At 38.2% G+C, this 69339-nt stretch overlaps 1 protein-coding gene and 1 long non-coding RNA gene across 22 annotated transcripts; one reads left to right on the plus strand and one right to left on the minus strand.

The window, feature by feature from the left end:
* Positions 1-851: 851 nt before the first annotated feature.
* Positions 852-2319, minus strand: LOC105420054 (uncharacterized). The gene is made up of 2 exons (XR_966425.3): positions 1828-2319; positions 852-1104 (listed from the first exon to the last, which is right to left on the minus strand). It is a non-coding gene; the product is annotated as an uncharacterized LOC105420054 (long non-coding RNA).
* Positions 2320-2528: 209 nt separating this feature from the next.
* Positions 2529-44245, plus strand: LOC18426471 (phosphatidate cytidylyltransferase family protein). 21 transcript variants are annotated; one of them, XR_016058797.1, is made up of 14 exons: positions 2529-2783; positions 17818-17930; positions 36936-37142; positions 37336-37440; positions 39582-39652; positions 39722-39823; positions 39892-40121; positions 40673-40862; positions 41006-41071; positions 43031-43123; positions 43232-43346; positions 43564-43615; positions 43749-43849; positions 43943-44245. XR_016058797.1 is itself a non-coding variant. In XM_088871124.1 (14 exons), exons 1-14 carry the CDS (start codon positions 2593-2595, stop codon positions 44054-44056), a joined length of 1731 nt encoding a protein of 576 aa, XP_088727250.1. In that variant the 5' UTR covers positions 2529-2592; the 3' UTR covers positions 44057-44245. The 21 variants fall into 21 exon arrangements, 9 of the variants coding, with proteins under 9 accessions (XP_088727250.1, XP_006833180.1, XP_011620501.1 ...); XR_016058801.1 differs by having other exon boundaries at positions 39743-39823; XM_088871124.1 differs by having other exon boundaries at positions 39582-39658; positions 39743-39823; positions 43035-43123.
* The last annotated feature ends 25094 nt before the right edge of the window (positions 44246-69339 follow it).

Here is a 69339-nt window from a genome sequence, read left to right on the forward strand (position 1 = left end):
TAAAAAATTGTGAAAATCGTGGCCAGATTTTGATTATCATGAGGAGTTAAACTGTATTTTTAATTTTTATTGTTAACTTTGTAGTGCAAAAAATTGCATGTTGATAGATTATTGATGCAAAAAATACATGTTCTTAATTTTTTAATTTAAAATTGTATTTTTTAATTTTAATGCATAAAATGTATGTATATGATTAATAAATATTTTATCACTATATTATCTTGAATGACTATATCATTGTAAATATCATTTGTGGCATGTATATATATTATTGGTATTAACTGTATGAATATCATTGTAAAAAAATCGTGGCACGTATGATAAATATATTATCTTGCATTTTTCAAATTTATTATTAAATTTTTAATGCAAAAAAATATGTGTTGATACATAAATTGTATATATATTCTTGATAATTGAGTTGTAGGCATGTTTGGAGCTTGCATTTTTTATTATATTATCTTGCATTTTTGTAATTGAGATGTATGACTATATGTGATCATTTTAATTGAGTTGGGATTGTGCCCACTTTTGTGTGATGTAAACTAAATGGGAAACAATAGTTCATGCCGGGAAAGAATATATCAATATTCGCATATTCATGCAAAAAATTGAAATTTTTTAATGGAGTACCCTCATTTCTTATTGGATTCCTAAAAAACAACATTTATAATGAATTTTAATAAATTTTTCAGATTTTTTTTAAGGCTTACTCCGACTGATTTCCAATCCGAATCGCCGATTCACCGATCCAGATTGGTTTTTGAAGTGCTCGATCCGAGTCATCGATCTATTTTTTAAAACATTAGGCACAACGTTTACATCAATACAGACTCATACAACAAAAGCCATCCCCAAATTGAGTCATAAATATTAACATGAAATTGAGCCACATGATTCTACATTCACATCAATATGTCTCATACAACACATGCCATCTCCAAATTGAGCCATAAATATTAACATTGATGACACTACATTCACATCAATATAGAGTTGTCTCATATAACAAAAGCCATCCCCAAATTGTGCTGATTCCATGAGTAAGCAAAAGCTTCATTGAGTTGTCTCATTCAGCAAAAGCCATCCCCAAATTGAGTCAAACTACATTCACATCAATACAAAGTTGTCTCATACAACAAAAGCCATCCCCAAATTGAGTTGATTAAAGAGTGTGTACCTTTTTCAATCAATATACAGATAGAGCAGATTTACCACTTATCAATATACCAACAAGTTCAGGATAGTTCAACCATTGGTTTTTAGCCTCACCAGTAATTAAGTGACTATTGGTTTTTAAGCTTAACACTTCAAAAAAGCAAATTCAGCTTAAAAAAAAAAGATTCACACCAAATAGAACATTTTTTTAATAAAAAAATTAGATGACCATTTTTTTTTTTTTTTAAGGTTAACATTGTATTAAATTTATAAAAATTATTACAAAATGGCGAAATTTAAAGACACAACGAACATACGTGGTGCCCTATACAAAAAGGAATGCCCAAAAAATGCTTGATATGCCAAGACGGAAGTAGGGTGGAAGTTTTTGGATATATAACATGAATATATATAGAAAAATTTGTACATCAATTTCTACAAATTTTTCAATTGATCCGAAAAATAACCTTAGTGTTTTTCTAAATAGATAAATTATGAATGATTTGAATTAATTATTAAATTGTTTGGTTTTGATTTGAGAGAAAAAATAAAAAAAAAACGGATGGGTGATTTAGGGTTTAATAACATGGGATACCGATGCAAAAACATGGGCATCATAGTGGATCTGTAAAGAATCGTTATATTAAAATCGATTTGATGCATCATTACCTGAAGATGTTGTTCCAAAAAACATGATGAAGGTTTTGAGCTTCAATAACTTGCGGGAAGCTTATGACTGCACGCCCTATAACCCCGAGGCTTCTAATCTCAACTTCTCTTCTTCTTGTTTCTCACTCACCCCAACTCTCCCCTATTTCTCTCTCTGAATTCCTCTACCTCCCGTGGCTCCAAAGCGTCCGGTCTGAACTTTTTTTTTTTTCTCCTTCTACTCACCCCAACTCTCTCCTTTTTTCTCTCTCTCAATTCTTAAACATCTGTTCATTTTCTCTCTCAATCCAACTATGCCATCTTTCTCTTTCTAAATTCCTCTTCCTCCTGTCTGGTCTCCAGGTCTGGTGTGGCAGAGGGCCTGGTGCTCCTGTCTGGTCTCCAGGTCTGGTGGGGCAGAGGGCCTGGTGCGGCAGAGACGTGCTGAAGGAAGCAAAATTGGCTACCGGCGATCACGGGTTTTGCCCTTTTCTTTACTCTGCGATCATGACCGTCGAAATATATGGACGGTGTATATTAGTTAAACCGTGTCTCAAGACCTCCATAGGCATCCGCATAGGCATCCGCGTGATAACTGCACCCCAAATATCTTAAACCCAGGACAGAGTTCTGCTTGGACTTTGGCTTCGGACGCGTAGTTCGGACGCGTAGGACCGAAGCCCGCATTCTACCATCGCCATTTGGCCGGACGCGTAGGACCGAAGCCCTTCAACGGGCATTCGACCCTCGCCATTTGGCCGGAGTTTCGCAGTTTTCCCGACGAAAATGGCCGGAATTTTGGTCGGAGAGAGAGTGGTGGTTTTTCTGATCATCGCTCGCGTTTTATTCTCTGTTTTCAGAAGCCCCTCTTCGCTATTGGTTGAGGGTGTGGCCCTCTGCCTCCTTGCTCTTGTCAGCTTCATGATGGAGATTTTGATCGATTGTGGTGCGCTAGGGCTTTCCCGATTCAAAACCAGGTGATGTGTTTTTTATTTTTTAATTTCTTTAGGTTCAATATCGCCTGAATTTTGTTTAATTTTGAATTATGGTATTGATTTTTGTGGTTGATTCTCCTCTGTTTGTCGAGATAAGTTTTCCTTTTGGTGAATTGAAGCTTTTGTGGTTACCGGAATTGGGAATTGATTTGTGTTTTCTTTTGGCGTCTGTCTGTGTGGAGCAAGCCAAATCATTTTGCCAAGTCTTCGGTATGTTATGTATATGCAGGTCTTGGTGCCAATTTACTTCCTTGGCCCTGTGTTGGAGCTGGAATCTATATTAAGCCGAAAAATTGAATTAAAGCTGGTTGTCTGGGCCTCTGCTGTTTGACCAATTCAAAGTTCAATTTTTTGAACCTCCCTCTCATTTTTGCGTTGAAAAGATAGAATGATTAGGAGATTTAAGACTGTAAACCCCTCTCTCGCTCATCTCTCTCTATTGAAACCCATCTCTCTCTCTTTCTCATCACTCTCTGCGCCAAGCCGCCATTGCTTTGCGTTTCTGCCTCTACGAGTGCTCGTCTGTCTTGCCGTTGAAGTTCAGTCGCTCCAAACAGGGTTTGTTATTCAGGCGCTAAGAGGGCTGAGAGAAATGAATGAAATGGAGGATGCCTTCAATGCCTACCCAACACCTCGGTGAACCTTCAATGCCTACCCACCACCTTACCCTTCACCTCATCCGTGAGGTGCCTTCAATGCTTACCCACCATCATATTGTGCAGGGAGAAAATAAAACCACAAAACTAACAATAAAAAGAAAGAAAGATTGAGAGACTATACCCTTTCCCAAAGGTCTTCAAGGGAATTCACCCTAATACAATCTCTTAACGAGACCAAATTCTATTCAATTTATTCACTGATTTACAATGAAAGAAAATCTCCCATAAATAGACTAAAAAAAGATCAATACTTTCCTATTTTCTCTCTTTTAACCTACCCCAATCTCTTAAGCTACCCCCATCTCTTAACCTCATGTACCTATTTTCTCTCTCACGTTTTATCCAAAGCCTTCCTCTTGTTGAAAAGATGAAACTCCCCTTAGATTTAACCTTATCATATTTACATTCCAAACTAACCAACCCAACTAATCAATATCAAACACATGATAAACCCATGCCCACCTAGTTATCCTTGTGCACTCCCTAAACAAAAGAATAATTAAAATAACCCTAATAATCCCCCCTTATTACATCATTGCCCTTTCTTTCTCTCTTGGATTCGTCGACCCTTCCTGGCCCAGCCAGGAACTATTGGCTTGGGCATGGTTGCATCATTCCCTCCCCCAATTGAAAGGAACTCGATTCCGACGAGTTGACTTCTTTATAGATGCGATATAAGACTGTATCCACCCTTTTGAACACTTGCTCAGAAATCCACGTGCTATCAGACTATGGCTTGCCCTTTCATTTGACTAGATATTGGTGATAGGACCTTTTCGAGTTTGAAAGCTTTCAGTCTTCAAAACTTGCTCAATTTCCTCAGCTTTCTTTCTCGGTAATTGCTTCATCATATCAACTACTTCTTCTTTGATTTCTAGAGGGTCTCCATGAAACTCAAATAAGTCAACATTAAATATCGGGGAGATATCCAATGCCGTTGGTAATTCCACCTTATATGCATTGTTCCTATATTGCTTCAAAATGCGGCAAGGGCCCTCCTTTTTGGACTTGAGTTTATTATAGGTTCCTAATGGAAACCTCTCCTTTTGCAAGTACACCATTACTGGGTCACCCTTCTTGAAAATTTTCTCTCTTTTATGCTTGTTTGAGGCTTTTTGATGCTTTGCATTGCTTTCCTCAATTTTCTTCTTGATTTGAGCTTGCAAATCTCGAATATGCTCAGCAAAAGCATTGGCATCATCACTTATCTTGCCTGGCATGGGTAATGGCACTAGGTCCAGCACATGATTAGGAGTTTGCCCCTTAACAATCTCAAATGGTGATTTTCTTGTGGACCGATTCACTGAACTGTTGTAAGCAAGCTCAATCTGGGGCAAAGCGAGGTCCCACTGAGATATGTTATCACCAACAATACTCTTCAAGAAGTTACCAAGGCTCCTATTCACTATTTCGGTTTGCCCATCTGTTTGAGGATGATAGGCACTAGAAAATTGAAGTTTAGTTCCCATCCGATTCCACAAAGTGCGCCAAAAATGACTTAAGAATTTTGTATCCCGATAAGATGTAATAGACTTAGGAACACCATGTAGCCTTACAATATTTTTGAAAAAGAGATTGGCAATATGTGTAGCATCCATAGTTCTCCTACAAGGAATAAAATGTGCCATTTTGGAAAATCGATCAACAACAACAAAAATAGAGTCCATACCTCGTGTGGTATGTGGAAGTCCAAGTACAAAGTCTATGGAGATATCAACCCATGGGCATCTGGAACAGGAAGAGGAGTATAAAGACCCATATTTTGTGTGTGACTTTTAGAGACTTGGCAAGTTCGACATCGGGTCACAAATCGATCAACATCCCTTCGCATATTTGGCAAAAATACTTTTCTCCAACCATAGCCATAGTTTTGTCCTTCCCTAAATGCCCATCTAAGCCCCTACCATGAAGCTCCATGATTAACTTCTCCCTTAGGGAGCAATCAGGTATACATAACTGCACACCTTTAAATAAACAACCATCATGCGTGAGAGACTCACTCATAGGGTCTTGCCCATCAACACATCTTTTAAGGACCTTGCTGAAAATTGGATCAACTTTATATTGATATTTTATCACTTCAAACCAACACTTTCATAAATAAAGTTCTAAGCAACACTACCCTTCTACTTAAAACATCAACTGCCTTATTTTGGGTTCCAGCCTTGTGCTTTAATAGGAAGGTGTATTCTTGAAGGAAGGCCATCCACTTGGCATGTCGCGCATTCAACTTCTTCTGGGAACTCAAATACCGGAGTGCTTCATGATCTGAGTATAGAACAAACTCCCTATGAATCAGATAGCACCTCTAGTAGTGCAAGGCTTGCACCACTGCATAAAACTCGAGGTCATAGACCGAATACTTCTTACATGCCTCATTCAATTTCTCACTAAAGAAGGCTACTGGTCACCCCTCTTGACTTAAAACTGCCCCTATGCTAACATTTGATGCATCAGTTTCAACCTCAAACACCTTAGAAAAATCTGGTAAGGCAAGTATTGGTGCTTGCATCATCTTTTGTTTAATTAAAGTGAAGCTCTTTTTAACAGCGGGACTTCATGAAAACTTTCCAGCCCTCATACAATCAGTTACTAGTGCTATTAGAGTGCTGAAATTCTGATAAATCGACGATAAAAGGTCGCTAGGCCATGAAAAGAACGTACCTCAGTGAGTGACTTTGGCACCGGCCACTCAACTATGGTGTTCACCTTTTTTTGATCCACCTTAATTCTCTCAGATGAAATAACATACCCCAGAAAGACGACATTGTCCGTCATAAATTAGCATTTTTTCAAATTCACAAAAGTGATTCCTTCCTTAGCACATCAAAAACTTGGTCCAAGTGGTTGAGATGATCATGTGGGTTAGCACTAAAACCCAAGATATCATCAAAATAAACCATTACAAATTTACCAATAAAAGAACGAAGTACCTCAGTCATTAGGCGCATGAATGTGCTTGGTGCATGAGAATGGCATCACAAGCCACTTATGTAGTCCATCTCGAGTTTTGAATACGGTATTCCATTCATCCCTAGGACGAATCCGAATTTGATGGTACCGACTCCTTAAATCAATCTTTGAGAAAACCTTGGCTCCATTAAGCATATCTAACATATCAACGAGCCTGGGTATGGGAAATCGGTACTTGATTGTAATTTTGTCGATCGTTCGACTGTTTACGCACATCCTCCATGACCCATCTTTTTTTGGAGTCAGTAATGCAGGGACAGCACATGGTGATATGCTTTCTCGAATCAATCCCTTCTTAAGCAAATCAACAACTTGTCTGTGCAACTCTTCATGTTCCATGGGGCTCATTCGATAATGGGCCAAATTTGGTAGGTTAGAACCAGGGACCAAGTCAATGTGATGCTGAATATTTCTCATTGGAGGAAGATGATCAGGTCTTCAGGCATCAAATCTTTATACTTCTTAAGTATAGGTTCAATAGACCTAGGAATTGCTGTTCGTGTTGGATTTTCTTTTGCAAGCAACACATAAATCACATCCATATCCTTGCTGCCCCCTTTTAATTTTTGCACATCAAGCAACTTTGGATCCTCCTCATTAGTGGATTTTGGTGTAGGAAGTTGTTTTATAGGGTGGAGTGTGATATTAATACCATCCTTGACAAAAGAATAAGTGTTTGGTCTACTTTTATGCACCATATTATAATCATAAAGCCATGGTCTACCAAATAATATGTGACATGCATCCATAGGTGCTATATCGCACCACACTTCATCTTTATAATTAGCACCAATGGAAAAAGAGATTAAACACTGAGTAAGAATTGGTATCTCACCTCCTTTCGTGAACCACTGGATGTGATATGGGCGTGGGTGCTTATGCTCATTCAATTGAAGTTTATCCACCATCTCTTTAGGCACAATGTTTTCACTGCTCCTACCATCAATTAGTATTGTGTATAACTTGCGTCTTGATGTGCAAGTTGTTTGAAAAATATTGTTCGCTGGACAATTAAGGCTTCACCGCTTTCATCTCTGTACAACACCTCAATCTCACCTTTGAAAGGCTCAGTTCCTTCATAAGACTGACTCGTCCCAATATCACCTTGGCTTTCATAGGTGTATCCTTCATCGACTTCTTCTTCATAATTTTCTTCAGCCAAATTAACTTTGACAGGGGTTGACGTGAGGGACAATTGAATGCCCTATGCCCAGGCTGTTGGCACTTGAAACACACAATTTGTATATCATCACGAGGTGTTTTAGGTACTCCCAGCCCTCTCCCAACACCACCTCTCCCCATATTAGGGTTTGGCCTAGTTGGAAAATTCTGAGAGGTTTGGTTTTCACGCCGCATAGGTGGTCTTTTAAAGGTTAAAGCTTGCTACCCCTGTGTTGAAGTAGAGCCTCTTATCACTGAGCTGTTTCTCCCAAAGCCGAGATTGACTATTTCTTCTGCTTTGAGGGCCTAGGCATCATACATCTTATAAATATCTTTGAAGGCCAATTCATTTTGAATGCTTAGATGTAGCCCATTTAAGTAGCGGCTTATTTTTTGATCTTTATGCTCTTGTAAATTTGCCCTAGATGTTAAAATATATAACTCTTCAGTATAGTCACTTATCGAATTTTCACCTTGCTTGAGGTTTTGACACCTTTGGTACAAAGTTCGGGCATAATTTACTAGTAAAACTTTTCTGCTCATCTTCATCTTTGTCTTCATCTTTTCCTCCCACGAATTAATTTTTTCCTTACCTTGTCGAAGACGATCCTTTTGCAAATCATCCCACCAAACCAATGCATGGCCAGAAAATTTTGTGGCTACTAATTTTACTTTTTTGGGATCTGCAATATCTCTGTACTCAAACATTTTCTCTAATTTACTTAGCCAATCAAGAAAATCATTTGCATGCAATCGACCATGGAACTCTGGAATATCAATTTTTATTCCAGGTTCTCTTTCTCGTTCCAACAATCGAAGAATTCGTTCATTGAATTCGTCATTAACTGGGGCCACCCGATGGTGGTTAGGAACAAGATGCATACCTCTTTCATCTCGGTTGCCTTGAGTTCCAACGTCGATCTTCGGATTCCTGCCATCCTGAAGCTGAGCGAACTTTTGCACAAGCTCATCTACTTTGTCAGCTATGGCCATGAATTGGTCTACTCTCTCTGCTAGGGCTTGAACTACTCCAGTCAATAACTTTAATCCATCAAGGGGTGTCTCTTTTGAAGCCATTGGAACCCGCTCTGATACTAATTGATGCAGGGAGAAAATAAAACCACAAAAGAGAACAATAAAAAGAAAGAAAGATTGAGAGACTATACCCTCTCCCAAAGGTCTACAAGGGAATCCACCCCAAAACAATCTCTTCACGAGATTAAATTCTATTTAATTCATTCACTTATTTACAATGAAGGGAAATCTCCCTCAAATAGACTAAAAAAAGATAAACATTTTCCTATTTTCTCTCTCTTAATCTACCCCCATCTCTTAACCTCACGTGCCTATTTTCTCTCTCACGTTTTATCCAAAGCCTTCCTATTGTTGAAAAGATAAAACTTCCTTTATATTTAACCTTATCCTATTTATATTCCAAACTAACCAATCCAACCAATCCAACCAATCAATATCAAATACAGGATAAACTCATGCCCACCTAATTATCCCTGCGCACTCCCTAAACAAAAGAATAATTAAAATAACTCTAATAATCTCTCCTTATTACATCATTGCCTTTTCTCTTCCTCTTGGGTTCTACGGCCATTCCTGGCCCAGCAAAAAACTATCGGCTGGGGCATGACTGCATCACATATCCTTGGCGAGCCTTCAATGCCTACCCACCACCACATTTGTGGCATACCCACCAAGACCAAGCCCCACCCCTTCAGAGAGCTAAGCCACGATTTCAGAAGCCTCTTCAAACCACCAACCCAGGCAGATCCCTCGCTTGGCCACATCGCACTCAACAAAAGCCCCATCGTTTCAAGGATCCTGGCCAACCAACCCAGACAACACCAAAATGTTGGCAGGAAAATTCACCCAAACTGTGCCAAGAATTCATCATAGCTCCAGTCTAAGTCCACGTCGAGCTACCCCATACACCCCCAGTTATCCCAGCAGCCCTCTAAAAAAGGCAAACCAGGAAGCATAGCCCTCTTAATCCATACCCCCCCCAACAGATACCATAACCTCCCCCAACATACCTAGCTCTAGACTTCGATTGGTTATCCCGCTTCCTCCTCCAACCCACCTTTATACCCTCTACCAGTTCATAACACCACTAATACCCATAACGACTTTCCCGAGCCCTCCTCCCCAAACCCCTCCTACGTTAACCCCCAAACACATAACCCAAGCCCAGGTAACAGGCCCCCTCATTCTTTACTAAACCTAGTTATGTAAAGTGTTAGCCTCCAAACCTATCCCTCCATTACCAGCCCTGCTTCCTAACCTTAATGTGCAACGAGACCACCATGTCTCCTACCTCCAAGAAACCCCACACCTTTGGCTCCATCAAGCCCCAGAAATTGAGGACCGCATCACATTGTTGGAAGATTCCTTCATTGGTACTTTTCTCCCCCATAGGTGACTTCAAAGGTATTAATTGCTGGCTGTAGGAAACCTTCCAAAACTATCACAATATGTGCAGGCCCACACATAATGGTAAATACCTGATCTCTTTCCCTGCTAATTCTTTTCCTAGAGATTTCTCAAACTCCAAACTTCATTTTAAAGGTGCTTTACTATCCCTAGAAAAATGGAATCGCTCCTTAGATGCAGTTCAAAATAAAAAGTTTTGGGTTAATTTTGAAGGTATACCTCTTCATTTGTGGACCAATAGTGTCTTTAGATCCTTAGGGAACTGCTGTGACCTGTTCATCTCAGTTCATTGGAAATCAGTAGGCTCCCTTCCTCTAGTGAACTTAGTTCTCCTGGTCGCTGCCCATTTTGAGGACAATTTTTCGACCACTATTTTCCTCCATATGGCCTCTCTTACTCTGTCTCTATTTCGGTCCAGGGCAAGGATCGCCATGAACGTACTGGCCTAGACCACGAAACTGGACTAAGGTCCAGCGGGGGAACAATAAGCGTAATCCTAGTCCTTGTACCACCTTCCCAGCTGACCAACTCATCTCTCGGGACCATGGTCCTCCTCCTCTCCGTGCTCCCCAACACGTCACCAACCCTCATGAATCCCAATGCTCTGTAGCCTTGGGTAAATCACCCTGCTTCGTACCATCCCCCACTGACTCCTTTTCTCCTCGGGTCCCTTCATCTTCCCCATCTTGCCGTCCGGAGCCATCATATTATTTTGACATTTGCTCCGCATTAGTTCTGTCCTTTGATGTTGGCGGCACCTCTAAGACACCTAGCCCTTCCTCCGCTCGAAACTGCCCTTCCCCCAGCCTATTCACTTGAGACTCATTAAATCCCCAATGCTGGAGTAGCACTTAGGACAGCTCCCCCCCTTCTCCCTTTATCTCTCCACATAGTTATGCGCCCAGACACAACGTGCACATGTCCTCAATCTAGACAGCTGTCCCCCCAAGCGCCCCTTCCCGAGGTAGCCCAGTTTCCTAGGGCAATTGCATTCACCTCGCCACCTGTACCCCTAGATTCTTCATCTCTTGTCCAGACAACCGCTCTCCCTCTTAGCCCCTATCCCTCCCCATCCTCACTTGAGTACTCCTCTCCTGTCCCTTCGCCTCCACTTCTAGCACCCTCTTCCCACCACCTTGGCGATGGATTCAATCAACCCACCTCTCCTTCTCTTTCTCTCCTCTCTAACTCTACAACTGCAGTCACTCCTAACCCCTTTTTGGCTTTGCTTCCCTATTCTTGTTACAACCCTCTCTCCCCCCAACACTTTACTTCTCCATCTTCTACGCCTCCACCCCTCACCTTTCTACCTTACTACCCTTACTCACCCCCCCTCATACCTCGCAGGGAAAAGCAACTTCCCGCTTACCCCCACTACGACTCACCAACCACCAATCTCCCCCAACAACTCTCCTCAACCTTATCAAACCTCTCCCAGCTTTACTTCACATCCATTAGTCTCCTCCCCCCAAAATCTCCAAACTCACGTTCAACCTTACCCCTACTTCTTCCCTCAATATGTTAACTGCCCAGGGTTCCCGGCCCACACCACTTGCCCCCCCCTCTCTTTGGCTTTTTTGAGCGTACTCCAGGAGACTCCATCCCTGCTCACCCTTTTGCCTCGACCCTCCCCAATCCTCCAGACATTGGTATTCAATTTTTGAAACTGGACGAATTAGTCTCCCTTCCCTTAGAATTGAGGTTCGCTCTTAATGCTGCCCAGGCTTTTGATGGGCATCTTCCCCCCATGCATCCACGTTTAAACTATTTTCCCCCCTCCGTCTTCATCACCCACACCCTCCCTATAATCTCTACACAATTCTGTTCCTGCACAGTCCTTCCTAGAGAACGCCTTCATCCAATGTACCCTCTACCCTTGATTTTAACTCAGATATACAGTCCAAAACTTCCACAGATTCCAGGGAAATTGTTAGAATAGAACGTGCGGAGCCCCAAATGGCAGAAACAATAGAGGTTTGTGGTCTTGCCTTTGATGGAGAATCCACGAAAATTTCGGCACACCATAGGGAAGCAGCAGGAGCACCCCAAGTACCTATCTCTCCCAATCCCTTAAAGGGTCCGGGGAACTCACAAAACTGCACTCTGGGTTGTGTTACAACACCCCCAGGAAATCGGTTTCGCTCTCCTCCATTCCGCCCACTAGTCCTAAGAAGAGGAGATCCATCAGGAAATCCTCTTTCCACCCTAATTCACCTAGATGAGGATCCTTTGATGGAACATCCGTGGACTGGGTAGCAACGATAAGTGCTGTGCTGTATGTTCCCTAGTCTCCACTCAATTTCCAGATTTTGTTGCTATTTTTGATACTAAATTACCAGCCCATGACCTAGCAATGGTTAGGAAAGTTTGGGGTAGAAATTCTTGTGCTTGGGCTGCGAAAGATTCCGAAGGTGCCTTCGGTGGAATCTGGGTAATCTGGAATCGGAGTGTTTCTCTAGTCTTTCCTCCGAGGTCTCTGAATACTCCATAACGTCCTCCTTCTGAAGGTTAACTGATGATTTCACTTTTAAGACCACCTTTGTGTATGGTCCTAACCCAACCCTCCTTTGGGTAGAACTTCTCAACTCTGCCCCCCCCCCACATACCCCCTGGTTACTGGGAGCGGATTTTAACTCAGTTAGATGGCCCCATGAGAAATCAAATGGTGGCCCTCTAACTGCATCCATGAGAGCCTTCTCAGAGTTTATAGAAAGCATCCCCCAAGTTGATATCCCTCTATCAGGGGCATCCTTTACCTGGTCCAACCATTCCACTACCCCCATTGTGACAAAGATAGATCGATTCCTCATCAACCTTTCTTGGGAATCTTCATTCCCGGGAGCCTTCTCTAGGGCCCTCCCTAAAATCACCTTTGATCACAAACGCATTCACTTAGACACCAACCCAACCCCTCCTTCAAACAAACCTTTTAGACTTGATATATTATGGTTGGAAGATCCCTCCTTTGCCCAATTGGTTTCCTCGGTTTGGTCCTCTGCCTCTGTCACAGGGTGGGCTGGTTTCTGATTGTCATGTAAGCTGCAAATCCTCAAATCCTCTTTGAAACTCTGGAGTAGGAACTTGCCCTCAAATTTTAGGGACCCCATTAGGGCTCATACAGCTGTAATCTCAGACCTAGATGCCCTGGAGGAAACCCGTGCTATGACCCGACCCGAAAATAGATTCTAGGACTCAGGCGAAAACAAATTTAGCCTTAACCCTTAAGCAGGAAGAGATATATTGGTTCCAACGCTCTAGAATCAAATGGCTTAAAGAGGGGAATAAAAACACTGGTTTCTTCCACAAAACAGCCAGCTCCAGAAATAGGGGAAAGTCCGTAACCTTGGTTTCAGTAGGCAACCACTCTTTCTTGCAACCCTCAGAAATCAAGTGCCCTTCATTAGATTCTTCAAAAATTTGTTTACTAGGCCTTCTCACCCTCGTCCAGTCTTGGGTAACCCCACCTTCCTATCTCTTTCCCAAGAAGATTCACTGAGCTTAGAAATACCTTTCTCCCTTGAGGAAATCCTCGGAGCAGTAGATCTCCCAAAAGACAAAGCTCCCAGACTGGATGGATTTCTAGTTGTTTTATTTCAACAATTATGGGAAACAACCCTAGATCTCTTTGCTTTCTTCGAAGAGTTCTACCATAGGGGTAGACTAAACTCAGCCTTAAACTATACCTTCCTGACCTTGTCCCCAAAATAGAAGGAGCCCATAGATTAAAAGATTTTTGCCCCAGTAGCCTCCTCAACTCTTCTTACAAAATCCTAGCAAAGGCTCTAGCATCCCATCTCCAGGAGGTTTTGCCCTCAGTCATCTCCCCAACCCAATCGACATTTGTTTCCAATAGGAAAATTCTAGATGTTGCCCTCACAGCACACGAGGTTATCCACTTTAGTTCCCTCTTAGGTCAGAAGGGCTTCATCATCAAATTAGATTGGGAAAAGCCCTATGATAGAGTCAACTGGTCAATCTTGGACTCCATTCAAAACAAAATGGGTTTTGGCTCCCGATGGAGAAACTGGATTAGAGCTTGTATCTTGAACCCTTCCTTCTCAATTATCCTTAATGGCTCTTCTGAAGGTTTCTTCCAAGCTGAGAGAGGGTTCAGACAAGGCCCCCTCTTGCCTTTCCTCTTCACACTCAGAGGTGAACTCTTGTCCCGAGCCTTATCTAGGTTGTATGACATGGGTCGTGTCACGGGGTTCCGATCCACCTGAGCTGGTCCTTTGATTACTCACCTCCTTTATGCAGACGATACACTCTTCTTCTGTGATACAAACCCCGAACAGTTCGATTGCCTTTGGAGATACCTTAGAACCTTCGAGCTCCTAACTGGGATGAAAGTCAACCTAGCCATAACTAAAATGATAAAGATTCTGGTAGACAACCCAGAAGTACAACATCTTGCACTTCGCTTAGGTTGCTCCACGAAAACCCTCCCTTCCTAGGTCTCCCCCTCTATATAGGCAAACCTAAGAAACACTTATGGGACAACCTCATTGAAAAATTTACATAGAAATTCGCCTCTTGGAAGGGCCGCTTCCTCTCTTTTGTGGGTAGCCAACATCCCCCATTTATTCTATGTCCCTGTTTCAAATCCCAATCTCTGTCCTTAAGCAGTTGGAAAAACTGACGAGAGGTTTCTTATGGGCTGGGGTCGAGGGGTCCCATAAATACCACTTAGTTGCATGGCTTATCTGTCCTCCAAAAAGTTTGGAGGCCGGGGTATCAAGAACCTTAGAACAATGAATCTGGTCCCCTCTTGGGGATATGGTGGTGGAGATACTCCTCACCTCATCCTCTACTTTGGAAACAAAACATCAACAAAAAATATGGGCTGGGTACTGATGATTGGCTGCCCAGATCCCCTCCTCACAGGTCCTTAGGAGCTTGGAAAGGAATATCCTCTACTAGATCAGCCTTCCTTAACCAATCTAGATTCAGGTTAGGGAATGGGCTTTGCATTAAATTCTGGTGTGATCTCTTGTTTGGGCATTCCCCTATTAAGATAACTTTCCCTTTTCTCTTCTCTCTAGCCACGAATCAATAGCCACGAATCAAGCGGCCCTAGTGGCAGGCTATGTCCAATTCAATGGAACTGGCCTAGTTTGGACCCCAACCTGTAGAAGAAATCTTTTGGACCAATTTGGTCCAAAGACAGCAGAAACATCACAAGCCTTTCGGGCTACAGCCACCATGTTACAGCAGCCCATCTTGTCCAGCTTAGAAGATGCCCGGCCAGCCCCAACAACAAAGTTCTTCAGCTCATCTTGAGGACTCCTCTATCGGCTCTTATGTGTTTCTTTCTCTAGTTCAGTTTATTTTTCTACAATAATTGTGGTCACACCTCTCTTGGACTTACTGTCTCTACCCCGCAGCCCCTTGCCTTCTTTCCTCTATTTCTCGCCATTGTAGACCACCCGATATGTGGGGATGCCTCCTTTGGTATATTAGCTCTCTCCCTCCTTGAGCTTCTGCTCATTTCTGGCTCTCTGCATCTGTACTTCGAGTACCCTGCAGGTGGGTTGCCATCTTCTAATTCTACAAGACTTTCGGCCTGCCTCACCATCGTCCCTAGTAGACAATTGGCGAGCAAGGACTTCAAAAGTTTGGTCTCCCGGGTTAATGTTTTCTTGCATCGGTAGCTCTCTCCAAATGCTTCTTGCCCATCGTAGCTGCTTCTCAGATGCTAAAAGCCGGTCCGAACAGCTTACTCCACCAAAGTATTTGGAGAACTTCATTAGCAACTTTATCGTTTTGTAATACGCTTCTCTCTCCTTCAAGTTTTGTTTTGTTTTCTTTTGGTTTTATCTTGTATACTTAGTACTCTCTTCTTTATGGTTTTACTGTCTCTCTCCCCCTGTGCATCTTTGCTCTTCTTGTTTCTTTTTTTACTGTATACTGAGCATTCGAAATGTGGGATGCCATAGGTAGCTTACTCTTCATGTAAATTCCTTTTTTAAATACAAGTTAACATTTTCAAAAAAAAAATTATTTGATATGTTCGATGGTAATTTTTTGTGAAGAATGTATACACTACTGCTATTCTCCAGATCAGCATGCAATGTTTGAATTTGAATGATTTAAGAATTATTGGTTGGTTCGGATATTGTAATTAGTCTGTTCATTCCTCTTTAAGAATCACATAATCGATTTATTGCTTTTATCCTTGAAAAGGAGATTGAGAAGTTTCCAGTTGTAATTTCATTTCTAATTGGGATCCAAATCACATTGGATTTTCAAACTAGTTACATCTTCCTTTAAGCTTCCTCATCTGGTTGTATGACGCTTTCTTCGAGGGGAACATATTTTTTGTTTTTCTAGTCAACAAGTCCTTGATAAATCAATTACGGGTCCCCTGCCGTAGTAGTCTATGCTCCTTGCAAGTATCCTTATTTGACAACGAGCACTCCAACTCAGCTCTTTCTACAGTAATCCAAAACATGCACTATGAGCGTTCAATGTCTTGAATAGTAAAGAAGCCAACAAATTTATTTTGTGTGTTTTGTGAATATTCTCCCTGCTTCTTGTCAATAAATGCATGCCTTTCTACTAATAGTTGAATTAGTGGTGCTTCCTATTTCGTAAAAAGATCCCCTAAACATGACTTGATCAGGGAATAGCATCTAAGTGAACTTCATACTTATACTATTCAGATATATTCTCATCGATTTCAAACATTCTGGAGTTTTGGATATCCATTTCAAGGACTTTGGACATCCTTAAAAACCTTCTACCTCCCTGGATTAGCATCTAACCCATGCACTTTAGACATACTCAAATTCCTAATAATAATTGGACTTCAGAAGCCTCTTCTCAATGCACTATAAAAGACTTGAAGACTGATATGCTGGGGGGCCATAGTATTAAGACTGAACTCTTGGTTATGTTTTAATGTTCTTAGTTCTTTAGTAGTTTAACTGCATCTGGCTTATGCAAAATTATCATAGAAAACTGCACTAGAGCTGATCTTTTCCACTGAACTGCAATTTTAGTTTATACTTTCCAAAGAATTACCATTTTTCTTCATGTGAAGAGGAAGTTGTTAAAAAAGAAAAGAAAAGAAAAAACCCCGGAGAAAGAACAAAAAAGAAAAGAAAAAGGAAATCATGAACTGATTTTTCCTTACGAAAAAAAGGAGGTTAAGTATCAGCTGGTTTAGTTGAATAACTCTAGCTATAGAGTGCAATTTCTATTTTTAAATTGACTGCTGACCTCTTTGTTACTGACTTTCTTTTTTACATTAAGTCCCTTGGGGGGGTGCTTCTTGGGCCTTATGGGCTCTCTATATGCCTAAGGCTTTTGAGCACTTTTACCTGTCTGATTCAGTTACAATGTTGTCTTAATGCTTGCCCAATAGAATAAAAGTTATTTACCAAGAGTAAAGTTCAAACTACATAATGTGACAATCACATAGTAACTACAGCGGTCTTGATAAGGCAAAAGTGCTCTTTAAGTTCTTCATAATTCATGTAATGAACCAAATGAAACTCACAGGCTGATAATCTTTACATTCAAAGTTGCGACTTTTGTGTTGGCTTAATCACAAGAAAGTTTTCAGATTGATGAATTTCTCAAACTGAACTTCATTTGAATGCGATAAGATTTGTAAGAGTTCAGATATATGATCCCAAAAATGTACGCACGCATTTGTTTGGCATTTGCATACATAGTCCTCTAGTTTCTTTATTAGTCAGATGAGTTTCTTATATCCCCAGTGCTCTTCATGCTGACTAACATTTTGGATATAATTTTATATTGCAATAACTCTCCAGGCCTGGTGCTTCATCAGGGATATTATTGGGAGCAACCACACTACCTACTGTCTTTCTCTCGCGAATGATTCAACTCTGTAGAGCACTTCCAGAGCATCATACTGGAGAGCACGGTAGATAGTTTTTCATTCTGGACGCTGTGGTTTTCTCAATAGAAAGTTGTATTTTGTTTTGGTCCCTAGATTGTTTTTCTTGCTGATCATTCAATATGCTTACTGTTTTAGATATGATATGAGGGTATGCCACTTGCTACCTTTTACTCCTTTGTACAATATAGGTTGTAATTATGATTTTGGGGTACTAAGGTACTCTATTTCCTACACTCAATAGTTTTATGGAAATTACACTCAGTAGTTCAAGCTGAAACTCAAGCTCATGAACTGAACTGATAATTTCAAGCACCTCCATTATGGATTACCTAATTATACTGGAGGGAAGCATGTTTCCAATCACACAGACTTCCACAATGGTGCTGTGAAGGATCTTGTGCTGGAATACTGAGGCATAATCCTTGTTTATCTGTCCTTATGTCTTTGGCAATGAGTTATTAAAATATTTATGGATATTTGTCATGAATTACTTCTATGTTTAGAAACCTTCATCTGGCCTTGCACTTTCCAGGGCTGGTGTAGTGTTGCTCACCAAAGAATGACTGGAGATTGTCTCCTGCAAGGACCACAGAATTGTCACCCTTCAGGTTTATGTGTTGCTGAAGGGTGTGATCCTTCCTAAGCAGGTCCCAAATAGTATGAAGTGGTCATCAATTCCCCTGACATACACCATTGGCAGTTGCTATGCAGCACGCATTTTAATGATGAACCAATTATTAGAATTGGTTGACCTCTCATCTAATAGGAGAGCCATGACATGCAAGTGCTTTTCATTACTAAGTGAGTCACATGCTACTGTTGAATCATAAAAGGAAATGGTAGGCCCACAAATTTTCCACTGAAGAAGAAGGCATTGCCTATGCTGTGACACTTTCCCAGTTATCCATTTGCTTCCATTCCACGACTTCTTAAGTAGTCGATCATTGCGATTATGAATGAGTTATTCTAGATTAGTTTTGACACAACTTTTCTCAAGTGGTATTTAAAGGAAGACATTTTTATGGGTTTTTTTTTTCTTGGGTTTGAAGTTATGACATGAAGATACTGTTCAAGGATAGAAAAGGGAAATCTCTGGTTAACTCCGGCCTCATGTTTGTGGAGTCTGAAGTTTGAGGAGCTTGTTGTTACCCATGGATTTCCTCTCAATCTGTCGAAGTGCCTGTGTATGAAAAGCTAAGAGATCCAAGTTCTATTCTTCACCTATATATTGATGACTTTTGCAAGAAGTAAAAATTGTTTTATTCAAGTTTTAAGGGAGTACAAAGTTATTTAGGACTTAGTTTCCATAGTTATAAGAACTGTGGTTGTTTTGTACTAGTGCCAGTGCATCATCATCAACATCCCAGCCTTATCCTAACTATTTGGGGTCGGCTACACAAATCCTGTTCAGTCATTCCGCTCTATCAAAATGTCATACCCTCAATCAGATCATAAGTCACCATATCTATTGGCACTACTTTCATCCATGTCCTTTTGGGCCTTCCCCTTGCCTTTTTGGAGCCTTGCACTTGAATCAAGTCTTCCCTCCTAACCGGTGCTGTATTAAATCTACGCTGCACATGGTCAGCCCACCTAAGACTACTGTCCCTCGTCTTATTGCCTATTAGAGCCACCCTTAAGTTCCCTCGTATATATCATTCCAAATTCTATCATTTCTTGTCTTGCCACTCATCCATTTCAACATCTTCATCTCAACTATACACATCCGATGGATGGTTTTACAGCCACCCTATAATTGCATTAGTGCCAATGCCTTAAATTTTAGTTAAATAATTTAATTGTGTAATTTTATTTTAAATAAAATTTTCCAAATATTATGAGCTTAGTGTTTTGTGATTAAGGACGTATTTGGATTTTCAACAACAATGGATATCCCCAAGACTTTCGAGAGACTTGATATTATTTAGAAAAATTATTGTTTAGACTAGCATACAAGATCGTGTTAAGTTGAAAGAAGCCACTTGAAGTTTCCTGATGCACATTATTGGTGCTATTTTAATGGACCAGTTATTTGAATTGATTGGCTTCTTACCTAATAGGAAAGCATTGGTGTGCAAGCAGTCGTCATGACCAAGACAAGTCAGATGTTCCTGTTGAATCATAAAAGGAAAGGGTAGACCGACAAGTTGTCCATCAAAAAAGAAGGCATGGCCTACATTGTGACTCTTTCCCAAGTCATATTTTTTCTTCCATTCCTCTATTCTTTGTATTCGATCATTATGATTATGAATGAGTTATTCCCAATGAATTTTGGTACAAATGTTTCTTCTTTGGGATTTGGAGGAAGACATTTTTATGAATATTGTTTTTGGGATTTGAAGTTATGAGACAGGACGATACTGTTCCATGACATAAAAAGGCACTTTATGGGAGTCTGAAGTTCGAAGAGCTCGTTGCTGCCTATGGGTTTGCTCTCATTCTGTAGGAGTGCCTATTTAAGAGAGCCAAGTTGTTTTCTTCACCCTACATGTTGATAACTTTTTGCAAAAAGTAAAAACTGTTTTGTTCAATTTTTAAGGAAGTTAAAAGTTATCTAGAAGTGAGTTTCCACTATGATGGAATTTTGTCTATTTTATTCTAGTCTCAATGTCGCAAATCTAATTACGTAATTTAATTAGATTTCCAAAAGTATTGGATATTCCAAAATTTTTCAAGAGGTTTAGGGACTATTTGTAAAATTTATCTTTTAATTAGTATATGGCAAGTTGTTAAGTTGCAAGAACCACTTGTACTTATTTATCTGATTTGTGCATATGAGGTACATGGTCTGGGAAGATAAGCACATTCAATAAAGGTGAAAGTTCACGAGAGCACCTCTTTTCTCTCCGAAAGTACTATAGGGTGCCGGGGGACCTTATTGTTTGGATTATCATGAAATTTCTAGGATGATGGCTAGTCTTGGTTGTAAATGTAATTTGCTTGCTTAGTATGTAATTATGGTAACTAATTCTTTTTCCTAATTAGTTACGAATTGTCCTTGGTCCCTCTGGCCACAACTCTCAATTTTTTTGATTTAGAGACTGGGAGAGAGGGCAGAGGATTATGATCCATGGGGTCAATTTGTTTTGCAGATGCATGAAAAAGAAGAAGTTGACAAGCAAAATTATTTTATTCATATATAGCTTTTCCTTTTCTAGAAAAACCTAGAGTTGGTTTTGCGGAAAAAGAAAGACATAGGTTTTCTGTCTGCATCTAGGCTTTGAATACAACTTGGTGTATATCTCTTCTCTATTTAATTTATTGACTTTATAAAGAGAAAGTGAAGTACTCAAACGCTCTATGGGCATATGTGGTTTTCCATCAACATAGGGTCTCATGGACCCTTCAGTCATATCCTAAAGCTGTATGCATGACGTTAATTTTTATGGGCTTTGAGGCCCATGGAGTCCAGTATCTTAGATCTTGGCGCCTTTGTGCTTTAACTGTGAGTCGGATGACCATGAAGACCATGCTTAGGTGGTGAGCCCTATGAGGCAGGCTTCTGTTGTCTGTTGCCTAGGGTTTTAAGCCCCATAGGTGCCCCATGTCCTGGTGTTTTGAGTCTCAAAGGATTCTGCCTAATAATTCCATTGGGATCTTGCTCTTAGCGATATGAATGCCTCTGGGGTTCAATGCCCGAGGGTAGTATGCCTTTTGTGTTATGGGCAATGAAGTGCTATTGTATAACTTGTAAATCCTTAATCAATCAGTGCTTAGATCGAATCCCTAAAACTGTATGGGTTATTTGGTTAAAATCTTCATCCCTTGATGTTTGGGTTGAAGCCCCAAAGTAAAGGACGCTTGCTGTTTGCTTGGTTGCTATCGAAAGAACAGAGATTTTTTGGAAAAAAAAAAAACGAAAAAATGAAGGGGGATGTTCTACGTCATTTTTGATGTACTTACATCCCCCACACGAATAAGGAGAGAGTTCGTGACAACTCGATTCTACTGGTACTCAAGACACTGCTAGACCAAAGTTGTATTATGAAATAAGCCTCAAACTAGACAACCTACTATCATGCCAAGAAAAGACCTTACAACTGTAGCTCCGTATTAGTGTCAGAACAGTACCAAAAAAATCAGGGTTTCAAGAGGAAGGCATCTCGAACCTCGTGAAGTACAACTCGAGATCTGCACATCGGATCATCGTGAAACCGAGTTCAATGCGACCATCTTGTAAAGAGCTGCAAACTGGTATAATTGTTGTACTTAATCTAAGGTCAGATAAGCACAAATCCCAAGGTTATAGAAAAAGCAGGTACGCCCGGTCGTCGGAATCCCTTTTCCGGTGAGCTCCCAAATTAGGAAATGCTGCAAATGAAGACTAAAACAGACCAAACTTGGTCGAAAACGACTGTGGCAGTCTCCTCTTTCATTTGCAAACAAAGTAAAGACTCAGAACAACAGAGATCGAATAGCATTGGCGACCAAAGTTCACGAATCTAGCTAGACTTCCACTCTGCAGAAAAAGGTTGCCTCAACATGATTAAAGGGCATCAAAATGCTCAAAATGGAAATAGCATTGAATATATAATGGCAAATCGACTGAACCTTCGCTGCAAGTTTCCAGAACAGCTTCCAAGATCTGGCAATGGCTGGAGGCCCCTCAGAGAGAGATGGTTTCATCATTAGGATGAAAGGTTTTAGGGGTGTTTTGGTAATTGTACCTAATTTCGAGATTTTATTCTAAATTTTTTTAATTGTAATTAAGCTTAGTTTTTAGCATTCACCCCTGTTTGGTGACTTCTCTATATAAACATGCTTAGGTCAATTGTAAAAGGGCGGATTATTCATCACTCAAACAGAGGCATCACGCTTGTTTTCACTTGTCTTTTGCTTCTAAACCCTTAATCCCGCCGAGAGGAGAGAGAAAACTTTCAGAGAGAGAAAATACCCCTGAGCATGCAGTCCCATTCCCTCTCTTTCTTAAACTAGGCTACACCTCAAGCCCTCTCTCTCTTCCTCTCTAATCGTTACCTGCCCCGTGTAACCCCCTCTGCGACAAACGTGCGGTCACGAGCGAACCCAAGAGTTCTAACCCTTGGGCCACCTCTCTAACTTCCTCTCGTGTAGTTGAGTTGAGCCGAGAGATGCATACGCTCTCTCCCTCCGTCACTTGGGAGGAGTCAGGTTGAGCTGGTAGCCAAGAGGGATCCAACTCTTTGATCACCTCTAGTGCTCGGACATCCAGAGCTCGCTCGGAGAGGAAGACCTTTACCGCCCTTCCTCCACACTCTATCCTTTTCGCCAGTTAGCCTCCTTGAGAATATCGTCACGGAGAGGGACAATCAAATTCACATCCCAATTGCAAGCACGAGAGAGAGAGAAGCGACTTAGTGAGCGCCTGAAGAGAGTTCGTGTCCAAACCCCGTTGACAGACAGCTGGAGGGCTTCGTTATTGCTCTAAGAGGGTGAACTGCCCGAGTGTGTTCCCCGAACCCCAAGCGGTGAGGTAAGCGTCTAAAGTATCCCCGCCGTAAAATCTCTCTCGTTGTTGGTTCCTAACTGCACTCAAGAGAGCTCGCGTACGTGTACCCACGAACGTGCGACGCGCGCGGTTGAGAGGATTTTCTCCCCCGCGAGCGCATTCCACTCCCGTGAGGACCAAAAGGGAAATCAGGCCCCGACCAGGGGAAAAAGTGGAGAGAGAGGGCATGCCCCTTATTCTTAAGAGTGGCTCTCTTTCTTCTCTTTAACTCTTACCCTCTTCTCTCTTTCTCTCCCTCTTGCTATCTCATTTTCTTAATATTACAAATCAAATTCCTAAAACCACATGGGGATGTAACTAACAAGTTGCATTAATACACACATATATCTAACACACCCACAAAGGGAACATTTGATACCAAGTTTTGTTGCTTTCATTTTCTTCTTCTTCTTCTGTTTTTTTTTTAAATCTTTTTGTGTTAATTGAGTAAAAAAGCAAGCACAAATGTTGGTAGACAATTTTCTGACATACCTTGTGTTAGGTAGGACAACCAACATAAAATTTTGCCTCGTCTTTTCATGATTGAACTTATGTTGGTGTGACTGAGGGTATGGCCCTTGATAGAGCAGAATGGTAGGACAAGATTTGTGTAGGCGACTCTAAGTATTTGGGATAAGGATGGGATGATGATGATCTCGTGAGACCTCTTATTCCTGCCATCTCTAAGTTTTCTTGCGCTTTTTAAACTCAAAACTATACCCCAAACTATGGCACTCACGATGGAATGGGAAATTTCTTACCATTGGCAACATCAGCTCTAAGCTTTGCATCATGCAAGTGTATAGGCCTTGGAGAGGATGGAGAACTATGGTCAAATCTCAAGGACGAGCTACCTATCTTTCTATTGATTGGGACAATCAAAGTTCCCCTTAATATGGTTCCAAAGCCAAGCATAGGGCCTGCCTTCGAGGCTAATGGCTCTAACCCTCTTAGGGTCATGCTTAGGGTTGTAGAATCCACACAAGTGCTAAGGAAAGAGGGCTCCAAGCTCCGAAGCCACTCACCACACCAAGCCCAGCCATGTCTCGGAGGAAAATGGGGCTATTGGATTTCCCCGGATTTCCCCTTCACATGCCTTTAACTCCGAGGATGGGTCCTGCTGTTAAGGTTAATGGCTCAGCCCATTCTGGACATATTGAGATCTATGAAATCCTACCTAGATCTGGCCTTGAGTGTTAATACTAGTAGGCCTCAAACCTTTAGGCTTTTGCCACACTTTGGGCGTGCCTTCAAGGCCATGGATGGACTACCTATCGCTTCTGCAGTACCTACCTCTAAATTTGAACCTATGAAGGTCATCCTGAATTCTATGCAATGGGCACGCAAACTAAGGACCAAGAGGAACCAAACCACCAAAACAATAGTGCCAATCATAAAGAGATTGGCGGCTCACCCATTCACAAGAGTCAATTCTCTAAGACCAGCACGCCTCTAAAAGTCTACTCATCCTCCTCGAAGATGATGATCAACTCAAAGACTATGGGGACTCGGGACACCACCCTAGTAGGATACTGATGCAGCCCAAAACACTGCTCTTGAGTATTTAGATAAGGGAGACAAGCTTAAATTTTACAAGAGGAACCACAAAAGGCCAAAATAGTCATTGAATCTGTCCTTTTATGTATTTTATTTAATTTTTTATGCCATTTTATTCACTTAAGGGCATATGTAGTAATTTCTTTAGTCTTTCTATTCACTTAAAGTCATGTATAATGAATGGCCATGATTCGTTTAGATGGATGGCCATGATCAAGTGTTGTTTAGGGTTTTCTAATGTAAGGGATGTACTCAAGCATAATGAAGCATCTTGTGGTGGACTTTATTCAAAGGCCTAGAGCAATTAGTGCTCCTTCTTTTATCTCTCGTTTTGCATCTTTCTCTAGTTTTGGATCTTCCCTATTTTCTTCTTTGCTAAACCCTAGCTCTAAGCTACTTGATTTGTGTAGGTTGGTATCAAAGCCCGACAATCTGTATGGGCAGTACTGTAGTAGTGTATGGACGGTATTGTAGCATTGTTCAGACAATATTGTAGCACTATACAGATAGTATTGTAGCAATTGTTTTTTGTGCCGTAGATCAACAACCATGCCTCCATGCAGAGGAGGAAAAGTGGCAAACATAGAAGCCTTTGTTGCTAGTTTGCGAGAAAAGATTTCTCTGTAAGAAGTTTTATATTTTAGAGACACAAAAACCATCACCCGTGCAATTAACTTGGAATGTTTTGAACATGAGAACCAGATACTACCACAAACCACACAACTGCTTTAATGCTAATGCACTGAGAAGACAATATTTTTATATGTTAGCTAAACCTTTGTAAAAGACAAAGGTAACGAGACAGTCGATGGGGTTGGAATTAGACAAGGCTCAAAGAAGACTCATGCTACCACCACGACACTATGAATTTAGTGTGCACTAAAGGGAAGCTATGTACTTATATTGTTTAAATTGGTTGTATGGACGTGTCTCAAAGTACTGACATTTTAGCCTTGCATACTAAACACTCCAACGCATACTAAATATCGACATGCATATCTGTATCCATGTACGACTGCCACTGGATGACTATATGGAGGAGTTTTATTAGTTGGTTTCGCGTAACGAGCTTTTTGAGGACGATGACATTGGAGGTCTTGGGCAGTCTATGCAGGATATGTTGAATCTCCACACCATCTGAACCGTTTCTGAGGCATATCAGCATGCGTTGGTGGTGGAGAAACAACAAAACTGAGGTCAATTTAGATATGGAAATATGCCAGTAGTAGGGGTCATATTTGGATCGAGGATTGAACAAGCATAGGAGCAGGTTAGGGGAGTCCCACAACAACAATCCGGAGTCCAGAGAGGTGGTGCAGCCCCACAGACGGAGCATGCTTTTTGGTCTGGGCCAGAACTTGAGAAATCAGGTTGGTGGTTTGGCCATAGTGTTTTATGTGCGGATAGCCAGGCCACAAGTTGAATGACTATAGAAAGAACTCTAGTTGAGAGGGAAAATAACTATTGAGTGAAGAGGATGATTCAGTTGATATAGATGCCGGTGCTAATCCTGTTTTCAATGATTATGGTAATGAGGAAGTCTCAGTTATTCACGGAGATGTTGGTGAAGCATTAGTGGCCAAAAGGAGCTTCTTGGCACCAAAAGATGACACACTCGAAAATTGGTTGTGAAGTGTGAACCACTATATTTCATACCTCATGCACAATTGGAGGAAGGGTTTGTTCCATGGTGATTGATAGCTATGTGAAAATGTTGTGTCAGAGGAGGCCTTGACAAAGCAGCATTTGAGTATGAAAGACCATCCACATCTGTACAAATTGTCTGGGTTCAAAAAGCTCAATGAAGTAACATTCTCTAAATGTTGCCTAGTTTCTTTTTCCATTGACCAGCACTATAATGATATTGTGTGGGTGATGTTGTGATAATGGTTGCATGACATATCTTGTTGGGGTGGCCTTGGTAGTGTGATAAACATGCCATACATGATGGCTACAAAGATACTTGTATGTTTTGGAAGATAACCTCAGAATTATACTAGTCCCATCTAAGGAGATTGGACCTAAACCTAAACGAGGGTAGGGTACTAATTTTCTTTATTTGGCCAGATTTACAGAAGAAATGAAGGGATCTGGGGTTGTGTTTGCACTTATGGCAGAGGAGAAGTCGATGAGTAATTATGTCCCTGCGGTGGTTCGCCCACTTCTGAACTAGTTTTGTGATGTTTTCCTAGAGGAGTTACCCCTAGGATTGCCCCCCATGCGTGATATGGAGCACCACATTGATTTGGTGCCAGGTGCTAGCTTGCTTAGCAAGCCACACTATTGAATGAGCCATAAGAGCATGCAGAGCTTTGCAGTAGAATAGTTATTGACCAGGGGTTATATCACAAGGGAGATGAGTCCTTGTGCTGTCCCAACGCTTCTAACTCCTAAAATGGACAACAACTGGAAGATGCATGCAGACAGCAGGGCCATGAACAAAATTTTGGTGAAATACAGGTTTTCCATACCCCAGCTTGATGATATATTGGACCAGCTTGTGGGTGCTTACATATTCTTGAAGATAGATTTAAAAAGCGGTTTATCATCAAATTCGGATCAGACCTGGAGATGAGTGGAAGACAGCCTTCAAGACTCGAGAAGGGCTGTACGAGTTGATGATCATGCCTTTGGGGTTATCTAATGCCTCGAGAACATTCATGCGAGTGATGAATTATGTTCTCAAGCCGTTTATTGGTAGTTTGTTTTGGTGTATTTTTTATAATATTTTAATTCACAGCACTTGCACTAACTTGCACTTGCAGCATTTGCTCAGGGTTTTGCTTACTTCGTGCAGGGAGAAATTCGATTCCGACATGAAGATGTGCACTTTGATGGCTGACCATGTGGTTTTCCTGGTTTGTGAAGTTTCTGGAGAAGGTTTTAGAGCTGATGAATCCAAGGTCCGAGCAATTGTAGGTTGGATGGTGCTGAAGTCAATCCATGATGAGTGTAGTTTTCACGGTTTAACCTCATTCTATTGGCACTTTATACATCGTTTCAGCACTATTATGGCACCTCTTACTGATTGTATGACGAACAAAGTCTTCTAGTGGACGTCACAAGCAGAAAAAAGCTTCATTGAAATCAAGTTGAGTCCATCGGTTGCACCAGTCTTAGTGTTTCCAGTTTTTGATAAAGTCTTCGAAGTACATTGTGACGCTTATTTCAGCGAGAAATTGAATGGCGCCAAGCTGAGGTATTCTACTTATGATGTCGAGTTCTATGCTATTGTGCAAACTTTATGCCATTGGAGACACTACTTGATCCAGCGGGAATTCATTCTTCATTCTGATCATGAGGTGTTCACATTAATGGCAAGCATAAGTTGAATCATCGACATGCCAAGCGGGTGGCATACCTCCAGGAGTTCACTTTTACCGTGAAGCATAATTCTGTCACACAAAATAAGGTGGCAGATGCAATAAGTAGGAGAGGCTCTTTGCTTACTACTAAGCAGATTAAAGTGTTGGGATTTGACTCTTTCCAAGACCTTTTCCCAACAGACATTGAAGATTCTTTAGGAGGTTGATTTGGGCTAGTGTGTGTGAATGATGGGTTTCTTTTCAAAGGGAATTGTCTGTGTGTTCCTGGTTATTCTTTGAGGCAACAAATTATCCAAGAGCTACATTGCGAGGGACACTTTGACAGATATAAGATTTTGGCTTTGATTAGTGCTGATTATCGTTGGCCAAAGTTAGAGCAGGACGTGAGTAGTTTTGTGGATGGATGCTATATTTGTTAAATTTCTAAGGAGATTGCTACTAATGCTGGCCTATACATGCCATTACCCATTCCAGAGTGGCCCTGGACAGATGTGAGCATGGATTTTGTCCTCGGTTTGCCACGTACACAGCAAGGTATGGACTCAGTCTTTGTTGTGATTGATCTATTTTCTAAGATGGATCATTTTCAACCTTGTAGAAAGACCATGGATGCCTCACATATTGCACATTTGTTGTTTAAGGATATTATTAAATTGCATGGAGTGCCTAAATCGGGTGTTCCCAAATCTATTACTTTTGACCGTGGGAAGTTTTCATTTTTGGCGGAGCTTGTGGAAGAAGCTTGGCACTTCACTGAATTTTAGCACTGTGTGTCATCCACAAACGGATGGTTAGACTGAAGTGGTGAATCGGAGCTTGGGTAATTTGATTCGTAGTCTAGTGGCCAACAATCTTAAGCAGTGGGATCAGACCTTATCGCAGGTTGAATTTGCTTTTAACAGGTCCCAGAATTTGCCCATAGGTTTTAGTCCAAGATTGTTATGGACAAAACCCAAGGAGTGCTCTCGATTTAGCACCAGTTCCACATATGCGTCTCGGTAGTGGCTAGGTGGCCTTGATCGAACACATCAAATTTGTTCATAACAAGGTTTGGCAGCAGGTAGAAGAGTGAAATGCCAAATATAAGGTAGCCGCTTACAAGCATCGCTGGCATATGATTTTTAATGTTGGAGATTTTGTGTGGGCAGTCTTGACTAAGGATAGATGTCCAGCAGGGGAATATTATAAGTTGAGCCAGCGCAAGATTGGACTGTGTGAAGTGGTGCAGAAGATTAATGACAATGCCCACAAATTGAAGCTTCCCATCCACACTTGCGATGTTTTTAATGTCAAGCATCTCATTCCATATTGTGGTGATATCTTGTTATGGACTTTATTCAAACCCAAGAGTAGCTATTACTCCTTTTATCTCTGGTTTTTGCATCGTTCTCTAATTTTGGATCTTCCCCATCGTCTTCTTTGTTAAACCTTGGCTTCAAGCTACTAGGTCTGTGATAAATACGTAAGACCTACTACTTCTTTGGGAGTTTGTCAACTAACCAAGTTGCCGAGTGATAGTGTTCGAGGTGAGTTAAGAAACTTCAAAGCCCTATCCTCCATACTTGAGGCTTATTTTTCCACGGGCTTACATGCCAGTGATGCCTCTCATTGTATCATTTTCCTAGCCTAGTGATGTACGACCAAGGAGGCTTGGCTCCTAAAAGAGTGTGACACGTGAGGTGGGCATTAAGAAAATGGTTTGGATACAATTAGAATTTAATTAGCTTAGATTTAGGAGTTCTATAGCATTTTAGGTTCTTAGAAAGATTAAGACAACATGGTTTTGAGCCTTATGGAGGTTTACTAATTAGGGTAGAATTGGATATATGAGGTCTAAATGAAGTATAACTAGGGTTAATGTTATGGGGAAGGGTTTGATTGGGTTGAGGCAAGGTTTAAAATGGGTTTAGGATTTCTAAAGGTGTTCAAGCTTGCTGGAATTTAACAGGTACATCAAGATAGGAGGATAATGAGTTGGATTCCGGGGATGCATTGAGCAAATATAGGTTTTAAAGTTAAGTTTGAAGGCTAAAAAGGGTAGATTTATGCTTGCTTGAGCTTTTGAGATAATTTAACTGTTTGGAGAAGTTTGGCTCGAGGTTCTTGAAGGTTTAAATGGCTTACGAAGTTTATAGGAGAGGTTTGGCTAGGGTTTGTGGAAGGCTTTGAATGGGTGATAAATTTGGTTGTGGGGAATCTTTAGATGGCTATGTGCTACACATGAGAGGAAGAAAAATGGGCTTGAGCCTACATGGGGAGAACCTCCAATCCACAAGTTAGGGTTTTCGGGTCTCCATTAAAAGAAGAAGAGGGGCTCGAACCTTTGGGAGCTTGAATAGGTGACATGTTGGATCTCGTGTTTTCTTCAATCCTTTTTGGTGTTGTGCTCCATAGTTCAGTTGGGTACACCTCGAGGAAAGGATTAATGTATGCTGATGGAGGAATCGAGATGTGCACATCCAATCACTCGGTTCTTTATCTTATTGTCTTTATTGTCTGGTTCAACATTCTCTTCTGTAGAAGGGGTCACATCCACGATTTCATTGTTTATTGAAGGATTAGTTATTCCCATGATCTCAGTGTCAACTTTCCCCACAATTTTCTTATTTGGTACATCATCGTAGACAAGATCACCTATTAAATCAATATTGGTTGATTCAAACTTGTGCTCTGAAAAGACACCAATAGAGGAATTTCTATCCACGTCTTCTCCACCTTCATCAAGAGCTTGCTGAAGGATGGCCAATAGCTTTAAAGCTCCTTTAGAACAAGCATCACGGGATACTGTTTTTGAGATCTATTCTCTTACTTTCTTCCTTGGCCACTGGAATTATTTGTGGTTGATAGATAATAGGAGGTCCAAATGAAGAATAGTTATGGAGAGGTATTTGCGTGGGTTAATATAAGGTTTGTGCTAGGTTTTAGGGTTTTAGAGGGGTTATTTCTTGTTGGAGTTTTGCAGGTCCAATAAGATAGGAGATTGGTGAGGTAGATTCTTGGGATGAACTAAGGCAAATCTAGGGTTTAACTTAACTTTGAAGGCTACAAAGGGTAGTTATATTGTTAAGAGTGGTTTTTTTGAGCTAGTTTTCCTAGGTTCTGGAGAGGTTTGGCTAGTGTTTGTGGAAGGGTTGAACAGGTGACAAATTTGGTTGTGGGGAATCTTAGATGAGGATGTGCTATATAAGAAGGGAAATAAAAAAGGGCCCGAGGATCCACAAGCTATGGTTTTCGAGAATATATTGACCAGAAAAGGAAGATAGGCTCTAACCTTTGGCAAGACTCCAACACTAGAATCGTACAATCTGTCTTTCTACAAAAAGAGATGAGGAAATTCTTCTCTAAAGGTGACCTCTCCTTGCAATTATAATCCAAATTTTATTACTGAAGTTAATATGAATTGGCCATAGGCCTAAATGGGTATTTATAAAGAGTTCCTACTTCCTAGTTACTATTTGCTTATACTTGGACCCTTGAAACGACAGAAAGTGAGCTCCCAAGGACTGTAGGAAACTATCAAACTCAAAGGTTCTTAATTCAAATAAGATCAGAACTTTACTATCCGGAAACCTAATCACTTAAGGAAACTAAAATAAAAACCCAATTTCAATGAAAAGAAAGAAACCTAATACACTTAGAAAAACTCGTCATTAATTTTCTGTGCAAGATTATAACCCCTATTTTAAGCCCAAAATGTCCAAATTATGAAGACCCATTGAGATACCGTTTGTAGATCTCAAAGAGATTTGGATTTAAGCTTTGGATCACTCCAAACAGAAACTCAGGTGAAAAATTATGCCTTCAAAACGCAGTCTGCATCACCTAGCAATCAAGGCCACAAGGCTAAAGGCTCCTTCAGGGCCCATTGCACTTCCATTGCTAATTTAAGCCAAAATAACTTGGGGGCCTTCTATGGTTTGAGATTCTTTCTTGCTACTTCAAGTAGCGAGGTGAAATGACTAAAGTAGGTTGCTCACCCAAAGCCTTTGTTGGTCAGGCAGCCAAAGCACAAAACACCACAAAACAAGTCCAATATCTCAATTTTAGGACACTTGTAAATATGTATCTTATTTTTAGACATGCATGTCTTATGTTGGAACATTGAGATGATACCTTTATGCATTATGGGACTATGGATGCCTGTGACTGTCCCATTCTTTCAGGCGAGTGTCTCACACTTTGTATCAGAGTCAAAACTCAAAACCTGCATAACGTAGGGCCAAAAGTATTAAGTGCCAAACTACATTCAGAAGAAAGATGTGACAGCTCAAAGCTTGCTAGACATTGGTCATCCTCTATTACAAAAGCTGAGGAGGTCACACCAATAAGGGCCTCTCAACCCCTACATGTTGGTGTTTAACACATCCCGAATTTAAAATTTGTGCCTCATGTGGGGCATGCAACTCGAAGCATACCACGGACACCAGATGGAAGTTCTGGCTTGAAGTCGATTATGATCAAGGAGTCATTATATGGGGATCCAAAGTAAGTCTTCTTGGAAGAGGACTTCACATACATAACCTTTGAGGATGAGGAATCTACTGAGCATATGTTCTCATCTTCAGCATGGCGGTCCACTCCTTTAGCATGATATGCCATTGTGAGGGTTTAAATAGATTTTCCATCAGTAGAAGACCAACTGGCTAGGGTAAGGGCTCTTATGCCTTAGACTGCTTTGAATATCCTTGAGGGTTTGGTCATATGATTGAAAAATTTAGTCGTCTAAAACATGACATGAGAAGGATGACAAAGGCCAAAGAGATAGAGGTTAATGTTTCACCTCCCTCAAGCCCTAAGGAGCTGGTATCTGCTATTTCTAGCTTTATGAGGTCTCAAAGCCCTCCTCCAAAGCAGCATACTACGTCAATGTTAGAAAGGTTTGCGGGGGTACCTCATTAGGGTTGGAAAAGTGAGCTTCTTCTATAATGGACTCTTAATTCATTGGCCACTGAAGACAAAACTATACCATGGTGCACATACACTTGTAGGAGCGAAAAGAGAAGATGGCAGCAAGATGCTCTTGAAAGAGCTATCCTGCTATCCTTCAACAAGCTCATACTCCTTAGGTCCATTGTTCATATGGAAAAACCACTAGGTGGTGCTCGGGAAAAATCTACCCAAGGGTTGCAATAGCCCATATAAATGGATGATTTTGAAGCAGTTCTACCCTTGGAATGACTATGACAACCCTAACCTCAATGTTTGAAAACTCAGCCGCCCGATCGCCTCGGCGAAAAAATTTTAAAAATGCTTAGGCGCAATCTGGGCGGGGTCATTATGCACCCTGCTTCTGGGCACCCACCTAGGCGTCGCCTTGTGACTTGCGAGCGGGCCAAAAACAAATCTTCGGTGAGGGTAAAAAATTTAATTTTCCCCCCCTAAAAAAGCGAAAAAAGGGTTTTAAGGGGTATTCTAAACCCCCAATAGAAAATCTGTGGCCTTTAGGGTGAGAACGCCCCCCCCCCCCCCCCCTGGCGCCAAAACCACTATTTTGTGATTTATCGAAAGATCGATAAATTTTTTATGTTTTCGATTTCTTCTCAAAACAAAGGCAATAGTTCGTGGGCGTATTTGAAGCTTCTAGTAGTTGAGCTTGAGAACTTTTGGCGAGGTTTGCACCAACATCGATTTGATTTTTGATATTTTTAATATATTATCATATTTGAAAGAGGGTTTTGATTTTATTTTACTATAACATATTATGTTATGAATCATGTGTTTTTTTTTTTACTTTTTCTTTTTTTTTTACGATTTATTTACATGTTTGTAGCTAAAAGATTGATTTTTTTGGTGATTAATTGAATTTTTTTCTCACTTGGACGATGTTTGGGGTGGGGGGAGGGGGTTTATTTTGGTGAGGGCACCCTGTCTCTGGCCGCTTGCCTAGGCGGACAGGCACCCAAACCGCCTAGGCACCCGAATCTGTCTTTTTGAACATTGTCTAACCTATGAGTATAAACTGGATGGTATAATACTCCTTGCAACATGAGTATAAGCTATAAAGTATAAATGGGATGGTATAATACTCCTTGCAACATGAGTATATACTATAGAGTGACATACTAATGTCAGATCAGATCATTGATAACCGAGAGTAAGTTTGGCAACAGTTATTGTCCCACCTATAACGATGTTCTGGTTTTCACATTCTTATTTATACAGAGGTCCCACCAATGGGTATTAAACTCTTATAACTTGGAGAAATACGTTTTGTGTTAGGACTCTCTATATGTAATGCTCTTTATTATAAAGTGCGCCTATTATGTCTGATATTGGTAATATTAAATCCTTGGACTGACCACATGAAAGTCATGTAATGGTCGATGTGATCTTAAACTACTATGCATCCTTATTACATGATGTTAAACTACATGCTGTATCGGTAGTAATCGGACCAAAAACTACATGATATACTTGGCCTACTCACTTAAAATTAGGGGGAAAAAATGAACCCACAGAAAATGAATGCCTTAGGCCATAGTTGCAAAGTCCTTCAAAGAGAAAAATAAAAGGTAATAAAAGGTTGAGGCCAAACCCAAAACAAAACAAAAAATAAAGATTTGGAGTTTGTAAACTCAAGGTTCAGAAATGAAGGAAAATTCAGCAATAATGAAAAAAAGGGAAGAAAATGCTGAAGAGCTTTTCTTGATATTCAAAGCAACACAACCTACGGAAATGGTCTTCCAGGCATCCCACTTCACTCTTCTATGCAGGAGGAGATGAAAAGGCTTAAAGCTACCTTAGTACTGTAAAATGGGTTTTGAATCCACTAGAGATCAAAATAAAAACCTTCAATTGAATTTCAGATCCTTTAGATGTCTTGATGAATCTGCGTGGGATTTACTCTCTCTAAATCCATTAACGACTTTCTATCACTCATAATGAGGATTTTGAATGACAAGTTGCGTCACCCCTTTTGAGGGGCTATGAGTGAAGACACGTTAAATACCAAGCATCAATTAACGGAAAAATAATTAAGAAAACAAACATGGAGACAGCAAAAGTTGACATCAAATTTCCCCTTACGTGGTTTTTGTTTATTTATATTTGATTGTTAGTACATCTTTCCTGGATACCAATTGTTACCTTGTTAATTAGATAACCTCGAGGGGAAGACATTGATAGGAGAAGAGAAGAAGAAAATTTACAGCATGAATATGCTCATTTGACATAATGTAAGAAGCGAAAGAAAGCCTTTATGGCTGACAGTGAGACCATTAATTTGAAGGTTTTTGAGGGCGTTTTCTCATCTCTCTTCGCTTCTATTTCTTCCTTCAGACGCTGGCTTCTTGCTACTTTTCTCTTTGCTTCTCTCTGGTTATTTCAGGCTCCCTTGTCTTCATGAAAAATTAAGCCACAACTTGATAGGATCAAATCCTTCTCTCCCTCTATCCAATGTGCAACCATTTACTTTCTCTTTCTTCTTTGCTTTAATACTCAGAGAGAGAGAGGGACACCCTCTTTTAGGGACGTGGGGGCACACATTCTCTCTTCTGTCCTTTTTTTCTCTCTCTCTCTCTCTCTCTCTTTCCTTTTTTCTTTTTAAAGAGAGGAGATGGGTGACCGTGGCATGTCCTGCCTTATTTTGGAGGAGATACGAGAGAATGGGGGTAGAGAGGGATAGATGGAATGGCTAAGGACGAGCCGTATGAGATTAGGGGGTATGCTCTTTTCTGGGATATAGAAAGTGAGTTACAAAGAGATCAAATGTGAGAGACAGATAAATAGATATAGTTCAGAAGAGTGAGAAATGATGATGGGAAGCATACACTAATTTTAGAAGTTTGAGTAGAGATACGTCGAAAGATTGAGAGAGAGAGAGAGAGAGAGAGAGAGAGAGAGAGAGAGAGAGAGAGAGAGAGAGAGAGAGAGAGAGAGAATTGGATAGAGAGAAAAGAAGTACATCTTTTTTCCTTGTCTTTTTGTTTCTAGAAAGTCTCTCTCTATCTCAAAAAAAAAAAAAATTCTTTTTTTTAGACAAATTTTGTGCAAAGATTTGGATAAAAAAGTTGGAACTTAGAGGATTTTGAGTTTTGACATTAAGCACCCAGTCCCATGAGGTCTGGGGCAAAATCCAAGTCTAAATGGGATGTGGGTTAAAACTTAAAACCCTAAAACCACACAGGTCTTGGATTATGAGTCCTTTGGCACATTAGAAAAAACATTGGGCATCATGGTTTGTAATCAAATGTGTGGTAACTTATAGATTATTTAATTTATAAATAAAGATTCACTATTTATAAGAAAGTATACTAATCATAATTTTCCCATGCACATTATGGTGCATGGAGTGCGCCATCTTAAGATTAAAGCAACATTTGGAGTGGACCCAGGATGCCAAGTTGCAGATAATAAAACTCACGGCAGTCTTTTAATTTTAGATAATCTGAATCTTGGAATTTAATGGATTTAGTACACTTGGGTTTCACAATTTTTTTTTGTATACATTAAGAGTTTCATGTTTTTTATTTCATAATGGAGAACACTGCATAATTCAGTTTGTTTATTTCATTTAAGCATTGGTCCCATGTTTTGCCCTTAGCTTTGTGTATTTTTGGTTGAATCAAATTTGATTAATTGTACTAAATTTGTTTAATACTTATATGAAAATTGCTTATGTTGTCATAATTTAGATATGCTATTTCAGTCTTGACGTGTTTCTATCTTTCTCCTTTCCAGAGCATGGAATCTTGAAACTGCAATATTGGGCAGCATCTGTGAGCAGCCTTGGTGTGCTTATGTTCCTTTCTTTACTTCAAAGGAACTTGAGTTCCGGTAGAACTTCTTTTGGCCTGGGAAATATGCGCCATGTAAGGGCTGGCATGCTCCTCTTAGTCATATATGTGGGCCTTTGTTATCTTTCCCTTACATCAAATGCGAATGGTGGTTAGTCTTTAATTTCTACGTTTTTAATTCTTACAATTCAACAATTGAACTACTTCATTTATTATCTTTAAATACCTGCCAGCTTACTTTCCTGTAAGGTATCTTTTCTAGCTCACACACACACACACACACACACACAAACATTAGTGATTCCCTGACTTGTGTGAGCATAATATCGTCATTGTCTTTGTAGATTCTTATGTGGCAACAATGATGCTATGGATACTGTTCCAGGGATTGGTATCAGTGAAACTAATTCAGCAGATTCTACTGTCTTTTCCATCATGTGCTTCTATAGGTATGTTTCATGTTGTCTTCCAGAAAAGAAATGTTAATTTTCTTATGTGTGGAGGCACTTGTTTTCTGACACCTAAAATATTAATCCTGACTTTTGCTTTTGTATGTTTTGGAGCTTCCTTCTTTAAATATGATTGATTACAAACTTACAACTGATAAAAAAACAAATTGTGATACTGTTACGCGAGTAACTTGAGGTTCATAGGAATAGGCAGATTGGGAAATCTTTCATTGGTTGGATGATGCAGAATACTTTTCAGAGGCTAAGTTTTCACACCGTCCATTTACGTTGATTGAAATCTGAAATTGGAGGTCTTTCTGAGATCTATGATTACTCTCGCTCAGGTTTTTTCCTAATTCAGATGTTTCGAGCCTCAAATCTTTATTCAAAGGCAGCTGACAATTTTTATTATGAATTTTAGAAATAACTAGGGTTCAGTTTTTAACTAGTTAGGAATGCTTTTTTTCGGTGAGTTGTAGTTAGTTTCATTGTTGGTAGAAATGGTTTAGAGGATTACCTTCCGAATTGTGTAATAGGGCTGGTTTCATAGACTTATAAAGGATGTAGTTCCTTGATTTTGGAATAGATTGGCACAGGAAACATGTACGTTTTGCTTAAAATAGAATGTAGGAAAGATGTAAGGATTCCTTCCTCTATAAACAAAGATGTAGGTGCAAGGCCATCCATTGATGAAATTGAATGTTTTGGTTTCAAATTGTCATGTGGACTCCACATGGGCTGCTGATTTCTCTTCGATGGTGTTGAAACTATGAATTCTTCTTGTTACGTCGTGATGCTTAGCAAAATTAAAGAACTCTAATTCCAGGTACATTCCTCTCTTTTATCCCATCATGTTATATTTTGTTATCCTTGGAATCCCATGCCCATCCATACTCATCCACACTATGTTCATCACCCTACTTATCCTCTCAGAAACAACCCTTTGAAAAAGCCTAATAAGCTCACCATCTACTTTCAAAACCGATGACTGAAACAACCCTTTGAAAAAGCCTAATAAGCTCACCATCTACTTTCAAAACCGATGACTCATACCTGTACACCCTCAATCCCTGGATTAGCTTTTGGTCTCATCTTATTGTCCCTTAATCTATCCTCCAACGTGCTGGCAAACCTCTACTTCTTTCTTCTGAGCAGCAATCCATCATCATTTCCTCGTATCTCTTCTACAAATCAGTCAGTAAATCCCAAATCAAATCCCTTATCCCCTCCATCTCACCTTGGTTCTTTCCTTATCCAGGACCTTACTTTCATATTCACCATAGTTTTTGCTCAAAATTGATCCAAAATCATACTGGATATTGGACTGCTAATTTTCAGCAACAAACACTTTCTAACCTCCCTCAATTCAATTATAACAGTGACCCAACTATCCTAAGCCCTAACCAACAACCCTAGCTATATTTTCCCCATCTGTGGAACCATCAATTCTAAGCCTTATTTTACCATCTTTGGAATCATCAACTCTAAGCCTTATTTTAAGGTGATACCTCCCAAAACTCTATTGTCCCATAATTTTTAATCCCAGAGCTATCCCATTCTTGTAGGATCAATCCTAAATCATAGGAAGAAACTGCATCTGTTCAAATGCAATGTATTAAACTAGAATGAAACCCCAAGTTGATTATGAATAATTTTAAATGACTTACTTTTGTTATACTTAATGATGATTTCTCAATGAAGCCAATTTATTATAAATTAGGTAGAAAATAGGTAATCACTTGTTGCTTGACCATTTCCTGGTCTCAGGTTGGCTGGTTCCATTCTATTATTTGAAAGAACTATGTAAAAGGAATCAATATATTTCGTAGCATGAATATGTAACTTTCTAGTTTAAGTAAAAAGACTCTATCCAATTTCAAGGCTACAGAGAGACTAATGAATGGAACTATTTTGTGCTGGATATAAAGTGGCACATATAATTACCATATAGATTTCAACACTATTCTTGCAGCCCATGACATACTGTGGCCATATGTGCAGGTTTTTGTATTTCTTGTACTACCAAATCAAGTGTATTTGCTTCTTTATTATCGGTGGTTATTTTCTTTCCTTTAGCTGAATAATCTAAAGGTCTTCCTTCATCATCCTTTTAAAGTTATCTAACCCTTTTGTCTTTTCAGGGGAGGCATTACTGGTTACAGGCAGCCTTGTGCTTTACTTCGCAGATATGTTTGCCTTCACTCTATCTAGGGTATGTGTCATAGTCTCATTTGTTTCAGTTCTTTGTTGTGTACAAAGTGAGTGATATTCCAAACTTCAGAACACTGGTGCGCTTATCCAGGCCAACTTATCCATTTTATCATCAAAATCGTTCTCCTCTGGACATGAAGATGACAAAAGCAAGATAAGCACCATAATTCAGGTACATTTTGTCAAAATTTTTATTAGATTGTACAAGAGAAGAGCATAAAGTCCTCATTTTCCATGCAGGGAGTACTTGTTGGCCTTCTCCTCCTGCCTCTATTCTACAAATCTGTTCTTTGGATTTGGTTTTCTTCCGGAGCTTTGATCAAGTCTGAAACTCATGCATTTGAGGGCAGGGCATCAGCAGGGATGGGAAGATCTCTTATCTTTTATGCTTCTCTGGGAATCATGTTGATTCTAGTAGTTCCAGCCTGGTTGCACTATGTTCATGTTCTTGAAGTGCATCCTGCTTCATGGTAGGTTTGCCACTAAAACTTATTTTATTGCAGTTAGTGTCAATCAGTTAGTGTCAATCAGTTAGTGTCAATCAGTTGTGAAGCTGGTATCTGATCCATCCACATGCCTTTGTTGCCACTTGTTTTGGCTAATATGGTTCTAACCCAGTCGCCAATTCTTTGCTGTGTGTGCTTTCACTTCCAAAATTCAAACCTGTTAGCCATTGCCTTTCATCCCTTCCAACATCTTAGCCATATTATCAGCAAAGGCGCATTAGAGCATCTCTCTGCTTGACCTGCAAAGTAATTCAGTGTAGAAAAACGAAAATTTTCCCTTAGGGCCTGGATTCTTGTTGAATGTTCCATCATCTTCCTATTGTATCATTGGGCACTTCAACTGCTTGAAGTTTATTTTGTTAGGTAAGAAGTATGAAAAATCTTTGCCTTGGAATTATTTTAGCTTGGATAACTGTTTTGTTGATTATTCTTGTTCTTTTAATTCATGAAATTCATTTTGAACAGGACTTAGGTACATTAGCAACTAAACCTTTTATGTTCAATCTTTGGGACAGGATTCTTTCCTTCATCTTCACGGAGCCACTAAAACGGCTTATGCTGTGCATTTATTGGTTAATTGTTATATGTTTCTCTGTCTTCCGCTTCTACAATATATCAAAAAGCAGCAAAATTGAAAGGATTCTACTCCGAAAATACTATCATCTCGTGGCTGTCATAATGTTTGTTCCTGCTCTTATCTTTCAGGTGATTCATAGTTTACAAAAATTCTCTTTATCTGCACTATTTACATACTATCAGTAATTATATTTGTACTTAGTATATTTGTACTTACTAATCTACCATATTCTACTATGAAGTTTCATTTTGTACCCTTGTGATTCTTGCAGCCAGATTTTCTGGATCTTGCATTTGGTGGAGCAGTTGCAGTTTTCTTGGTGTTGGAGATGATTAGAGTAAGTTCGTGTTCATCGATCTTACTTTTTTTAGCTGGACCTTGAGGTATCGTTTATTGATACAACATGCTATTTCCCATTGCTTATTTTTATTGTGGATGTGATACATCGATAATGTAAGGAGTGATATCTCATGACCCACGCACTATTGGGCACTGGTCCATGAGGAAATAAATTGTAATATGAGGACTAGTCAGTCTGTATATCAAGATGAGTAGTAGCAAGAATGGAACGTAGTGAGGTGAGAGAAAACATATAGGTGCGACCTAGGTATTTGAAATGAAATTTCATATGTTCAAATGAACTGCATATTCTCTTAGGAGCTGAATAAATTTTCTTGAAAATTTATTTTGAAGAGAACATCAATGATTAATGAAAGAAAGAACCAATATTCAGGCAGCCTGATCTAGAAAACATGACATGCATACAATCCAAACAGGACATATGAGAAAATGATGCAGAATTTTTCAGACAAAATATTCTGATAGTTGCCTTGATACCTTTAGAATGACAAATCTTGCTCCAACAATGTAAAAACTCCATTAATTGGAGAAAACAAGGAACAATATTGAATTTTAGCTGCCAAGATGGAACCTCAATGAAAAACTGAAAGTTTGAGAAATATCGTCCATTTAAGATGAGCTAATAAAAGTAACCGGGTCACTATAACAGAATTTGTTATTCATTCTAGACCTAATGAAAGATATATCTTCATTGAATTAGGCATAGATCAGTTCCTTTACTTTCAGAGAATAAACCCAGATTGGCCAAGTATTACCACCAACTCCATGTTCTTTGATTCAATTTAGCAGATTGGAAGATCATTCTGTCCTATGGAAAATCAATATTAGGGTCTTCATCAAGTGTACAAGCCAATGACCTGAAGCTACTTGATGATTGGATGGATCATCATTCCTTAATGTTCATGAGACAATATCAGTGGTTCAGTCATTTTTCCTTTGGTATAAACCTTGCTTAAAATTCCCTTTGAGAAACGCTATTGTAAATTGGAACTAGGGGGAAAAGTTGTAACATTTTCGTCTATCTAATTAGGAATTTTTCCTCTTTTTCCAACGAGGATCCCTAGACACTTCTATTTGCTTTGTATACTGTGTATGTCAAGAAAATAGGATCCTCATACCATTACTGGGGGCTCCTAGGGTTGTTGTACCAAAAAACAACATAAATACAAAATTGCATATGAATAAAATGTACAATCATACGTGCTTAATCGATATATTTATAGTGGGGCTAGTTTTACACCCATGTTTTATTTACTGCTGCCATCACGCATCATGTTAACTCCAATCTGCCTATAGGACACTGTGATATACATGGATTGGTGCTGTTGCTAAAGAAATGGATGTATCAAGTATCAATTAATATAGTGTGTATACTTTAAGATTTTATATGTAGAACATTTAATGTGAAGTTGTGAGTTGTATCCTCAATCTTTGCATACCTTTTTGTCTTCTCCGCTGCCTTGATAATTTAATTGGACTGACCTACAGCTTTTTAAGGCATGCATTATCTGTGCTTGACATCTTGATAAATTCCGTTATTCCTAAATAGTTCAGAAGGTCGGCAACTAAGAAACCACAAGGCCAGTAGGTCCCAAAGAGTGGCCCAAAAAAAGAAGAAAAATAAAAATTGCAATATTTCTTCAAATATTTTTGTAACTGTTAATTGTTGATTATTTACTCTTATTGCACTCTTTAATGGGTCGAGAATCGGGATTGACAGCTAGGTAGGATTTCCTTTCTTAATTTAGCATTTAAAACTGTGAATGTGAGGAAATAATGGGAAATTTGCATTGGATTCGTTTTTCATCTTTGATACATTGATTTGTAAATCAAATATATTTGTCAAAGATGGATAATAAATGCATTTGTTAATATGTATAAATTAATTATAAGAAAAATACATATATTTGTATATGTCTGAATCTCATTCCTTTAGGCAGGTGTGGAAGATTTGGCCACTGGGAGATCTTGTAGATCAGTTCATGAATGCTTTTACAGATCATCGTGATTCGGACATTCTTATAGTTAGGTAAGGGAATATTTGTGTCTTGCCCCATTCATGGGACCATTCAAGGTTCTCATATTAGTATGACATGAAACATTATAGGTTGCTGAATCTTATGTTCCTGGTTTTCAGCCATTTTTCACTTCTACTGGGTTGTGCACTTCCAAAGTGGATGTCTGCTAGATTCTACGATCGGCCCCTTGTTCCTTTTGCTGGAATTTTGAGTCTCGGAATAGGCGACACCATGGTAATGCATGACCTCACTGACACACATTCATCCAGTGTTATATGGAGATTGTTATACTTTTTGTGTTGGACAAATAACAGATTTTGAATTATCACGCAGATATTTGTTCCCCAAATGACTGTTCTCTTAACATACTTTCTTAGAAAAATGGATGAACCTGGAATTGAATTATGTACAACGAAACTAACTATGTACAACAAAACTATCTTCTTTTCAGGCGTCGATGGTTGGTTACAAATATGGGGTTCTACGGTGGAGCAAGACTGGCAGTAAGTAGAGCTTGCCCTAGATCGTCTCCATTAAGAATGACTTGATTTGAGGTGACCCCAGTAGATAGGAAATATATTATGGCTCATGGTAGGTTTATTGTTGCTCTATTGACATACATTTCCTGTTCTCTAGAGAAAACTGTTGAAGGTACTGCTGCTGGCATAACATCCGTCCTATTTGCCTGCTCAGTTCTCCTTCCTCTTCTAGCCTCGAAGGGCTATATACTTTCCCAGGTCTGTCTCTCTCTCTCTCTCTCTCGCTCTCTTACTCTTCTCTCTCTCACGTCCATTGATACTTAACATATATCATAATTTCATTGCATGCAGCATTGGTTATCATTAGCTGTGGCAGTCACGTTGAGCGGTTTGCTAGAGGCCTACACCACACAGCTTGACAATGCCTTCATTCCTCTTGTGTTCTATGGCCTCCTTTGTCTATAACCGCATTCTGCCAACACACCAAATCCACAATTTTTGTAATGACTCCCCTTGTATAAGTTGCAAGTTGGCCCACAATTGGCAGCCACTTTTCATTGGTTTTCAGGTTCATATCCTTGTGCTTTAGTATAGATCACCACTGTAAATATCATGTAACCATGGTTGCAAAAAGAATGAGTTGAGTTGAAGTCAGGGGAAGGTGGTATAGCAACTAGGAGCGTTTTCTTTTGCCCTTTTGTACTTGTATTTGTAATGATCTTGCCCCAATCTCACTAATGGTTGAAATCAATGGTTTAAAAAACGGATCGGTGACTCGGATCGGGCACCCAAAAAACTGATTCGGATCGGCGATCCGGATCGGGAATCGAGTGAATCGGTCAGAATATTGTTTCAAAAAAATTCGAAAAAATTATTAAAATTCATTATAAATATTGTTTTTTAGGAATTCAATAAGAAATGAGGGTATTTCATTAAGAATTTTCATGTTTTTGAATGAATATGCGAATATTGATATGTTCTTTCTCTGCATGAACCATCATTCAGCAATTAATTTACTTCACACAAAAGGATAAACATAGAATTATCATGGAATAAGTATATCAACATACATGGACTACAATAAAGCATAAAATTAGTAACATACGATCTAAAAATAAAATGATAGACGACGTTCTTCTTGGTCACGTTGGTGCCATTGATTGAATTCGTTTGACAACAAACAGAAAAAAAAGGCAAAGAGTTCAGACCCTAAACCCTAAACACCAACTTGCTTTTCGGACTAGCCTCAGCCAGTACCGGGAGTGGAAAGGCAAATCCGACGACCACTAGCAACGACCACTAGATGGGAGGGAGAAATTGGCTACTAACTTGGCTTGGCCTAGCCGCCTTCCCCACCGGGTCTTTGCCTTTGACCGCCGCTGCGGTTTCGGAGGGAATCCTAAACTTAAGAACCAACAAGCAAAGCTGGAAGCCTGGGTGGGACCCGGTCTGAACAGATATTGATCAGAGTTCGCTCTTGGCCTGGCTACGATCTAGGATTCATCATTCCAAGCTTGGCAAGCAGGGCAGCCTCAGAGGAACCAACCTTTGCACCCTTTTTGATGAGCTGCTTAGTAAACTGGTTCAATGCAGCTAGAGGGAGTCCCATATATGCCAGATGTGAGTGGACGCGAGATGACTAGCTGCTCAAGGAAGAGCAGCTAGCTGTGATGGCTGGCGGCTACCACAAGGGATCCTCAGTGTCTAGGGGCCTTGGGTAAAGGGGATACCTAGCCGGCTAGCCAACAGACGAGTCCCGTTCCAATACTGCTTTGCTATTCATTGATTCGATCTAAAAGCGAATCATCGATATTAGCAGGCGTCTGATTATTCTCAAGTCCCTGAGTGTTAGTGTTTTGTAGTGTTCCCAGTCTAAAATCCTCGAAGCTTGTCCATCCTTCATGCTCACCTGCACTGTTGTGTTCATCTTTACACTGTTGTTGTTGGGACTCGATATGTGAATAATATGGCTGGGATAGGGTGGCTTCATAATCATCATCTCTCTCATTTTCTCTTAGATCTCTTTTTCACTCTCCCTCATTAGGTGCAAGATCACCGACGAATTGTGGATACGTTGGCTGACTGCTTCCTTTTTTATGCTGCTCATCACTTTTTTCAAGATCTTCATCATCGATAGCTTTAAGGAACGTTCTCTTGTGCAACACTGGCTCCTCCTCTTCTACTACCTATTGGTCTGTTGTGTTTGTGACAAATTTTGTGTTTAAGTCTATCGGCCTATAGTCTTCAAGCTTTCTTCTTATTTGTCGTTTTTTGAGGTTTAAATTATAATGAACGTAGACTAGTTTATGAAGCTTATCAGGAGCGAGTCGATTCCTCCTAGTAGTGTGCAACCATTGGAACGTGTTCCAGTTGCGTTCACAGCCAGTAATAGAACATGTCTGGGAGAGTACTTTGATTGATATCCTTTTTAGGTGAGGTGCATCAATATCATATATCTCTCACCATTCAGCTGGATTAAAATGCAAAAAGCATTGTAAGGGTAAGAACAATTCATAAGATTAAATATATGAATGAACAAAATATTAACGAGGGGATAACCTAGATCCATTATAATTCGAGAATATTTGGCAAGTCTAGTTTCGAAGGATCTTGTAACATTCTTATACATAGCAGGCTAAAACAAATATATTACGTTTTAGTGCATTGTTCCTCACAAATATAACAACTCAATGAAGTTCTTATCCAAACATTAAATAATACTTCTTGTATTGTTGCTACTTGGTTTCGATGGCTTCTCTCCAACCTTGCAACAATATATCTGACCCCTTCCATAATCTTGTGGGGTTGTTCAGATGTCAAATAGAAAAATTTTAGGTTGAAGTAGTAATCTAAAAAATATATAGGTAGAAAAATGTCATTTACAATTTCATAAAAAAATGATTTAAACTGAAACATTGTAATGATATAAATATATATTTACCAGCATAATGAATTGGACGTCTAAATTTGGTGTTCCACCTCCTTTCTATAATCTCGATCACTTTGCTAGCAAAATTACACTTTTCCCTAATAGCTGATTTCGCCCTCTCAATACCTTCATACAGGATACCCATGGTAGCTTTCTTGTCAGCATCTACCATTCTTAACACCGTGATCAAAGGGGCAGTGGCCTCTAAAACACTGGAACATCGAGACCAGAACCGCCTATTTGAGATTATGTTGTCCACTTTTATATCGGTTCGAGAGGCGGTCATTTAACCACTCTTCACAAGTAAACAATCTCTTTAATGCACCTTCAGATTCTCGAATAGAGTCCACAGCTAAGTAATCGGTCGCAAAGCGGGTTATGGCAAGCTTGATTATCTCTTTTTTCTTAGAGTGTTCTCTAAACAGAAATAAAATTTTAGAGTGGTTGTATATAAATCTCGACACCAACCTTGCTTCCTCTAGAGTCTCCTTCACAATTTTGATCTCACCGATCTCCTCTAACATAAGATCGATGCTGTGTACAGCACACGGGGTCCATACTAGATGCTTCTTCTTATCCATCAACTTACTGCCCGCAGAAACACATGCACGCGCATTGTTCGTAATAATCTGGACTACATGCTTATCTTCCACTTCCTCTACTATCTGATCATATAGTCGTACATAGAACTTTGCATCCTTCTTCGTCCTTGATACGTCTTTGCTAGACAAAAAAGCTGTACTTTTTGGGGAATAGAACAAAAAGTTTAAAAACTCATTTTTGCTAATTTTATTCAACCAACCATCACTCATGAGAGTAATGCCTGTCATTGGCCAACTCTGTTTATATTCTTCAATCCACTTTTTAATTTCCTCCACCTCTTCATCTAATATTGGCCCACTGAGCTCATATGCCGTCAGGGGTTTTACCCCGGGCCCGACTCTTTGGATTGCACTAACCATAGGTGGAAAATATGGGCTATTGGTTACATCAAAGGGAATCCCTTTATCGTAGAACCATTTACCAACATATCTTCATAATATGTTTCTTGTACCTTTAATCATGCCTTCTAGGGTCATTTGTTGTGACTTAGGCTTTGAGAGAAATGAGTCTTTACGACCATGGCCTACAGTACTGACACTCTTAGGTAACCTAGAAACAATTTCTTCAACAACTGATTCTCCTTGATACATATTGCCACCAACCCCTCCATACATATTTGAGCTGGGCCCGCCATACATGCTCGAGCTGGGCCCGTTATGCATATCTGAGCTAGGCCCACCATGCATATTTGAACTAGGCCCACCATGCATATCTGAGCTAGGCCCACCGTGCATGTCTGAGCTAAACCCACCGGGCATTCTAAACCCACGTTCCCTCTGATATTGTTCATGTAAACTCAATCTTGTGGCCATGTTCAGCTCATTATTATATTGCTCTTCTAGGTCATTATTATATTGCTCTTCTGTATCATTCCTGCTTGATGGTGTATATAAATTAGCTATCTCCTCATTCATCCTATGTTTGGCAATTTTTTTACCTTTGTTAGCATTAAGAATTGACGCCATCTGTTTTTTTACATTACTAAGGACACTAGTGCATGTAGAAACTTCTCCCTTAACCCCTGCCAAGTGTTACTTGAACCTATGTACCCCATTACTTATCACTCTTTGACAGTAATTACAAATAATTTTGTCTTTCTTGTTGGGATCAAGTCTGCCCCATGTTGCCATGCAAGGTCTTCTGCAAATCTTGACATGATTCAACTGTTTTAAGATGTAAAAAGTATAAAATTAACCTGACAGTTCAAAAAGAAAAATAATCACCATGTGTAGTGATAATATGTTGCGGTAGTTCATGTAGTCATATTTGTTGTTATTTGTTATTGCAAAATACCTTTATTGACAATAATATTTTTGTACATATCAATTACAAACATTCAGGATAATATAATACCAAATGCAAGCTCCAAACATGGCTACAACTCAATTATCAAGAACATACATTTTTTGCATTAAAAAATTAATAATAAAAACAATTCTTCACAGAGCCAGCTAACATCAGTCATTCCAACTAAAAAATCCATGAACAACAGATAAAAAAAATCCAGTTTTGCATTAAAAATATAATAACATGCATTTTTTTGCATAAATAATCTATCAACATACAATTTTTCAACAAAAACTTTAACAATAAAAATTTAAAATATGGTTTAATACCTCATGATAATTAAAACCTTGTCACGATTTTCACATCTTTTCCGAAAATCATCATTTTTCAAAAAATTCAATCATGGAAAAAAAAAAAAAAAAAAGTATAGCAAACTTAAACAATAAAAATTTAAAATTGGGTTTAATACATCATGATAATCAAAACCTTATCACGATTTTCACATCTTTTCGGAAAATCATCATTTTTCAAAAAATTCGATTATGGATAAAAAGAAAAAAAAAAAAAAAGTACAGCAAATTTTCAAAAAGTTTGATCATGGATTAATAAAAAAAAATCACAAATTTTCAAAAAATTCGTTCATGGATTACAAAAAAAATTCGATCATAGATTAAAAAAAAAAATTCACATTTTCAAAAAATTCAATCATGGATTACAAAAAATTCGATCATAGATTACAAAATATTCGATCATGGATTACATAAAATTCAATCATGGATTACAAAAAAAAAAAAAACATAAAAAAACAAAAAATTCGATCGTGGATTACAAAAAAAGAAAAAAACAATTCGATCATGGATTACAAAAAATTCAATCATGGGTTACAAAAAAAAAAAAAAACAAAAAATTCGATCATGGATCACAAGAAAAAAAACAAACATTTCGATCATGGATTACAAAAAATTCGATCATGGATTACAGAAAATTCTATCATGGATTAAAAAAAATTCGATCATGGATTACATAAAATTTGATCATGGATTAAAAAAAAAAAAAACAAAAAAAAATCAAAAAATTCGATCGTGTATTACAAAAAAATAAAAAAACAATTCGATCATGGATTAAAAAAAATTCAATCATGGATTACAAAAACCTCTATCATGGGTTACAAAAAAGACAAAAAACAAAAAAATTCGATCATGGATTACAAAAAAAAAAACAAACATTTCGATTATGGATTACAAAAAAAAAAACAAACATTTCGATCATGGATTACAAAACATTCGATCATGGATTACAAAAAATTCTATCATGGGTTACAAAAAAAAAAAAAAAAACAAAAAATTCGATCATGGATTACAAGAAAAAACAACAAACATTTCGATCATGGATTACAAAAAATTCGATCATAGATTACAAAATATTCTATCATGGGTTACAAAAAAAACAAAAAATTCGATCATGGATTACAAAAAAAGAAACAAAACAATTCGATCATGGATTACAAAAAAATCGATCAAGTATTACAAAACATTTGATCATGGATTACAACAACAAAAAAAAAAAAAAAAAATTCTATTCTTCACAGAGCCATTTTACATAAGCCATTTTAACTCAAAAATCCATCTCTAAGTGAATAAATTACATCCAATTGAGTACATTTTTGGTAAACAACAATATAAGGAATCAAAACCCTAAATTTTTAACACATTATTTCTAATATATCATGAAAAAAAAATCAAAAGGCGGAAAAAAAAAAAAACAGTAGAATTTTTGTTCCGCAGACATCTCTGTGTTCATCTCAAATTTCATGTTGTAATTGACCAAATTACATAAAATTGAAAATTTTAAATCATAATAGACACAATAAAGATTAAAAACCCTACAAATTGAACTCATTATCTTCAAAATATGTCGTGAAACAAATCATATGGCGGAAAAAAAAAAAAAACCCAAACTTCTTACCTGATTTTGTGAACCGAAGCCTTCAATCTCCAAAAAACTCTGTTTTTCTCAACGATTATCACAAATTAGTAACAAAAGGTTTTGATGCACAACTTTACGATCAAAATTCCTACAAATTTTGAAAGATTCATGCCTTATTTGGCATGAAACACAAGGAAAGGCGGAAACCCTAAAAATGCAAGTTTTCGAGATCCAAAAACACTAAATTTTTCAACCATTTAATCCGTGTAAAAGCTGAATAAAGCTGTTTACAGCCTGCAAATTAGATCACATACCAAAAAAAACAAGAAAAGTGATCAAAAAATGAGAAATTTCAAAGAATCCCGTGAAGAACACCGTGCAACCTGTGTTCTTCACGGACTCGCCGATTCCGTACAGTGAATCGGCGAGTCACTGTGCAGAATCGCCCGGTTCTCTCTAGAATCGGACGATTCCCCGTTTTTTTAACCGATTCGATCCCCCCATGGCGATTCCCGAGTCTAACCGGGCGAGTCCGGTTCGACTCGGCTTTTTTTTAAACACTGGCTGAAATAATTGGTTATAGCCATGTTTCGTGATCTTTGTGTCATATATATATATATATATATATATATATATATATATATATATATATATATATATATATATATATATATATATATATATATATATATATATATATATAGACTACGCAACGCCTATGGGCAAAAATGGACAGTGTTTTCGCCCATAGGATAGGTGCACTCCAATTTTTTCGGACGGCGAGGATTAAAGCTGGCCAGGGACCTAGTATGTCTATGGCGGTCAAAAAACATGTGGAACCGCCACGGACCACGCGCTGTCTGTTGCGGCTTTGTTCAGTAAACCTCCACGGACGTAACATGTTTGTGATGAGACGAAACATTGTAGTATTTCACTTTTAGACGTTTTTAATAGTTTTTTGATATATATATATATATATATATATATATATATATATATATATATATATATATATATATATATATATGGGTGCTGTTTGTAAACAGCCTAGGCTCTAAACAAATACTGTCGAGAAATGTGGTTTTTCTATTGGATTTCTTTGTGATATCCTTAAAATATATTTTCATATTTATTTATAAAGTTTAAAGCTTCAACTGTTCTATAAAAACTTGAAAATCTTGAAAATTGATGGTTCAAAAATACATTACAAAATATATTATTTTCAAATCGTGCAATCCATTTTTTTCTCATGTCCATGCATCTTGGTGTTGAGATAATCAATTTGAAGCTATTTGGGCATCAAAACAATCTCTTTTATTGAAAATTTTGATGTAGGTTCAAATTTGATTGTTTAGAGGCTTGGCCTTGTATAAACTTTTTCCAGAGTGTGTGTGTGTGTGTGTGAGGTTAGCTCACTAGTTCATATAAAAATATGAGCCCAATGGCTTAGATTGAGTTTGGGCTGATCTGACGGTTATGATATCATTTCGCATTTGAATTTTAATATTTTTTTTACATATTCAAATTATTTGAAATTTTAGATGTCCATTCTTCTTATCAAGGCAAACCTAATAAAAATATTTAAAAAATAATTTGAAAATAATAAATTGACCAAAATACCTTCAAAATCTTTTGGGGGAATTTTGGTCAATTTATTTATTACATATTATTATTATTTTGATATTTTTATTAGATTATCCCATTTTTAAAGAATTTACATCTAAAATTTTAAGCGATTTGGATTTGTAAAAAAAATATTAAAATTCAAATACGAACAGAGGTCGTGACTGTTAGATCGTTCCAGATTCAATCTGGACAATTGGGCTCATATGTTGATATGAGCTAGTAGGTTAACTTCAGCATCATATATATATATATATATATATATAGTGTGCAGTTGGCATACGGATGCATCCGTAGCCGTAGAGGTAAGGTACACCTTCAAATTTTATTATGGTACATAATTTTGATGTAAAATGTTCTTAGGATTATCTCAAAATCTATTTTTATATCGAATTATAAAATTTTAAATTTAAAAAATAGTTAAAAATTAAGTAAATCTATAAACATATGAAAATCTTGAAAATGGACGGTATAGATAATATGTTGTAGAATGCACTATTTTCTAGACTTAAAATCTTTTTATTTTTCATGGTCATACATCTTGATGTCAAGATGATCAATCAAAAGGTTTTTCAATATTAAAATTACCTTTTCCAATGGATTTTTGAGGGGCATACGTAGTTCTACATTATAAGGTAGCATCTTTGTATAAACTTTTTCCTTAAAAGATTGGATGTCTCTTATGAGATATTTTCTTTGGAAAGAAGCTGAGAATAATAATATATTTTGGTAAGTTGACACTAGCTTGCATGTTTAGAGGATTGGATAGACCAGGCATAAGAAAACTCAAACATGTGAATGAAGCTCTCAGTATGGAAGGAAATAAACGGCTTTATACCTCTCTTTCTCTTATATAGCCAACTGGCTATTGGGGATGGAGCAAAAATGACCTTTTGATATAAAAAATGGATAGGGAATCCAAGAAACTCCTACGAAAATTAGAGATATTTTTTAGTCCCTGAACCCTGAAGCACCCTAACCATAGGACACACTAAACTGTAGTCCACACTTGAACTATAGTCCAACCATAGGTTATTCGTCAAATATTCTAACAAATCCATAATAGAGAGGTTGCAAATGTAAAAGGACAGAGAATAGTAGAAATAGTTGAACCGAAGCATGTGCAGGGAAAAATCTAAAAACATACCATCAAAAAAAGGAAACTACATGGAAAATCATGCAGCCTAAGCCAGAAAAAGGCAAAATGATGAGGACCGCGCTGCTGAGGCCATTGAGCCCAATGATGCGCCCCATGTCCATAAACCATAATTCGATAGAATCCCATTCTCTACATGTTTGGACATGTGGGATGGACTTCATGTATGAGATTTCGCTTGCAAACAGCAATGCACTACTAAATATCTGGCTCCTGGAGCTGTATCCCTGAGTTATGATCAATGATATAGTTGGTTTCTAGAAGTGAAGGATATGCAAGTTGGGATGTCAGGTTAAAGAGCTGAAGGATCAATAAATGGTGGCATTGCAGTTCTTATTACTCCAATCAGCAATTAGCTAAAACTTTTTGTTTCCCAAGTACAGAAGACTACTTGATATGGGAGCTGAGCTCAAGTGGGGAATTCTCTGTGAAGTCCTTGATCATAAAATCCTCAATTCAAGATAATTGCGAGCTTTTTGAGTTCCCTCCAAAGCTTGCCGTTTGGTGGTTTCACATAGAATGCAGGCCTTCATCTGGTTGGTAATTCATAATAAATTGCTCGCGACTGAGCAACTGAGAAAGAGAGGTCACCCTATGCCTAATCTTCATTTTGGTCACTACCTGTTCCTTCGTTGCCCTTTTGTTTCTAGACCTTGGTACCAGATCTTAAGCTCTCTTGGGTTGAAGTTTGTTTTTCCTCTCTCCAACTGCCACTTTTTTCAACAGTGTACCTGGTTCATTACCTACATAGGTGTGATAGCAACAATGTGACATGTTTGAAAGGAGAGAGAGTTGGGATCTTTTGAAGCTGGGAAAAACGATTTAGGTTGTGAAGACAAAGATCAGTTTCACAGAGTGGTCTTTGGCAAGGAAGGATTTATTGGGGTTTGGGCTCTCAAAAGAAGATATCATAAATAGCTTGCAGAAAAGTGATAATAGAGGGTGATGCTACATTAACAATTAATAAGTTTGCTAAGATATTAATTAGTTTGCTCAGTTCCTTCAAGTATGCTTGTACAATCACATGAGAGACTCAACATACACTTCATCGCACAAACAGTCTTTTAGCAAGTAGATAGAGGAAAGAGCTCTCAAGCAGATCATTTAACCAATTCCTGTGTAAATCATGCTTCCCCTTCGATTTCTTTTCTCAGTGCATAGATGCCTTCAATTGTTTTGGACATCAAGCTCCTTGTACACCAATTTTGACAAAATTGAATGAATTTCAGTCAAAGTTCATGGTTTCTAGTATTTCTACTATTATACTTCTTTTAACTCCACCCCGGAAAATTCTCTCACACAACACGCGCGGGCGTACATACACACACATATATATATAGGGAAAAGATGAGATTAGTCCACTAGCTCATATGAACATATGAGCCCAATGTCCCAGATTGAATATGGGCCGATCTGACGATCACGGATATCCGGTAGTGTTTGAATTTAGGTTTTTTTCTACAAATCCAAATCACTTGAAATTTTACGTATGTTTACATCGAAAAGAAGTGAATCTTTGAAAAATATCAAAAAAATATTTTACATGAAAAAAATTGACCAAAATATTCCCGAAATGATTTGGGAGGTATTTTGGTTTTTTTTTTTTGCAGATATTTTTTTTTATATTTTTATTAGGTGAGATTTGATGAGAAGAACACACATCTAAAATTTCATTTGATTTGGATAAGTAGAAAAATAAATAAAATTCAAGTACTATCAAACATCTGTGATCGTCAGATCGGCCCAGATTCAATCTGGGCCGTTGGGCTCATATGTTCATATGAACTAGTGGAAAAATCTCATTTTTTCCCATATATATATATATATATATATATATATATATATGGAAAAAGTTGATATAAGGATGTTATATAAGGATGCAACCTTAAAATGTAGAACTACGGATACACCTCAAAAATTCATCGGAAAAGGTAATTTTAATGTTGAAAAACCATTTGATTGATCATGTCGACATCAAGATGTATGACCATGAAAATAAAAAGATTTTAAGTCTAAAAAATAGTGCATTTTACAACATATTATCTACACCGTCTATTTTCAAGATTTTCATATATTTATAGATCTAGTTGATTTTAACCATTTTTTAAATTTAACATTTCATAATTAGATATAAAAATAGATTTTGAGATAATCCTAATAACATTTACCATCAAAATTATATACAATGATAAAATTTGAAGGGCACCATACCTCTACACCTACGGAGGCGTCCGTATGCCAACTGCACCCATCTTTTAATGATTCCATTTGGGGCTCTAAATATGGACATAAAATATATTGGTAAATTTGAAAGTGTTATCTCGATCAATGAAATTCTTCCCCCAAATTACATGTATCTTGCCTTCCAAGAATCAAGTTTTACCTAAAATCTTTCAATAACGGGGTTCCATAGGAAGCGAGATAGTCGATTCTGTGGCAGGGGCAGACCAAGATAATTAAGAGGAAGGGCCTCCACTCCACAATCCATCCATCTAGCATAGGATAGAATCTACTCATTTTGACATCCTAATTTAATAATTTTTGGTTTTCATGTCAATCTTCACTACTACAAAAACATTTCAAGACTAACCACAAACTTTTGACCTTTTGAAGGGATGCATCACAAAAAATAAGAATGTGATCAGCATATTAGAGATTGGAGATAATTGGGCTAGATTTAACTACCAAAACCCCTCTAATGGGTTTTTTCAATTTCGACGTCACTTGTTGAAGACCTCCAAAGGCCTTAAAGTCTCTCATGGCTTTAAAATTGACCAAGATCAAAGAGTGAGGACAAAAGAGATTGATTCATTTCCTCAATTTCTCACCAAAGGCCCATCAAAGTTTTGAAGTTTAATAAGTAATCGTGGTCTATTGTGTTTTAAGCTTTCTCGAAATCCACCGTACAAATGACTCCTCCTTTGTTTTGCAGCTGGCTAGAGTGGATGCACTCTTGTTCTAGAAGAGCACAATCCCTAAAATTGATGATCCTTGATTAATGAATAGTAGGGATGGATACTACATGATGTAGTACCGACCTTGGCCTATTAGCAAACACTTCAGCTAGATTAATCGGTCTAATATCTTGTAGCAGATGACTTTTTGGGTACTAGGAAGATAAAAGTAGAGTTAACTACTTGGTGATTGTTACCCTGAGAGACCTTCCTACTCTTGTTGTTTTTATTGTATCGATTCTTTAATGAATGCACCTATATGTCTGCTTGCCCCACTCTCAAAGCATGGCTTGAATATGTAGCTTTTTTTGCAACTAAAAAACCATGCGAATCAGTGACCACAAAAGTTTCCCAGACCTATCAAATGAAAACCACTTATCTTTCATCCGGGTTAATTCAAAAGGAAAAGGGCTAGGGCCAGGGGCCCAGGGTATTAAGTTTACATAGAGCTGAGGCTCGAAACAATCAAATTGGAGCCTACCTCCAAAATTTCATTAGAAGAGGTTGTTTTAATGACCAAATATTTTCAAATTGATCATCTTGACATCAAGATGCATGGACATGAGAAAAAAATAGATTTCGAGTTTTGGAAATAGTGCTTGTAACGTATTTTTAGACCGTCAATTTTTAAGGTTTTCAAGTTTTCATAGATCTACTCAATTTATACTATTTTTTAAACTATACATTTAATAATTAAAGATGAAGACATATTTTAAGACTATCACAAAGATTTTCAGTATTGAAATATTATTTCTCGACACTATTTAAAGGTGGGCTCTAATTTGATCGTTTCGAGCCTCGGCTTTATACAAACCGCACCCTTAACTTAGAGGGGCATGTGGTCTAATAATACTTTAAGCAAAGCACTAAAATTTACTTTGGGAAACAAACATTTCCAGGAAGATGAGGCCAGCACCCTATATACTCTTGGCATTCAAGGATTATCTACTGAACTATTAGACTACGTAAAAATTATCCCAGATATTGGAAAATCCAGTAGTTCATGTCTTTATATAAAATTATTGAATTTTGGTATGCAAGAAGGCTTCTATGCATTGAAATCCCACATTCCACACCGAGAAAACTGACATATTACAAAAATAATGTGATAATCTTGATAAAATAACTTCTCTTTCTGATTAAGAATTAGGAGCAAACAGCCTTTTGTGGATCCTCAAAACATACTGACAAACATGTATTAAAAAGAAAAAAAATTGTTATTCTTCTAAGGATTAGGTTTCTACGTGGCCAAGCCCGCATATATAGAAATGAAGGCCAATTAATAAATCTACTTCTGACATAGATTTTGGTACTTAATTTTTAAAGACATGGAATCTCTAACATGGAGATCGTGGATATAAAAAAATAAGTAAAATTTTAAAAACTACAAATAATGATTCTAGTAAAAAAATATTTGGACCGTTAGTTTCCATTATTTTTAGATGGAACACCTACTTGCATCTATCTTTAAGATGGATGCGTTACACTTTTTGGACCGCATAGTAGTCATCCGGTCCAGCCCGCATGAAATAATTTTCCATACTTTAATGTTCCAAGAGACATGTTTGTCTCCCGGTGTGCTTTTTCTTGAGTTGCAGCTGTGACAAATTTGGTACCTTTAAGGTCATAATCAAGGTTATGGCCTTGTTTGAATGCCCCATTTCTGATGTAGTGTTTAAACTCCTCCAAGGTGGGCTTTGTATGATGCATATTTGGTGGAAAAAGTTTGAAGCTCTAAACAATCAAATTAGAGCCCACATAAAAAATTTCACTAGAAGAGGTCATTTTGATGCCCAAATATCTTCAAATTGATCATATCGACCAACATGTATGGACATGAGAAAAAAATAAATTTTAAGTTTTGGAAATAGTGCACATCTTGTAAGGCATTTGGACTGTCAATTTTCAAGATTTTCATAGATTTGCTCGATCTATACAATTTTTGAAGCTTTAAATTTTATAATTAAAGATGAAAATGTATTTTAAGGCTATCACAAAGATTTTATAATATTCAAACCTCATTTCTCGATACTATTTGAAGGTGCGCTTTACTTTGATTGTTTAGAGCCTCGGCTCTATACAAGCCACACCCAATTTTTTACCGAAACCACAAGTATTCATCATCTCAATATGTTAGTGTTTTTTTTTGTTTTTTTTGAATTCTTTTTTATAAGATTGACACTCTAAATTGTAGAATTAAGATGCACCTTAAAAACCCATCGAAAAAGGCTATTTTGATGTTAGGAAAGCGTTCATCTCGATATCTAGATGTATGGATAAAGAAAAAACTAAATTCAAATCTAAAAAATAGTACAGCTTGCAACACATTATCTGGACCATTCACTTTCAAGATTTTCTTGCCTTTAAAGACCTGCTTAATTTGAATAATATTTGGAGTTTAAAATTTTATAATTAGATATGAAAGTAGATTCTTGTGCCATCCTAAAAACTTTGAGACACAAAATTGTATCTTAAGATAAAGTTCGGAGGTGTTTACGTTGCAACCATATGTAAAGGAGCCTGGGCTTCTCTTGTTAGCGCTTGTCGGCTACGTGAGCTGGGTTTTTAAATACTAGAGCTAAGTATCATGACCCTTGTTGCTTACACTACTTATGGGTCGCAACGAACTTGGTTAGCACAAAACCCGTGTTAGAAAGGAGAGAATAGAGAAATATGCATTTGAGGATTATTTTTTTTGACAAGAGCACAAAATTTTGTTAATAACATTAATATTGCATTTGAGATACTTTAATTTTCATGTTGCAAATAATATTGGAAGGGGGTTTGATGTGTGAGCTATCTCACTTATTCAAATGTTATCTCCAGAAAATCTATCTTACATATGATTTTAGTTGTAAAATTTGACGGGGGGATTATCTTGACACCACAATCATAAATATACAAAAAGTTGGTTTTAAACTTTAAAAATGAACTATGTTAAACTTTTTTTTTTTTTTTTAACCTCTTCATTTTATTTTTTGAGGATCATTAGATATACACTAGCTTTTGAGCTGCAAAATCATGGATCTAAATGGAATTGCATATAGCTTCTGTTTGAATTGCTGCATATGCTTAGGTTTTTTCGGGACTTTAATGGTCATAATCACACTAGCTATCGGATGTAAATCCAACAAGTATGGGCGAGTTGCAAAGTTTGGTGTTATTTTCTTATCTACTTTGAGCTATCAATTGAATATTAATCATCAGATTTCACTTCTAGCAGCTAAAAGTGATTTTAACATTTTTATACTAAATAAAAATTGTTTTACTAGGTTATTTTGCGAGTTCCCTTACAATGGCCATCTTACTTAGCAACCAACCAATGTTTTGTGCATAAGATCCACGAAGCGTTTCAAAATTACATGTGACACAAAAATGAAATGGGCCTTTAGGTGGTTTTATTTGGATTGCATTTCAGTTGAAGTGCAATTTCTATTTTGCATCAAAAAATAAACAAAATATGCACAAAAAAAGAGTGACCTGTTTCCCCTCTCACTTTAGAGTCAGGGGCTTTTATCCAAAGCCTTATTGGTTCCTTAGGAGCAAATGTTTTGGTGACATTACCCCTTTGAACCCAAATACCTTCGATTGCCAAATTTGGTGTATGGGTCTTTGTTGCTTTTGGTGCACTTAGGTGGGAATCGTCAATTTTGGGGGAGTTTTGAGTCGATTTTGATGCTGCGAATTTTCAATTGGATCCTATTTGTGATTTGGGGATTATGCGGGAACCATCAATAGGGGTGCCAACGGGTCGGGTCGGGTCGGGTCGGGGTCGGGTGCACCCGGACCCGAAACTGTTATAGGACCCAAACCTTAGCATGGACTTGCATTCACCGGACCCAAACCTGGACCCGACCGGACCCAACCCAAAAATTAAAAATATTTATGTATTTAACTATATTTAACTATATTTTATATATTGGGAGTTGAAAAATGTTATTGGACCCAGACCTGGACCGAATAGTGTTCGAACCCTAAATTTAAACCCGGACACAGACTCGACCCGTCAGATCCAATTTTTGGACCCATACCCAGACCTGGATCAGGTCCACCCCTCGGGTCCTGGGTTGGGTCCGGTTCCATTGCCACCCCTAACCATAAAGGAGTGTTACATAAATTTCAGGAGCATTGCTCCTTCTGGCATGGAGTTCTTGGGCTATGAATCAGTGCTGACTCAAGGGGAGACCGTTATTTTTTTTTATGTGGAATTGAGACTAGTTTCATAAAAATAAAACTCGAGCAAAAAAATCCATATATATTGGGAGATATGGTCATTTTATCATATAGTAACTCCCTGAGTCAAGGGTTTGCACCCTCCCATGAACAGAGTCTTTGTGCCACCCCTAAGTTTTTATTGTTCTATTTTCCGATCTAGTTTCAGTCGAAAAAAGTCTCATGGCATATATTTCATATGTGGGGAGTTACGGAATTTTTATTGAGAGGTGCACAGCCTGTAAAGTGCAAAAAATGGTGAAACTCATGCCCAAAATGTAAATTGAACAAGGGCAGACTACACCCTCCTATACTCATGCATACCACAAAGGGGTTTGTTATGGGATTTAGAAGGCACTTAGAATGCATTTGATCAATAGGAGTATTGAGGTTCTCCCCTTAATCATGGTTATGAGATTGAGGAATCTGGGATCCAGGAATGTGCTTAAAGTTTTCCCCACGTCATAGGATCTCATTGCAAGTATCGGTCATCGAAACAAGGTTGGATCACCATTAGAGGCTTGACATCACGCATTACAAAAACATGTTCATCGAGACGTACAACTTTTTATCCCTTTTGCAAATTTCTATACTTCCCATGCTGTACAGAAGATATATATTTCCCCTTCTCTATCCAACCATCCAATTTAGATCAAGTGAGCCATTGATCATTTGATCTAGATCCGATGCCACATATAATTTTATTTTTCATGTTATTTCTATAAATTATATCAATATAAAATTTAGTGCATGCCATCATCTCAATGAGATGCACTAAAAATGAATATCAAAAAAATAGTTTTGATAAAATACAATGATCAAAATACCTCTAAAACTTTCGAGGCATTTTGATCATTTTATTTTATCGGAACTTTTATTTTGTATTGTTTACATGTGCGAGTTTAACAGAGGAGTGGATGCCCAAAATTTAGTGTCAAAATATTTTGTAGAAAAAATAAAAAAATAAAATAGTGTATAGGGTGACATTGTGATTACAGTTATCTCAGCCGTCCAATTTAGAATGGACCATTGGATAGAGACAGAGAGAAATCACCAGTCATCAGAAAAAGAGAGAGATAGAGAGAGAGAGAGAGAGAGAAATCACCAGTCATCAGAAAGAGAGAGACAGAGAGAAATCACCGGTCATCAGAAAGAGAGAGAGAGAGAGAAATCACGAGTAATCAGAAAACACGTTTCTCAAAGTATGGTAGTGTTCTAAACTGAGGGAAGATAAGTAGCAGAAACAGAAAAAATAAAGAAAGTTGATGGCAGATTCCAACCCATGAATTTTCGCCACTTTTTCCTTTACAATGGTCTATAAATTTGGATACTGAATCCTGTACCCAACACAAACAAATTATTTCAATAGCATTTCGCATGCAACAGAAATGGTGAAGTTTTCAATATCTATCATGCTCTTTCCTATTGTTTCCGGACTTTTATTTACATCCACTGGTTTATCATTAGCTGAACTTGAAGCAGAAGCACTATTTAACTGGAAAACCTGTCTGAAAGCTTGCAATTTGGAGTCCTGGTTTCTCGACACCGACAATGAGACCAGCCATTGCAGGTGGGCAGGCATTCGATGCGATAATGATGGAAGTGTAATTGAAATAAACCTTTCAAATTTCAGTTTGAATGGTACTCTCGATGAATTGAACTTCTTGTCATTGCCCTATTTAGCCCACGTCAATCTTAGTTCAAACAATCTTGAAGGTAAAATTCTCAGGTCCATTGGCACCCTTTCGAAGCTCAATGTCTTGGATTTAGGTAGCAACAAGTTTACGGGTTCGGTGCCAGTAGAGATTGGCAATCTCACAGAGCTTCGCAATATTTCTCTAGAAAGCAACGGACTCTCTGGCCCGATCCCTTATCAGCTTGGTAAACTGAAACAGGTAAGCTTCATGGACTTTGGAAACAACCACCTGACTTCTCCCGACACGACAAGATTTCTGAACATGGAGTCTCTTACTTACCTCTCTCTACATGATAATTCTTTAACGGAGTTCCCGAGCTTCATTTTTGGATGCCAGAAGTTGGAATACTTGGATTTGTCTTCGAATTCAATAACTGGTCCCATTCTAGTTGAGCTTAAGAAACTAACAAAATTGTAGGGACTTATACTAGGAGGTAACAATTTCACAAGTTCAATTCCTCATGATATTGGCTTAATCTTCAGGCTCAAAACATTTGAATTGGGTGAAAATTTTATTTTGGGTGGACCTATCCCAGCATCTCTTGGACAACTTCGGACTCTATAGCGTCTAGTCCTTACCTTATGTGGGCTGAATTCTAGCATACCATCTCAGCTTGGGCTTTGCACAAACCTAAAATCCATAGATTTGTCTGGAAATGATATAAAAGGTTCTTTACCACCATCTCTTGCTGCGTTGAGTAGAATTTCTGAGTTTGATGTCGGTGACAATAGAATTACTGGTGCCATCCTTGGGTGGTTTTTCACCAATTGGACTAATCTAAGAACCTTGAGTTCCCAGTTAACTCATTCATCGGACCAATCCCCCTAGAAATTGGTCTTCTCCACAACCTTCGTTTCCTAGAAATTTATTCAACTAAGATTTCAGAACATATCCCTCTTGAAATAGGGAATCTAACAAATCTTGAGTACGTGGATCTTTCAAGTAACGAGCTCAATGGTTCACTCCTTTCCTACATTGGAAATCTTTCCAAGCTTGTTTACTTGGACCTAAATGGTAACCATCTCACAGGTTCTCTTCCTCCAGAGCTGTGCAACCCTGAAGCCATTGAAATGTTACATCTAGGCTCAAATAATTTTCAAGGCCCATTATTTCCTAATTCTCACCCGCAAGACCAAAAATTTCTCTATGCAAGCAACAACATTTCCGAAAATATCCCAGTTGCTTTGAGCCAAAATAATAAAGTTCCAAATGTCAACTTCTCAATTCTTTTGCAAAATCAGATGTGCAATGAGTCAGAAAAGTGCATGAACATCAGTGGTCTCAAATTTCTGAATCAAGTGAATTGATTTTCAAGTTCTATTCCAAGAAACATTGGGCAAGTCATGCCTAATCTGCGTTATTTGAATGTTTCTGATAATTGTATTACATGATACATCCCCCCTCCATAGGAGGCATGGTGAATTTGGTCGTGCTTAATCTTGCTAGGAAGAAATTGATGGGACCTATTTTGACTACCTTGGGGCGCCTAATGGATCTCGAGTATTTGGACCTGAGTAACAATACGTTATCAGGTGAAATTCCAGCATCATTGAGAAATTGTTCCAAATTAAAGTTACTTGATCTCGGTGAGAATCAGTTGTCTGGGAACATCCCAACATGGATTGGCAAAAGCATCAAGTCCCTTTATGTCCTTAGCCTAAGATCTAATACGTTCAATGGGGCGATTCCTTGGGGGATATCACATCTATATTCTCTTCAAGTGCTAGATCTAGCACTCAATAATCTATAAGGTGTAATCCCTGCCATTTTCAACAACTTAACAGAAATGATCATGTCCACCACAACAGAGGATTATAAAGTGGAAATTTACACATCTGTTGTAAGCGGCAAACTATTTCTAAGGTCAGTCAACCCACATTTTTTATATTTTTTTCAAACTTATCCATCGGTCCGAAGACGCAATCCTCGAATTGCATTTAATTTTTTTAAAAAAATTATTTTGTCGTTAGTAGGGCAGCGCCCCAAGCTTTAGGGGCAGTGCCCAGGTGAGTCGAGGTTTGAATCCTCAGATTGCCCTCTCGATTGAGCAGGCCTCAGTTTTTAAGTGGCCCGAGGTCCCCAACCTCAGACCACTCTTTCATGCTTATTTTTTGAGTAAAACAGCGGCCCGAGGCCCCATCCTCTGACCACTATTTATCTCCTAGTTTTGAGAAAAACAATGTCCGAGTATGGGGATCTCGGACCGCTCTCTAGACTTAGCAGAACTGAGTTTCAAGGCAGTCTAAGGTCCCCATCCTCAGACTGCGCTTTATTTTTTATTTATTTGAGAAAAACAGCGATCCGAGGATGGGGACCTTACACCGTTCTATTGAAAGTTTGTTGTGTGCGCATGGCGGTCCGAGGATTTTAATCTCAGGCCACCTGGGCACTGCCCCTAAAGCCGGGGCACTGTGTTAATATCGAAAAACCTAAAGAAAAAAGAAAGTTTAAATGCAGGGTCCGAGGTTGGAATCCTTGAAGTGAGGAGCAATTTTGGGAAAATAAAAAAACACAGTTTAATCGACCTTCCTTATAATTCCACCTATGATCAAATCATTTCGTATTTTAAGTAATTATTTTGGGGTCCATACATAATGTCAACCAAAGTGGCGAGTCCTACTTAGGTCACCCAAGTTTTTTAACACTGTTTATGAGATTGCGAACTTTGATACACGATTGTATGTGGCGTAATGTTTTGATTAAGAAGATCTGGTGTGCGAAGATGACAATAGAGTTCAAATGAGGTGAAAGCACTGGCAAAAAGTACTTGTATTTAGTAGAATTTATAGTCAATGTCTCCTAAGCTTGGATCGTCATTGTATTTTTATTTTTAATTTTTAATAAAATTTGTTTTAATTTATTTGGAAACAACATCTATTATTGTCTGTTCATGTTGTAGAAGTTTAATTCATGGAAACAAGCACAAGAGAGAGAGAGAGCGAGAGAGAGGAATGTATAGTCAATCTCTCCAAAGCTTGTCATGTCTATTAGTATTTTTTTTTTTTTTATTAAATTGGAAATGGTATTTGTTAATAAATATTCAGTTCAAAGTTGAAAAACACTGAAGTAAAAAAGATCTGTTAATAAATATTTAGTTCACAATTTTTTGCATTGAGAGAGGGATGTCTCATATTGAAAGGTATCAGGGAGTTCGAGAGAGACATTTAAATCGTGGTTGTATGTGGGAGAGAGAAAGAGAGAGAGAGAGAGAGAGAGAGAGAGAGAGAGTGCTCTATTTAAATTGTGGGCTTTGTATGTGTGAAAGAGAGTCATTTCAATCTTGGATTGAAAGAGAGAGATTCAAATCCTTGTTGAGTGTAGAATCAAGGGTGGATGGAGCAAACCAACCCGGATCAGTCTTCTGGTCCTTGTATAACTCGGTTTGGGGTTCCTAATTTTCGTATGATATTCGAGGGGCTTGGTATAGGAGTGGCAATTAGGCGGGTCAACCCAAACCGGGTCTGGGTCAAGGTCTAGGTATGAGTTTTGGACCAAGCAGGTCCGGCCAGCATCCAACTCGCATGCACCTGACCTAGGCCGGGTCCGCATCCAGGTCCAGCTTGGACACCTATAGGGTCATGTTTGGTCCAGTATGAGGTCAACTTGACCCAGTATTAAAATATATAGTCTACAATACAAAAAGTACTTTTTATTTCAAGCAGGGACTTGGGTTATCCCGAATTGCCAAGACTTATGGCATGAACCCAATACACCAAGGTTTTTAACAAAATATGATTCTTTAGATGTGATTTTAAGTGTTTGACATTGTGTTTCCTAAATCTTATTGTATTTTGATTATAAATCTCTAGGTTTTGTCGAATTTTTTTTTTTTTTTCCTATATTATGAATGATGGATAGCTATCCTAGTTTTCTATGTATAAGATAATCATACACTCATGCTAACAGTATGCCTAATATAATCACCTCCCTCACTACTTAGTGTTGCATGTTGCAGATCATATTTTCATCTGCTGAAGTTTGTCAATGAGAATGCGTCAAAACGTGCTCTCTCACACCAAATACGGCCAGCTCTTTGATCCGATGATTTTCTGGTTGTCCTTACTCATACATAAATCAGTTGTAAATCGAAAATAATTGAGCTCAGAAAATGCTTCAAACCAAATCCTTGAAGATTGAATCTAGAGTGCTCATACGAGATAATTTAGAAGTCATGCTCTTAATTTACTATATTATATCCCAATTCAAATAGTTACATATGAGATTACGTTTGAAGCTACTGTAGCTGTCTTAATTTACTGTATTATATCCTAATTCTAAAAGTTACATATATGAAATTACGTTTGAAGCTACTGTAGCCATCCATTCGAATCAGACAAATGCCAAAGAGGTGCATTATAAATATCCATAAAAAGATTACCTGAAGACATACTCAAAGTGAAACAAATTCCTCAAACACTTTGTCCACCATGTTAATGATTCACTTTCACTGTAAAAACGAGGCTACCTTATGATTTGTTGAGGTGGTGTGACCATTTTGTCCCTCCATGAAATAGAACACAGTAAAATCATAACAAGAAAGAAGGAAGATCAATAAGACCATTTATTTTGCTATATAAGGAGGGCACATTCATTATTGACTATTATATATGAAATCAGAGAGTTAAGGATGTGTTATGTCTATCATTGTGCTTTTATTTTTATTTTATTTTATTTTTTTGGACCAGCATTTATTGTGTTTTTATGTTGTGAAAGTTCAGTTCAATGTATGTTGTGAAAGTTCTGTGTAATGTAAACAAGCACTGAGTGTGTGTATGTGTGAGAGAGTATCTATTTTTTTGTTTAGTTTTGGAAAAAATGAGCTTCCATGGACCCGTAGAAAAAGATAGAGGGAGGGAGGGAGAGAAAGATGCATTTTTTGCATTGGGAGAGAGACGTTTCATCTAGAAAGTTATTAGGTGGAAGAGAGAGAGAGAGGGGCACAAGTTTTTGTATTAAAAGAGATGTTGGGTTTGGTGATAGTCAAATCACTATACCCATATTTTCTTCTAAAGATTAAGGATATTATGAAAAATAGAAAATGGATTTTCTTGGGAAGCAAGAAAGTGATATCTTTATAAGATAGTGAAGGAGACCATAATACCCATCTTTTTAAGGTCACCCCTTTGGGGGTAATACGAATGGATCTCCAATATAGAGATGAGTCTCCAAGAGAGAGAGACATGGCCTCTGAGAGAGAGGAGGTATTCCTATGAGTTTTGGGTTGGTTAACTTTCATTTTTAGAGAGAAAAAGTCTCTCGGTTGTTCTCGAGGTTATCTTTTCGGTAGCGGTATTACGGTGGGAAAGAAGATATTGATCGACGGTGCTGCTTGGTTAGGAGAACGAATTCAGAAGAGAAGTTCGGTGACTGTCTTTTACCGATGTTTAGATACAGGTATCATCTCTTATAACAAAAAATTGTAATGTTCATTGTGATAGTGGATTTCTAGTTGTTGAGGTCGTGGATGTAGCCTTACGAGGTGAACCACATAAATCGTGTGTTGTTGTGGTGTGCTTTTTATGTTTGCTTTATTTCTAGCACTCGATTTATAATTGTATTCATCTACTTCGCATTTGGCCAATTGAGTACACGATCTTGGGTGGGATCCCGATATTTGGGATTATCGGTTCTGCAAGCTAAGGGATTCCCGAGAACCCTACAAGAGAGACGCTTCAAATATTAAAATCCTTGTCGAGTATGGAATTAGGGGTGGATGGACCAAACTAAGCTGGCTAGATCCTCTGGTCTTGTATGACTTAGGCGAGGGTTCCCAAATTTGGTTTGAAATTCAAGCCTGTTGACCTGCTTGGACGGGCCAGTGATTTAAAAATCCATGACTCGATCCAGAATTGGACGATCAGGATCGAGATTCGCCATGACTATCTTGGATCTAGTAATCAATCGAGATTTGGTCGTTTCAGAAGAGTAGACTTGCCGATTTTTTCTCGGAACCGTCGATTCCGATGATTCTCCACTGAGTCCGGCTGATTCTTCACTGATTCCGACAGATTTTTCACCAAGCCAAGTGAGAACAAAATGATGAACAATTTTTTCTTAAATTATTTTTTCAAAAATTTAGGATAAAATTACCAATTCCGTCGATTTTTCCGATCCGATCCACGGATTCCCCCTATCAGATACAGGTATGGGTGTGACCAATTCGAGTCACCAATCCATTTTTGTAAACACTGCTTCGGACTATGGCTCTGGTTGGCTCAACTTGCTTGGCCTACAAACTATGCACCCCTATACAATGAGAAATACACATAACAAAAAGGGATCACCGCTACATAATAAGTCATGCAACAATTGCCACATCTGTTGTAGTTGTCATTTCTGTTCACACTAGCATACTATGTAACAATTATTTGTAATAGATAATTCTACATTGCCAGAACAAACAATTGAGAAGTAAATTTTTACATTACAAAATCTTTCAAAAAAATTCGAAGAAAATCCAAAGAAGTGGAAATAATTTATAATCCTCTATTATATTCCAAGTCGACCTTATTAATGAAGAATCCAAAATGAGATTTCCTACTTTTGAGGACCAACAAAAGATAAAGACCTCATTTATATATGGTAGGTCTATCATTCACAATAAAACTATTATATTATTATTATTATTATTAGATATATCACTTAATTTCAAATATAAATAAAAATAAAATCCATCTAGTTTAGTGGGACTGTCTATGTTTATTAAAATTATGTTCTCAAAATATTTTTATATTAATTAATTGTTTCAAACTCTAAGATAATAAAAATGTAAAAATTAAGAAGGAATCATTCTTTCGCCCATAAAAAAGACAAATTTTTTATCCAACTAATAATCATTAGATAATTATTTTACTTTGAAGTTTGAACTTTCTGACACTTAGATATCACGCTTCAAAACTAGATGGCCTGTGTTCAATCTTGGGACATAAATTTTTGAAGTGCATAGAGAGCGCAATTTAGATTTCTTTTTATTGAGGTTGGCCTATCGATTGAAGATATTGCTTATCCAAATTTTGGAGGTAAACAAATTATTCATAGAATAGGTTTCATCGACAGAGTAAATGAACAATATACTCCCACAAGAGTATAAAATCTAATGGGCTTTATGTGTTCTCCCTCTTCGTAACCATGCCTCGTTGTTCCTCTATCGAATCTATTCCCTTTTCACTAAACGTCACCAACTCTTTTTCTCTCTAAAAGTCTCCTTCCAGATCCTTTTTTCTATTTTCTCTCTCTGCATGCCTCTACCCTCCAACCTTCAACTCGCTAGAAAGAGAACCAAAACATTTAAGTTAATTAAGGAGTACACTCTATATAAATTTTTTTCTTTTAATTAAAGAGTGATTTATGTATGGATCGTA

This window comes from Amborella trichopoda, chromosome 7 (assembly GCF_054954075.1).
Source record: "Amborella trichopoda isolate Santa Cruz 75 chromosome 7, AtrichopodaSantaCruz75HAP2 v2.0, whole genome shotgun sequence".
Classification (NCBI taxonomy): Eukaryota; Viridiplantae; Streptophyta; class Magnoliopsida; order Amborellales; family Amborellaceae; genus Amborella; species Amborella trichopoda.

What these genes read in the sequence shown, in the direction of transcription:
- LOC18426471 (XM_006833117.4), top strand. Translation starts at nt 2,593, where the DNA reads ATGGCCGGAATTTTGGTCGGAGAGAGAGTGGTGGTTTTTCTGATCATC. An exon ending in GAAGTGCATCCTGCTTCATG is followed by an intron (nt 40,122 to 40,672) that starts GTAGGTTTGCCA and finishes TCTTTGGGACAG; the next exon opens with GATTCTTTCCTTCATCTTCA. An exon ending in TCGGAATAGGCGACACCATG is followed by an intron (nt 43,347 to 43,563) that starts GTAATGCATGAC and finishes TCTTCTTTTCAG; the next exon opens with GCGTCGATGGTTGGTTACAA.